Genomic DNA, 60,948 nt, shown 5'->3' with positions numbered 1-60,948 from the left:
ATCGTTGCAACCTCTACCCTTTCTGAAACCTGCCTGTTCTTTTCGGAGATGTTGGTCTACAGCATCTGTTATTCGATTAATAATAATCTGCCATGATCTTACTCGGTATTGACAGAAGTGTAATTCCGCGCCAGTTGTTACAATTTCTTAGAGAACCTTTCTTTGGTAATTTGACGATGATCCCCTCTGACCAGTCATCAGGTATTTTGTTATTCTCCCATATAGACGTAAAAAGAGGTTGCTGTTCAGGAGGCTACATTGATCAACGGGGTTCTAGAAGAAGACACCGTTAGCCAGAAGTCCAAACCAGACAGTGTGAGTGTTTAATAAGGTTAAAGGGCTCAGACGAGATGAGACTGAACTGCCTGACTATCTGATAACACTGAGACAAAACTCACTTGTAAATTCATTTTCCGTTTCAGGATGTTGGAAAGACCTCCACTCCTCTTCGCACTAAAAAGTCACGAAAGAAGGCAAAGACTTCCTCCGGGTCGGCGTCTTCACTCTTTTGCAAACCCAAGGGGAGCGGCACGACCCCGCGGTCCAGCAAGAAGGTAAAAGTAAAGAACAGTCAGAACTAAGCACCAAAGAAATGGTTTAACAAACCTTTCGAGGTAGTGTGAAACTTTCATCTTCAGCAAACCACTGCTGTGTGTCCGATGTTAGTAGGCTATCCCTGGTTCCTCAGAACCAATGCTGACGGTGAGCAGCTGGCAGGCAGGCAGGCTGGATCGACTGTGTGACACCCGAGGCTCGCCAAGGCTTCACAGCTGATCTTTGAGGAACGAACTGGAAGGCTTCTTTGCACAGGTGAAACCCGAGGCTCGACACTGGACGGCAGGTACGTTGAAGACAAACGGGTAGTAGAAAGGGGAGAGGTGCGTCCTCTCCTCTCACGTTTCTATGGATCATCGTTATATCTGGACCCTGGTCTTGCCTTCTGCCGTGGTTCTGTAATGTGCACAAGTACTTAGCTAGTGGGCTATCCCTGGCTCCTTGGAACCAATGCTGACGGTGAGCATTTGAACTGTAGTTATGTTAAAACACAGTCGCGTCTCTTGAGTCCTGCATGGTGACAGGTCGCTGTGTGGGGCAAAACGTCAGCAGCGTGTAAAGAGGGTCGGCCAGTCTGCCTCAGGCTATTTCAGGCTTCCGGTATCTATATATTTAGATTTGTATGGTGAAGTTGGCTCTGCTGTATAATAATAATAATACTTTAATTTTATGTAGCGCTTTTCAAAGTACCCAAAGACGCTTTACATAGGGCAGAGACAAACAAAACAAACAAAAAAAATAAAAAAAGAATGACAGAGAAGCAAACAAAACAAACAAATAGAACATTTATGGTAAAAATAGAACTGGAGAAGCTGTGTGGAACGGCTCATATAGTGGAGGGTAGGGTGCAGGGGTTAGCAGGTGAAGGCGAGTTTGAAGAGGAGGGTTTTGAGGGCTTGTTTGAATGATGATAGAGGAGGAGCCTCACTGTTGTGGATGGGGAGGGCGTTCCAGAGGGGGGGGTGCAGCAGCTGAGAAGGCCCTATCACCCCAGGTCCGGTCCTGATGATCTTCAGAGCGTTTGCACTGGCGGACCTGAGGCAACGGTTTGGGGCGTGGAGGGGGAGGAGGTCTGAGAGGTAGGGAGGGGCCAGGTTGTTTAGGGCTTTGTAAGTGGTGAGTAATATTTTAAAGTTTATTCTGTATTTTAACAGGAGCCAGTGGAGGTTTGCGATTGGCTTGATGAGCAGAGACTGATTTCAGGATCAGTAGTCGTCTTGTCGACAGGTGCAGTTCGTTTGAGTGAGATGTGCCATCTGGTAGTTTGGGAGACATGGATGAGTGTGGCGACTGGGCTTTTCCTCTTTTTGCTTATTGTAAGCAGCTGTAGTGATTAGCGTTCCTGAGTTTGTGTCACTGAGTTGTGGGCGGCTCTCTTCGTTTCCTCCGTTATGGCTTCTGTGGAGGAATTCTTCGGAGGAGTTATTGGAGCGCTGTTGGGTGTCGGGTTTGAGTTGGATGCTGTTCTTAGGCTTGAAGCGTTCACTGTTCCCGGCTTTACTGAGGGAAACAATAGTTTCTAGTCCAGCGTTCGCCATGTTTCCATAAAGCTCCACACATTATGACCCATTAGCAGTAATGAAATAACACTGTATATTACAAAAAACATTTTGTCTATTGCTTTGCAGATATTTTAAATCATACATGCAACAAGTCACAACAAAAGTTTAAACTGTTGCAATTAACTCCACAGATTATCCTTTTAACATTGTTAAACTGTCTGTTTGCAAATTCATATTCAAATGCTAATATATTGCATCTTGTGTACTGTATGGTAACTACAGCCCAAATCACACCTGTGTTTGGGAATTAGTCAATTGATGGATTTAAGACCGTAAAACAGTTTTAAACTGAATCATTTGGTGTATAATAGTAAAGACAAGTCTTTCTATTAATTATGTTTTGTTTGCGTGGCACATCTCACTGCTCTGATTGGAAGAACTAATTAGCATTTTACTACTATGACTTTCATTACTTTTGTGATGTACTATAATAGCTGTAGCCTTGAGATTCACACAGACAATTGAGTTTTGAACTTTTTTTTACCCACAAACTTAAGTTTGCAGTAACGCACAGCTATTTATCTCCATCAGGAGGATTGTGAGATTAGTCCGTGCATCTCTCGTCTGTCCACTGCAGGGGCTCATTTATTGCTGCTTGCTCAAAAACATGAAATCCATTCATTCATATATTTTTTAATACATTTACATTATGGTGATACTTTGAGCCCATTTTGATTCCATAAGACAGAGGAAAGTTCCGTTGTTGAAATAAAACACATCAACAGCTCTGAAAGTGTACAACAGTTTTATTGATCAATGATCAACTCAGGCTTACATGATTACAAGTATACAAGGCATCACTGAAACCGTGACCAGTGCAGACACCAAGGCTACATTAAGTAGTGGCCAGTTCTGCAATTAAATGAAGGCAACAGAATTCTGAACATCTGTAAAAACCTAATTTAGCCCACGTGTCTAAATGGATGTACATGATCTTAAGACTACCCTCCCAGGTATATTTAGTCTGTTTTCATATTTTTAACCCAATATGGGTCCTGAAACATAATTCAGGAAAGCAGGACTTCACTTTAGCTCAACAGCACTTTCTTTTAAATTGCCTTTTGGGACTTTAAAAGGTTAATTACACACAATCACCGGCTTTCCTTCAGCGTCAGTCCGAGTATTACAGTCATAAAACAACAATCAGAATTAATCTGTGGTTATGTTCATTCTAACCCGATTTAGGTCAGCGATCAGAGAGTGGGGGAGAGGCAGGAAAAGACATTACAGTCTTTCCTTAGTTTTCATCCGGACATATGGCACTCATTGAAACACACTTACATATACACAATAATGAACACGGACCGTCTTCCCCTCTCCCTGTCCCCCTCTCTGATGTAGGCCAGTGTGAGTCACTCATGGGCGTGTGTGTGTGTGTGTGTGTCCAGGCTTGGCGATATCTTATTTTACACGACTGTACAACCGTTAATGGCTCTGAATACAGCTCTATCATGGCACTAATATAAAACTCAGTAAATCTATAGATCTGTCATTCTCTTAATAAAAGGTGTTTTTATAAAAAGGCTGGTTTCACAGCGTTCTGGGTGACGACCACAGTGGTCAGGGAGGGAGGAGACACAAAACCTCTTGCTCAGGACATCGTCTGCTAAAGTCTGCTACCTTAAAAGCTCCGTGACACAAAGTCGGTGTGTTTCGACAATTTGTGCCGCGCAATCATAAAACGCGAGCCTATTTTGATTACGAATGGGAGTTTGTGTACCGCACGAATATGGGGAGCATATTGTGAAACTCTGGAACAATATCTTTGAGATTTCGGGTAACTCATTCTGTTTCATCAAGACGTTCTTTATTCATAATTAACTCTTTGTGACACCAGAGACGTACACATAAGAACCATCAAACAGATGCAACGGGAGTCTTTTAGTGTCGCATTAAAGGAGTAGTTTGGATGGAAGTGGGGTAGTATGAGCAGTGTATTGCTACAGTAGATGGCGGTTGGCCACCAGTTTGGAAATACTTTGATTTGAGGGTTACTGCGGATTGACCAATCGAAGCAGCGGTAGTTCAGTTCAGCTCCCCGTCAGAAAAGGCCGCCTGGCAGCAAGATAAAGTGGTGAAAAAAGTCTTAATATAACATACATTTAAAACTGATATTGATTTTATTTAGGTGTTTCAAATACATTTTGCTGCAGCCCCCGTCCACAGCAGTACATTGTTTTTGATACCGTGCTAGTACTCCTGTCTGTTTCTCCAAACTGGGGACGTGCCGACGGCCATCTATAATACACCGACTATAAATAGGTACCTCATACAACCCGACTTCAAAGCTAAGTCCAAACTACCTGTTTATTAAGGGAAGGATGGTGCTTCTTCATGGGGAATTGCGAGAATAAGTTGAAACTGTTTCATGTTGTGCATATCAGGAGTAATCTTCATGTACATTTTAACATAAAACTGCCGCTGCCTCATTTGCACAAAATAACCTAGTCCCCAATTTCTTGTCTTGGTTCTGGTGCGGTCGGGGATGCATAACGTATAGATTTTTGAATGAGTGTGGTGTCGCTCCCCCGTTTGTGAAACCAGCCTTTAGACATATTTGAACAGTGCGCATCAGGCATCATCAGTACAGTTCTTAAACGGCAGGTGTTTCCGCAGGAAGCAGGACTGGAGTTTGAAAACTCTCTGCTTCCCGGTCCGATTACACGGGCGCAGCGTCCAGTCGATCTTGGTTTTTGGCGCGGTGCGACTGCAAAGGCCGCTCGTCTTATTTTTGCCCCGTAACGCACCGGTGATGAGGTCCCGTCAGGAGTGCGACTTCGAGTTGACCCTGGAACCCGACGATCCAGTCAAGGCCGTCGGAGGGCTCGTTTGAAGTTTTAAAAAGGAACACTTACTCAAACGGTTTCCGGAGTGGTGGTGGTGGTTATTAGTCTGCGGCCGTTTAAATCTCAATCAAAGAAACAGGAGTGGGGGGGGGGGAGGGGGTCATGTGGAAAGGTTACTGTTCGTAAAGAAGTCGACTGGACTCCTGCAGAACAATCGGGTTGATTAGCATGTCCACACCTGAAAGAGAGAAAGACATCACTTTAGAAAATACAACAAAGTTGCAATATATTATTAAATTAAATAACGTTTAATTGTAAAGAAAAGGGATACCAAGGAAAGAGATGTATCCAGAATAGCTATAAAAAAAAGCACATTTTTGTGGTGCTTTTATTCTGACACGTCTACAACGTCTATAAGGTTCAGTTCGATGTGTTGAATAACACAAAATGTAAAGAAATGAACGGTATTATGGACGCACGTGATGAGCTACAAGGATGCTGGATGGATAAAACAGAAAACACGAGTAGTGACTCGAGAATCGCGGTGAACGTTCAGCGTGAACAGCAGCTTCACTGGATTCCTCGAGCCGCAGGATAAAAAGGACAGACGGGTGAACATGAGGGTGGAGCAGCAGAAGGAGATGATGACCGGCGGTACCTTGACGGTGCTGTCGACGGCTCCGGAGAAGAGGCGCCCTCTGGAGACGGCCAGAGCTGTAACGCTGCCCTGGTGTCTCAGCAGGGTCTGGGTGCAGATCATGTTGTCCATGCTCCACACCTGGATAACACACACACACACACACACACACACGTTTCATTATAGTATCTTATACAAACTCTACTTTTAGCCTCTCCTCTAAAAGGTTTTGATGTTATAATATTAACCTTGCATCCCAAAGGTTGCTCTTGTGTCCTGAGAGGACAAAACTACTGCCATCAAATTATATATTACATTGTTTTGTGCACTTTCACGAAGTTTATTAACCAACTTCAGATATTCAGAATGTTAACCCTTACATACCAGTTAGTTTACATAAAGCCACTGTTTTATTAGGAACAACTAAATATAAATGCCACATACTATGCACATTGTGGGACATGTCAATGATTACAGCTACAACACTGATGCAGTGCTCCGTAATACAGCAGCAATAATAAAATAGCATGTATTTGCCCCAGAGGACAAAAACACCAGTGGTGGTGCCTGATTTTATGCCGTGGGATCACAAATTGTGGAGTATTAATGGCTTTCATTAGAGACATTGAAGGTCTCAGTGTCTGTATTTTCAGCTACGCGCCGAGACAAAAATAAATTGAATTCAATTTGAAAAGAAAGTCGCACCCTTGCCAAATTCATGCCATATGCATTAACACGGACAAAACGATGTTCTCAGGGTAACATAAACACATGTGTATGAATGAAGTATATTCCGTCTCTCCACACTTCACACGAGACAAGCGCACACGCGTGCACACACACACACTCCTCACCCTGAGTGAGCGGTCGTAGGAGGCGCTGAACACTTTGGTCTGGTCTGGAGTGGAAATCACGGCGAGAGCGTAAACTGTCCCCACGTGACCCGTCAGGGTCCGCACCTGCTCTTTAGACTCAATGTCCCACACCTGGGGAGAAGACAAACGCCATCATCGTCACTACAAACAACAGCATCGGAGTCGTTGTTTCTTCTCATTTTGATTTGTGAGATCAAAGTCAAAGTAAGCAGCTACTTCGTTGTGGTCTGGCGTTAATGTGTCTTGAGGGCATTTAACCCCATCGTTATAGAGGATAAGCCATATGTGAATATAATCTGAATACTCAGAGAGAAAAACACAACAGCTCAGTATAGTTGGAGTCAGAAACGACCTCATGCCTTGTGAGAGAGGGCGGGACACATTCTAGTTTTGCTCGTGAGGCCGTAATGAAGAAAAGTAAAAGAAGAAATCATGTGTGCGTGTTTCTCCCTTACGTGGATGAGGTTTTCATAGGTACCACAGACGATGTGGTGGTTGGTGACGGCGATGGAGTAGACGCTGCCCCCGCTGGTCTGCAGGACGTGAACACACTCCAGAGAGCGGATGTCCCAAATCTGATAGACGGGGAGAGAAACGGAGGGAGTCAGAGAGGGCGATGGGTAAAAGAGAAGAAGACACTTTAAAAGAGAGAAAGAGGAGCTGAGAGCGAGTGAGGAGGGGATGGATAAAAACAAACACACACACACACACACACACACACACACACACACACACACACACACACACACACACACACACACACACACACACACACACACACACACACACACACACACACACACACACACACACACGTGAAAAAAGTGAGTTGTTTAACAGCTGCAAGTTGTCAATTTTCATCTCCATGGCAACACAGAGTGGAGTGATCACTAGTTTAATCAGATAGACTTCCTGGCCAATCAGGATGCAGCACTGAAAACAGGCCACAGAATGAGACGATGAGACACAGAGATGAAACTCTTCCAGATCTCATCTGAGTGTCTCTCACACAGCCAAACGGTCATCTACCGATACACACGACACAGCATAGCTGCCACGGAGTTTCTAGTGTCCAAAGCGGCGTCTTTAAACTAGATATTTAGTCTGACCATCAGCTGAAAGCTGGAAACGTGTTCTTACTACGAGTCCAAACACGTATTATCAGCTTACAGTCATGTTGTTGTGTTGAACATGTTAGCAAACAGTTGAACACAGAGGCACCCGATATCTGGCTCCATAGCTGCTAAATTCACTGTTCATTAGCTAATTGGTAACTTTGTCTGGCTGTGTTGTAGAGTACATTCAGTTGATAGAGCTTTTTCCACTAAACCGCTGCCTGCTGTGGCCGAGAGCTCCAAAACTCAAAAGACGCATAAGCGCTACGTACAGCTGAGGGAAACTGCAAAGTTCATGATTTTATGGATTCATTTGATCCATTCTTAGTTAATAAAAAAAATCAGAAGTACACTAACAATATATTACTGGTTACAGCTGCACTAATGTTTTTATTGTCAATATTTGTATTCTATTGATTGTCAAAAGCTTTAAATTAAATCAATTCAGTCACCACACACACACAACCCGGAGTAGAAAACGTTGGTCTCATTAAAATAAATCAGTGCATTTTTTGTTGAAATTGCATGCGATGAAAAGGTAACCTCTTAGTTCATTATGTAGTCTTTGGCAGTGAGATTAATTACAGGGGAAGCTATTAAAGTAGAGCCAATTATTTTTGACAGACAGTACGTCGGTAGCTACAGTGTATAAGCAAGCCAACGAGTCCAACTTATTAAACACCAAAAAACGGACTCAAAGACGTTAATCTCTTGCGTTCGAAATCTGTGCAAAAAGAGTTTTATGATCAAATACCGTTCTAGGAGTTTCGTAGTTCCTCTGTTAATTGAAAACATTTTAAAAGGGATGTTTGTTTTTTTCCTATTGAATATTTGGCAACATTTGTCACAGCAAAACATTTTCCTCCGACTGAGTACTGGCTGAAGATGAACCGCTGGGCTTAGAAGCATCAACTGTCCTTTCATCTCCCACAACAAGTCTCCTCTCTGCTTTCTTTTCTGTGCTCTTCATCCGTCGACAGCGTCCCCGAGGTATTCATTAGTGACTGACTCCAACCGCACACACACGGTACTGAGGCGCTGAATGAAAACAACTTAAAGCCCTTTTTACATAGAGGACAGAACCCAATTACTAACCGCAGTGTATCTCAACAGCTTTCACTGCACACTCACAAGTCTGAACTGTAACGGAACTTAAACTTTAACAGAGGGAGAGACGGTGTAGACATCTTAACGCTGATATTGGCCAAGACTCGACACGTCACATCAAAGATGTTTCATTGCGAAGATCACGACATCACCTTTTCTCCTCGTCCCACTCCAACCTGAGAAACACTGGCTGGCCAGTTGACCCCCCCAAATAAAAACTCTACGGATCTACACGATTCACGTGGATGATATATTTTGATTAAAAACGGCAAATTTCACCGAAAAGCGACAAGTTTGCAGGTATGTGACAGCGGGAAGCTGTACTGCTCTTCCTTCACTTCTGTTAGACCTCCACCTTTAACCAGGCCCAGCTCCTCTCACATCTCAGCCCTGTGTCAATCTGACAAACGCCAGTTGCCAGCCAGCCAGTTACAAACAGGCTTGTTAGTGAATGGTATCAAACTATTTGTAGAATTAGTTTGCAGTGTCGGCTACGCAGCATTGTTTCCAATTTGTGTGCACATTTCCAATAACTCCAGACTATTTGCTGGAAAAAGATAAATGTACTCATTTCCAAAAATTCAGAACATGTGTGAAATATTCTGCTTCGGTTCATAGTTGTTGGCGTTACGCCGTTTAAAAACAACGTTTTCCGTGTGGACAAAAAGCCGTTTTCTCTGTTTTCTTGCTGGACACAAAGGAAGACAGCACGACCAGTTTTATTCATTAAAAAAAAGATATATATTGAATTTTTAGGGTGATAATGTCATAAAACGTGACCTATATTTAACACAATTTAATCTATTACTTACACTTTTGCTCTGGTTAAAAAGTCACAAACTATGGAGTAGTCCAATTGTAGTTGCTAAGCTATTGGACAATCAAGACAGGAAATGTTTTACTGTGTGTGTGTGTGTGTGTGTGTATACTACTAAGACCTCCCCACCGTTCCTCCTACCTTGATGGTCTGATATGAGCCGCTGTACAGGTGGTTCTGGGAGGCCACCAGTGCTCTGACCCAGTGATTGAGACCGGTCAGCTCCTTCTTCAGCTTCAGCTCCGTACCCACGATGTCCCACACCTGAACACACCGATACAGTTCATGGAGATGGTGAAACTCAAATTCTAACTACACAAGAGTATTTTTGTTTAGTTTTTCCTCTCTGTTGTTTGTGAATATTACTACGACAAAACTAATAAAACTTCCAACTTATTAAAACAAAAGCTGCAGTTCTTGGGGATCAAAACCATATTGCAACAATATCGACATTATAAAATAGAATTCTGTTAAACGTATTTGTCTCACTGTAATTACTTGAGAAGTAACATTGTGCTTTCACTGCGCCACACACACACAGAGAGAGAGAGAGAGAGACACAGAAGAGAGAGAGAGAGAGAGAGAGAGAGAGAGAGAGAGAGAGAGAGAGAGAGAGAGAGAGAGAGAGAGAGAGAAGGGCGGCTACACAGTGGTGAGTACAGTGAAGAGCATGATGTCACTGAGCTGAAACAGAAAGAAGCTGACGGCTCGTTGGGTAAGAAAGGAAAGTCCCTGTCTGAGAGGATCAACATCACACTCTCACAAAGCAACACGATCATCCCATCTCCTTCTCTCACTGGCTTGTAACCATGGTAACAAAGACGTGGCTACAGTCATTGCTCCTTACCGTCTGCCTCTCCTCACTGAGTCACATTGAAACACTTGTTTTCAGCCAGAACTAATGGTCACTTAAATAAAACCAATTCCTGGTAATTATTTGATTCTATAAATCATATTTTTCACTCCACTGAAATCTCACTTCTATTGCAGATCCCAGCAAAAGGAAGTTACGCTCAGAAACAAAGATCAGCAGGACGACCTACAAGTTGTCTCGTCTCTAATACTGGTGTCATTTCTCAGAGCATGAGTTCATGTTTGACCTGTCCTCGTCACTTGGATCCATCTCTTCACCATCTCCGCTGAGGCACTTTCATATGATACGGCACTTTAAATAAACCTGAACTTGACATCACGGTACCTTGATGGCCTTGAGGGAGCCGCTGAACAACATGTTGTGGGAGGAGACCAGTGTGCACACAGGGTTGTCATGGGCACGGATAGTGTTGACTTTCTGCAGGGTCTGGATGTCCCACACCTACGCACAGTGGAGAGACAAACGCACAACTTCTGTAACAAATGAAAACAATTGTGCAAGTTTGCCCTTAAAGAAAGAGGAAGCAGGGAGGCGATGGCCACTTACGATGATGGTGCAGTCTGCAGAGCCACTGTACAGCCGGTTCCTATGGAGACAAATATCAACGAGTCATGTTTTTGTTTTTTTTTGGGGGGGGGGGGCTGGTAATTCCCAGTTGACATGCAGATTATGATGTGTTGTTTGTGTGCATTTTGTTACCCTTGGATGCACAGCGCCAGGACGATGCCATCGTGACCCTCGAGGGTCTTCTGACACTTGTAGGTGGTGCAGGTGTCCCAAACCTGAGGGCAAGAGAGGAGACACAAAATAAATACCTCTTAAAGGGCTAGTTCCCAGTTCAGTTCGGTGTAATACCTTCAATAGATGGCGGTTGCGGTCCGACGACCCTTTCTGAAGGGAACTGAAACCGCTATCTCTGCTGTTCTCAAAGCCACACGACTCCTTTGACAGATACGGTGATTTAACCTCTCAGAACACAGGAGTTACTCTTCCACCGCTGCCTCGATTGGTTAGTTAGTTTGCATTATTGTGTGACTTTGGTGTTGTAAAAGTCACACATTAACACAAACTAACCATTCGATGCAGTGGTAGCCCGGCAACTTCTCTGTTCAGCGAGTTAAAATGACTAATTCATCAATGGAGTCTGGTGGCTTTGAAGAGAGCAAAGATAGATCGATACAACAGCTTCAGTTCCCCCCGAAAAAGGCCTGAAGTCTGACTGCAAGCTAAAGCGGTGAAAATATTCTAAATATAACGTACACTTCAACTGATATTTCTAATTTTCTTTACATTTTGCTGTTGCCCTCATCCACAGCAGTACAATGCTTTGCTCTTGTGCTTATACTCCTGTCTAGCTCTCTAAACTGCCATCTACAGCAGGTAATTCACTTTTTCTAACTATCCCTTTAAGGCTTTTTTCAGCTCATATCTACTGACGGTCTCTTCCAGTTCTTGAGTAAGTGACGAGCATTAAAATACATCTATGACTCCAGATTGCCGTTACAAAACAAGGTTGTAGGCGGAAGTTATCAGAATCTCTCTGGAAGTAGGTGGACGAAGGCCGAAATAGCACTGTGTTGCTACATGTACTCCGGAGAACTTTGAGTAATACATCCATGAGTTTGAAGGTGCTCTGCTGCGCCAACACCTGGCATCAAGAAGAAGAATTATTTTGTACGCATTGCTAATGTCCGTGTGTGTGTGTGTGTGTGTGTTGACGCTACCTTGATCGTCTTATCTGAGGATCCAGAGAAGAGCAGGTCTCCGGTGGAGTAGACACACAGACACCAAACGGGACCCTGGTGGCCAACGAAGGTCCCCTTACACTTGAAGATCTGCTGGGGGTCGTATGCTACACACAGGCACAGAGACGGGAAAGACTGGATATGTGTTTTTCATTGGAAGCAAAACGAGGGAGGAATATAACTGAAGCAGAGAGAGGTAGATGAGGACAGGAGGAAGAAAAGGGACAGACGGAGACCGGTGAGGGAAGGTGAGTGGGAGTCAGGGCGAGGAGGAAAGAACAACCACAGAAGAGTTTTACATTTCAAGTCAACAGAAGTGCTTCAAAATGTGTTTGTCAAATGTTTTAACTCCGCTGAGAGATGTGAAGAATAATGGAAAAAAAAAGAGGATTTTTTTTAAAAGGAGGACGGACGGGCAGACACTTACAACCCAGGATTCCCATGTTGAGCCTGGCGTTGATGTGGGACAACTCATCCTGCAGAGAGACAACACTTTAAGCCATTTGTTCTACAGCTACAGCACACATACTCCCATCCTTTCATTCGGTCTGGCTGTTTCAAACTTTTATTCTCACTCAGAGATGCATGCACACGCATACACACACACACACACATTTTCCCTTTCTCCTTGCAAGATGCACACACACACACACTTACGTTAAGCATGGAAGCGTCTCTACGAAATTCCATCAGGTCCTCGCTCAGTTTACTCTGGTTCTCATCCAACACGTCTGAAAGACACACACAGGAAGGATAACTTTGAGAGAGAGGATGCTGTGCATACAACTTTCTCCAGTCAATATGTATGCATCAGTAGCTAGAGGGTTTTAAAATCATGTTTTAATTGTAGTGCAGTGCAGGAGTGAGACGTGATCTGATGAAAACGGGCAATAAGGAGTGCACAAACCCAGCTTTGCCTCCACTGATACGGATTCACAAACCCAAACTCAGATCCTGAGCACTGATCTGAAACCAGTGCTATTTTTTTTTTCTTTTAATAACAAAAATGCTAAATCTGTGAGCCTCTTTGTGTCCAAATGAATAAAGATTAGTTAAAAAAAAGACTGTAACTACAGATCACTTCTTAAGCAGACATTCAGACATTAACATGCTTTAAAGGGTTTCGACATGTTGAAGCTATATTGTTGAGACGGTTTATAGAATGGGACTGTCCTCCGTCTGTGTGTCCACGTAGAAAAAGCTTCCCTCATCTTGATCACATGCTTCTAAAATCTCTTTGCCAAACCACCTGGCCTGTGCATGGCTCAGTCGTTTTGCTACCTGCGAGGGATGTGACCATCAACACTCAACCTGCGATTCCATACGATTGATGATACTGGGTTCACGCTATTATTTCATTATTATAAAGTCAAAAGTACATATCGCCCTCTTCCATATAAAGAGTTTCACAATTCATTTTTCATCTTATCGATTTGAATCATCACAGATAGACTACATTCTACTACATTCTACTACCGGCTAAATTACGGCGGCGTTTCTAACTGCAGTTGCTAAAAGCTTGATGTTTATCCCTTATATTGTTTATTATGTAATAAAATGTATCCATGTAAAGTTTCAAAATGACCTCCTGACAAAAAGTGCAGAATACGTCTATATCGACAGTTAGAAAAACTTAAATAGTACTTTTTTGTGACTTAAGCTACCTGTTATAGCCACTGTAACACCTCTGCCTTCACATAAAGCAAATGCAGGAAGTGTCAAAGTAGCATCGGTAACTTTAAGCATGTTAGTTCATTTCTGCACATAACCCCTTTAAATGTTAAAAAAAAAAGAATGCATTCTTAGTCCCGGCTCGTTTGTGCTGAATAAGCGGGTAAAACAGAACAAAGTCCTTCTCTTCTGTATCTTACCGAATTTGAGCTCCAGGTTCTTCTCTAGCTGATCTAACTTCTCAGACAGTTTGCCCAACATGGAGCGCAGGAAAGCTATATCTTGGTCCTTCTGGGCCAGAGTCAGCTGCATCTCGTGGAACCTACACAGGGTCAAAGGTCAGAGATCTCAAACAGACAGATCGGAAACAGAGACAATGACGACTTCGTAATAGTTAAGGAGTTTCATCAAGGTTAAAAATACACCGACGTAGTGAAAAGTATGCTGAACACTCGGTAAACACACCAATCAATCTGACAAATACTTGGATGCACTCGGCTCTTCGGATGAGGAAATAGCTTGAGTACGTCTGCTCACCTGTCATCAGTCTGCTGCAGAAACTCCTTCAGACCCTCGAACTTACACACCTCCAGGTGTGTTTCGTACGTGTCCTGGTTACCGATGAACGTACAGCTTTCGGGGAGAAGAGGAAAGGCCGATGATTGGAAGGTAGACAAGTGTGTAATACGCATTGACAGACAAATAGTATGCAGCAGCATAACATGCAGGAAAATAAAGTGTGTGCTGGTTTTTAGGACTCACCCATATTTGGAGTGTGGACACTTGATGTGCTCGCATTCTTTGAGGTGAGCTTCCAGGTTCATGGTGAGCAGCGGGGGGCAGGAAGGGTTGTTGGGGCAGCGGACCGGCCTGTAGTCACAACTGGCCTCGTGTTCTCTGCAGAGACGGGAAACATTTGAATAAACTTGTTTTTTGCAATGTGATCAATCCTTTTTAAAACCCTCAGTCCTTACTTGCGCGTAGACAGCTTGATGGTGAACGGGCAGCCCAGTGGGTCCACCTCGTACGCTCCGGGTTTCCCGGCCACCGTGGAGGTGGAGGCCGCGACCCCGCCTGCAGCGATGGCCGTGGCCCTGCAGCCGTATTTACAGTGAATGAACAGCTCTCCGATCTGCTCGGCTACCGCGATGTTGTTGACCACGACCGTGAGCTTAGCCGCGTCCACTGGGCACTTGTCTGCGAGGAGGATGCACATGAACATAAGGTTAGAACGTTTGCCACTGCGCCGGCACGTCAAACACAAATAAAGGAAGGCTTTTTAAGTCTCACCTGAAGTCAAGGCACACCGTCTGCAGAAGGTGTGCTGAGGAGGAAGGAAAACAAGGATGTTTTAATTTTCTCTTATTAGAGTATGTTTAAACACAACTAACCATTTACCAAAATCTACCACCCTTGATTTCAATTGCGTTACTTTTAAAACATTTTTAAAAAGATTTTTACATGAAGGGAGAGACGAGTTTAAAGTTACTACAAGAAACTTCCATTTTGCGTTGATTTTGGCGGTCCCTGTGGACAGAAGTGGTAGTGTTTCAGAGCACCCTTTAGAAATCCTCTCATTTCACGGCAGCAGGGTCTGACTGTCTGCTGGTTCTGATTCTCCCATGCCTCCCTTCCCTCTAACGGAGCCCAGCAAGACGGTCTGGTCCTCCAGCAGTGTGGTGTTGGCTCCCACAGGGTACCGGTGGAGCAGCGAGGAGAAGCTCAGCTCCCGGCCTAGGGTAGAGCCGCTGCTGCCGGGAGCTGAGCTCTCCTCCTCCCGCCGGGGCTCCGACTACAGGTCGAAAGTGGCATCGAAGCCAGATCTGGGCCTGGAGTCGGAGCTGAGGGAGTTTCTGGCTAACATGCATTATTTCATCTGATTTGGCCAGAATCTGAACCGGTGACACCGATGAAAAGCATTAAGAAAAACTATATCGAAATAGCCAATCTTCTCGCTGATGGGTCTCGTTTACTAATGAAGGTCGTGTAGAGGCATCAGTACTAATTTGAGACTGTTTCATAACCAGTTAAAAGTTCCTCTTGGTAACTTTAAAAGAAAAAGATAAGAAAATCAGACAGGAGAGGAGGTCAAAGAGAGTGATGATGTTGGAGAAAAAGCTGGAAAGGACAGAAATAAACTCACCCCACATGTGGTGATGACGGGGTCCTTGAAGACGTTGCAGCACAGCTGGCAGCACAGCTTTACGGATGGCTGTTCAGCAAACACCTGGGGCTCCTGCACACAAACACACGCTCGTTTGTCAATTTGGTGTGGTTTCAGTTCCAAAACTGGCTCGTCGCTGCGTTTATTTACACGTTTAAATGTTTGTGGTCATACGTTTGATGTTGTATATGTGATATATGTTAGTGCTAAGGGGTCGTACCGTGTCCTCCTCCTCTTCGTGCAGAGAGAAAGTGGAGCGCAGAGACATGTTGGATTCGGAGTGTAGAGATCGGATGGAGATGGCGGAATCTGACCGCCGAGGAGTCATAGGAGGCTGGGAGGAGGAGAAGCAGAGAAGAGGTCACGGCCTATCCACACTGCCACAAATACAATCTCATTCTGTCGGAAACTCTGAAAATTGCCACTTTTACATGTGAATTTAACCCGGCGCTCTTCCAAAATGATCAGCTTTGCGGAACTTCATAATAAATGTTGGTGTCTTTGAGCTTTTGAAACCATTAACTTGGCTTGGCATAAAAACAAAGGGTTTTGTGTGTACCATTCCGTCGTCGTCATCCCGGGGAGAGTAGGTCAGAGTGCTTGAGGAGGAGGGAGTTCTTCTATGCTGCTTGTAGCTGCTGGACCCTTCGGCTGAAAACAAAAGAGGGCAAATTCTCAACAAACAAAAAAAATGAACGATGGAGGACTATCAAGCAAAAGAGAGAAGCTGTGATGCAGAAAAAAAGAGAACATTTATAGAGGGGGATATTATTTGCGTTATCACCTTTCGCTCCGGCAGCCACGGCTGAGAAGGTAGGGCCGAACGAAGCCTCCATCCTGCTCTGCTGCGAAGAAAGGACGGTTGTATGAATAGATAAGTTGGTATGGAGTTAGAGCATAGAATTATTTAAACAAAAAGAGATATTACCACAGGAACACATCACACAACATGAGTGTAATCTGGGTATTTCATTAAAATGTCTCCGCAAGTCACACTATCGTCTCTCACCTTGGTGCCAGAGTCTGCTGGGGGGCTGCTGTGGCGGCTGCCGCTGCTCCTCCGAAGTATCGATTGTAGGGAGGAGTCTCACCACTGCTCGAAGCACACACAAATGAACAGTTAGCTGGACTGCTAGGCCTAGGGAGAGGAAAGAGGACAAGGAAGGGTGCAGAGAGGTGAAGAGAAATAGGGGGGGGGGGGCATTAGTGAGGACAGTGAGGGAAATATGTTGTGACCAGGCGGCAACGCAGAAGTGTCTTAAAATTGCATTCTCTCTACTGGCCATCAGGGGGCGACTCCTCTGGTTGAAAAACAAGGCAGATTGTATAGAAGTCTATGAGAAAATGACTACTTCTCTCTAGATTTATTCCCTCAGTAAACATTGTAAACATGAGTTTATGGTCTCAATCTCTAGTTTCAAGTCTTCTTCAATACAGCATGATGTTCATTTAGCAAATGATGGTCCATTTAGAGTCAAATAGATCATAAAGTGGAGTATGCTTTAGGGCAGTCTTACTGTGATAAACAGGTTACTGACGCTACCAGAGCAGTTTACGGCGTCTCTATGCCTCCGCAGTCCAAATATGGTCACTACCGTTCACTGGTTGCAAAAAGCCAAATCGCCGAACTCGAGGCTTTAAAACCGTAGTCCACAAAACAATGGGTGACGTCACAATAACTATGTCCACTTCTTATATACAGTCTATGGTTGAGACACATAGCACAAAAATTCTGAGCTACACCACAGGCGCCTGACTGAACTCAGGATAGATACATAATGCTGGCCATAAGACTGCTTTGTGTTTTAACAGAGAGTGAGAAAACACACACCAACACTTGGCCCAAGAAATGTTAGTACTGCCAGTTGCTACAGGACAGCTGAACGCTAGGCAGTACATTATGGACCATGTACAGTGGAGCCACTGCTGTTGGATATATGTTTGACCTACTTTACTGGTCTCAAGCACAACAACACGATCCAACATAATAATTCCACTCAAGTGTTAACGGCAAATATGTTTTTATTTACAACTGGATTGTTTTTTAAATTAGTTTGCAGAAGTGTGAAAGAAAATTAGACTCGAAGCACATATTTGCAATGGATGAATACAGGAAGCTCAGTCAGTAATTTAACGCTCAGAAACTAATATTTTTATTAAAACGGGGCAACATAATCATCAAATATTGATGTTGTGATAAGACTAGCTTTGTCGTCTGTCCAAGCCTTTTGTCCGTGGATATGTTCTTATCAATATCACACCTGTGTTCTGACAGCTGCGTTCATTATTTCCAAAGGAGTTCCAGGTTTTGCTCAACCTGACAGTTTCCTACAGTCATTGAAAGTGATATAATAATGTGCATAACATAGTTACATGCTTAAACACAAAACTAATACAAGAAAAACTTTTTTTAACAAACACATTTTAACAAAAAGTAATCCTAACTAGTTTTCTACTTAAACTGTACATTTTAAATGAACATTTCTTTGCACTGATGACCCCTCATTTAGGTTAATGACCCTCCTCCTGAGACATACACAGAGCTGAGGCAGCAGGGAAAAAAACACAAAATAGCTGTCTGACTGAAGGCAGCACTGACCCAGGGTCCTATCAACAATCTGACGGAAACTGTTCAGTGACCAGCATCTGCAACCCCTCAAACACACAGGGCAAGGCTGAGAGGGAGGGAGCAACACCGAGACAAAGGGGAGAGGGGAAAAAGTGACAGGGAAAAACCAGTGACCCGGACAACTAGATACTGATGTAAACAGAAAGGTATGCAGGACCGTGGGGCTCATATGGTACTAGGTTGCAGAATCAAGCCAGTGAAACTATCCAGGACCTCTAATCCGCTCCTAGCAGCGTCACTGTCTCTTTTCACAAGGCAGGAGGTTCCCGTAAAGAGGAGCCTGGACACGGAGAAGGGGGCGGAACACACACACAACGGACCAAAGTTGAATACTGACAGCTAGCTAGCTTAATGTTCAAACACCGATAAATAACTATGGTATATAGCGTATAACAGCGTTTCGCAAGGTAGCTACTGTAAACGACGGCACACAGTGCACTTTCTTATCGACCGTCATCTTGTCAACGGCCGTTTAAAACTGCGATAATTAGCTAGCTGAAGTGGCTCATTTGCTAGCTTAAGTTAGCTAGCTGTTGGTACATTTTGTGTTAGCAATCACTGCTGCTAACGGCCTTTGGCGAACTCTGCTAACAGCCAACGGTGTGCCTGCGTTATTTTATAGCTAACGAGGACATTATTCAACTAAATGTCTGGGTTTCAGTTCGTGTACTTACCATTTTTCTATAACAGCGCAGCACCAAGTCTGCAGACGAATTCCTAAATCTACCTCTCGCTCTCGCTCTCTCTGCCTCACATACACACAGCTCCAATACCGCAGTGTGTTCTGGGACGTGTAGTAGAAGCGCTTACGGCGGTCCCCACCATTAGCATTCTTTTCTCCGCTGTCTGACTACGGGCCCCACAATCCACTTCGCGGAGCTGCCATTGGACTCGGTGCTGTCAGTAAATTCCGCAAACGAACTGCAAAACGCACTACTCCCAAATACATCCACATTTCCCCCGGTTCCGCGCTGTTATTGGTTCCTGCGCACACCGAGCCATCATGCGACAGCCGCCATCACGTTTTTACAGTGAGCGCACGTGCACTGCAAAGGTGGTGTGATGTGGAGCGCTACTGACCAACAATCACAGAAAAAAAAACACAGAACCATTCCATTGCATGCACAAGATGTCATTATAATACAAGAAGAGAACATTATATTCACGAGCATGCTTTAATAGAGGCACATTATGATTCAATATAGGAAGGTGATAGAAATTAAATAGTGGGTAAAAATATAGAAAATAATGTCTGTGTTACACGGAAAGATTTACTGAAAACAATGCACCAAAAACAACACACGGCGTGTAATATGTAGCCTACAAAATACTCTATAACTTATATGATCATGCACATTTGCACATTGGAATTTGAATAATAATTGAATAGGGTAGACGCAATATGCACAACGTACTTCACCAACTACACAGGGTGAATCCAAACTTCCACAGCTTGCACATGTAATATTTCCTTGAAAATGTGTAGACTGTGGCAATCTATAGAGCGAATGAGTGGGCACTGATGGAGGTGGGACCTCCTGATAGATTGGAAGAGTGTTTGAGGCCACTGTAAGTTGACACTGTCAGCATGTCCATGTGATATTGTAGTAAAAATGATCTCTTTGCATCACACCCATTCCTTCAGGTCATGAATGACTCTCTCTGTGTTTTTCTCATCAGGGCTCTGTGTTAGATCTACTGAATTATGCTGCAGCATTGCAGTCAAATATATAGAGACGCAGGCCAGATAGTGCTTTTATTTGATAGGTGTGAAAGTTATTGAGTTCTCCCACAGATGGGATGTGGGTTGACATGCTTCTGATGCATCTGCATCTCTTTCTGTTACATCCTCAAAGTAAAACAACACAAATACCAAAATGTGTAGATTCCATAACATCAGAGGCCCACTGCAATAGTAATGCCACATTAAAAAAGTAAAATGATGTGATCGTTTACTGACAGGTTTACTATAAACCAAGGACAGGTCATACAAAAATACTGTATATTACATCTTACACTATGTGGAATTTGCACCCCTCTCTTTGTGTAAGTGTAAGTATTTAGAATAGTATGTTATTTCATTATTATTGATTTCGACTCTAATGCCATCTAGATATATTCATGCACGTATTACACTTAGCAGATTAAGTTCTCCTGTCTTTGATTCTGATCGGTTGCCCCATGCTGTGGACTCTCTGTGGGGAAGGTGGCTGTCAGTCCGATTACAACTTTTTTTAAAACTCTGAAGTGCTTTTAACAACCAGCTTTGATGCAAAATCACGTTACTGAGAAGAAAGTGTGCAAGAAAAATAACAAAGCATTCTACCTGATACTCCTTGAATCATAAGTGTGTGTTGTGTTGGCGATTATAAAGGCGCACAGAATAAATGAATGGGGGTTAGATGTCTGGGTGACATTGTACATATTACAGTTCTGTTCATTATTTCATGCTGACTTCTTTCCACCACAAGGGGGCACTGGTTATCTAGATGTAGCCTAAGATTCTGGACTAAAACACCCTCTTTATGGTTGTCTGTGTCTCTTTTGAGAATGTACCTCAGAGATGTTAAAAGTGATACAAACAAAAAAAATCTAAACTTCCGTCCACGTTGGCTTGAAATCTAACAGCACATCGCCTGTAACCGCAGCTGATAGGCAATGTAACATGCAGGGAACACGTTTCAAAATGTCACAGTAGGAAAAGCACAAGTGTAGATGATAAAAAATATGCATCACATCATTCTTATTACCAGTCACACAAGATATGTTTTTAGATGAAACAGTCATTGCACAACATGAGACTAATAGCCAGAAATCTAGCGTTAAGTATAACAGTTACACAGAAAACGTGGTGTTTGTTGTCAAATCTAAGAGACAATCAGCTCTCTGATCTGTCGACAGCCTGGCGTTTCCCATCATGCATTGGGTCACGCAATCTGTGGTGAGCGACTGCGGGTATCGAGTCTGTACAGGACTGGCTCATCTTGAATTGTATGTATGTGACAGTTGAAATTAAGTTTTATGTAAGTGTCTTCGGTATTTTTAAGTTTTTAAAGGAAGAATTCTCTCTAATCTTGATGTTTTTTGTAAGATATTGGACATTTTTTCATACTATTAGTTTAATATTACTTCAATAATGCTATAATGATATTTTTTTTAACATTTTTCAAAGTAAAATCTTAACCTGAAAAGGAAATTGTATCTCGTAAATAAATACCGTCTGATGTTGAAGTATAAAGTTGTGTAAAATATACAGTATATACTCAAGTTTAGTACAAGTACCTATAGAACCTGTAGTGTAAATATACTGACTCTGTTTTTTACAGTTAAACCCGTCCATCATCATACAAGATGTTTCATGACTTTGGCCTATAGGGCAACGTTCCATATTTATGCTGTCGGAAAATGCAGAAAGAAATGAACCTCTGTTCACTTCCCCTGCAGTGTGATACGATGTGATGTGTGTGGGACGAGGTGCGCGGGAAAGAGAGGACGCTGTTGGACACCGGAGAATCCCCACGCGTGGAGCGCCGATCGTTGCGGCTGCGTGGCCTGGGAAAAACAGTAGGAGCTCAGAGAAGAGACGCCCACGTGTATCAGGCAGAGAGAAAGAGAGTGGGGGGGAGCTGTAAATAGAAAGAAAGAGAAAGAAAGGCCGGGGCCTGGATGGCGTAATGCAGCCATGAATAAGAGATGCTCTGAATGCAGCTTTGTTGACGCGCACGGCTCAGCGTTCCATTAGAGGGAAACCCAGGCCATTAGTAGTTTTATCTTCTTTGTGTGGGACACCGCTGACAAGACTCCCCTCTTCCCCCCACCTCCCTCCCCCTCCCTCAGCACACACTGATAATCACACGTCAACACACACACACACACACACACACACACACACGCAGCCTCTCTAATGCAGATGTTTTGGACAGGTTCCTACACTCAGTGTTAATGGTGGTCATGAGGCTTTTTTCGGTAGGCTTCTTTTTTCAAGAGGGCCGTCCCCCTCTTTCATGCTGCCTCAAACAGCTGACGGTGTGTTCGGAATATCATTCGCCGGTCCCATCCGAACGCACAAAATGTCTCACGTCAGTTTTTGCTTCTCCATTCACAAAACACTCGTCTCCTTCTGTGCGGATGGCCATGCCCGCAACAGCTGACACACTTCGGACAACGCTCTGTCGTCCTCCTTCCCTTTGGGTGTGACATTCAGTTTGCAACTCTTAACTCTGTCTACTAAAAAATGCTCAAATTTGATACTAATAAGAAATGGCGTCTGTCTCATCCCACTCATAAACGAGTGAACTGGTGAGTGAATTAAATTGCTCTGACGTATCCTCCGTTCTTATATGGCCACAACCTCTCGTGTGCAGTTTGCGACTGTTTATCCCGAAGGTAAAGACGATCTCTAGAATCTGAGGGAAAAACCTTTTTGAGTTATGAGTGCGTGTTATTCTACTCCTTCCCTACTTTGACCCTGAAAAAGGTCCAGGACAGAAACAGTGTGAATGTAAAATCCCATTCACCACACAAAAGTCATATTAGGAAGGCCGGTGCTGTTCAGCAACATTAGCTTGCTAGTTAGCGAAGAATATTAAAATCAGCAACAGAGACATCACTCTGCATTTCCCCTCAGCTCATTGCTTTGGTTTTCAAGCGGGCTACTGTCATGTTTTGGTTTAGCCCTATAGCCGTTTTAGTGATTATAGTTTTTGGCCGCAGAGGGTGGCGGTTTTCAGCTAAAAAAACAACAACTGTATGCCAATATGTGCACTGAACAGTAGGTACTGGCAGGTTAGCTAGCTAGCTGGTGAACAAAAGGGAGCGTTTAGCAGCTAAAGAGATGGATATTTTCCTCAGTAGTTGGTGGGGACCCAAAACAGAGCTAAAAAGGTAATACATTCTGGCACTAAGTGGCTGGTAAGATCAGAGAAAGTTGAGTTATTGTTGGTGCATCAATTTTCACCTGGAAACAGTGAAAAATTGGACTAAAAAGGTTTTTATTCAGGTTGAACTCTTCCTGTATGGTTCGATTTCCAGATGGTGAACAAACCCAATAGCACATACAAGGCAGATTCACTTTAGGGTGATTTTTTCTGAAATTTGCTATTTCAAGCCATGCATACTTGATTTTCTCGCTTGATTTATTGCCGCAGTAAACATTATAAACATGAGTTTATGGTCTCAATCTATAGTTTCAAGTCTTCTTCAACACAGTATGATGTTCATTTAGTAAATTATGGTCCATTTAGAGTTAATTAAGTAGACCATAAAGCAGAATATGCTTTAGGGCGGGCTTACTCTGATTGACAGGGTGTTGTCACTACCACAGCCGTATACGGCGTCTCTACATCACTCCTCTGTATTCCAAATATGGTAACCTCTGTTCATTGGTTGCCGGGAAAAGAATGGCGACGCCGGGAAAAGAATGGCGAAAACGCCAAACTCAAGGCTTAATAACGGCAGTCCACAAACCAATGAGTGACGTCACCATAGGTCCATTTCTTATATACAGTCTACGTTTCCTTTTGATAATGGAGAGCAAGGAACAGGCTCAAACAGACTGCAAACACATACATACATGAGATTAAAAATTAACCAGAGTTGAAAATTAAACACAAATTAAACACAACTGATATTAGCCCCCCCCCCCCCCCCCACACACACACACACACGTGACTCTGCCAGCGTGCCCACATGCAAACAAAAAGAGAACGCAAAATCAACAAGGCCGCCCGCCCAAGCAAACGCAGAAACACACACGCTTATATGCACACACTTGACCTTGATAGAGACAACAGGGGGGCAATCCTTCCCCATTGACTGGGTCCATTAGGGGCCAAAGTGCAGCTGAGCCACATGCTGCACTGCCACAAAGAGACACACTGGATTACAAGGGAGGCAGCCAGGCACACAATGGAGGAGGGGTGGGGGGGGGGGGGTGGTGGGGTCGGATGAGAGGAGCGGGATGTTGGAAGCAGCAGGAGGGAGGATGGGGATGGGGGAGAAAGAGAGAGTAGGATTTAATCTAGTTCTATAAAGGTTTCCATTGTAAACATATTAACAGCTGGCTATTCTGTGAAACTGCCATTTAAGTCGACGTGATTGTTCAGTCAGAATCTATTCATAGTGATTTGACAAAGACTAACAAACAAATGGGGCAAAGAAACATGACCTCCGTCCAGCTCATCAAAGTAGGGCATTTTTTTTTGTGTGGATTTGTTGAGATGAAAACTTCTTTTTGGAGCGTTGGCAGGTCAGGGGAGTTCAAAGTTTTTAGTGTTGAGAGGGAGAGATGAGAAAAGGCTTAAAGCTAGAATGGAATATTCCCTTTTATGGGGCATGATGTGGAAGAGTGGATGTTTTTATAAACAGGGGAAACACACAGGCACTCCTCTTTTAGTCATTCACCGGTCCAAATGAATTCTTCTCTGTTTTCCGACCCTGTACATACCTTTCCTGCTCCGTTTCAAAGAACGAAGTCCGTTCCCACAGACTCTTACTACCTCTGCATTGATTTATTGACAAAGACTCGATGTCTCGGCCACAAGGACTTTTCTCAAGACGTATCCACGCTCTGTGTTCTCTTTCAGTTTGACTTTTTCTTTTTCAGCAATGCAAGGTCGAGGTTTCTGATCTGAGGTTCCATCTGAGATGTGCGTCATGAATTAATGATCAGTGCTGAGTAAGACCCTGTCTCTAAGTAGTACTGGTGCTCACATCACCCCTGCTACCCCATCTGTGTGTGTGTGTTTGCTAGTTTTAATGCTCCATCTCTCTGCACGCAACCCGAGGCGGTTAACCCTTCACACACAGATATTGGCGGTGAAACAGTGACGCCAAACAAGGAAAAGTGTTTCTCTGTGTATGATTCTAGATGATTAAAGGTGAACCTTTATTTGGAAGATTTAGTGGACAATGTTTAAGATTTGATCAAAAATAATTAGATTAACTAGATTTTTTTTGCAGATTTACAAAATAATGATTCATTCCATTTGAAGAGAAATAAAACAACCACCAGCAGTAAATTCGCTTACCTTAGCTTAGCACAGGTGGAAACAGCTAACCTGGCTTTGTTCAAATGTAACACAAAAAAAACGTATATAATGTGTTCATTTGTGAGCTGATTTTGTTACATTTTGGACAGAACCAGGCTATAGCTGTTTCCCCTCATTTCCAGTCTTTATGCTCAGCTAAGGTAACCAACTGCTGGATGTAGCTTCATAACTTATAACTTGTATAGACATAGTCGTACTTCTCAACTAATGTTTTCGGCAGGAAAGCAAATAAAATGTTGAGCAATTCTTAAAACATTAAACAAACCATTAAACCACACTTAAACCACACGCTGAAATTGAAAAACCTCACAATAACGAGTTCCCAACTGTCACCAAAATAAAATGTCCCTTAATCATTGTTGAGTCCAAGGCAGTCAAAAGTGAAAGGAATTGTGTCAAAACAACAGAACACATCATTTGTGTTTGTCATTGAGACTTAAATACAGTAACCCACTAAGAAAGCCAAGTAGATTAACTCATATCATACAAACACCAGTTTCCACAGTACATTCACAGGTTTTTTCTAGATCAACTCTATTACCCCACACAGGGAAATTCGTTTTGTCCAGTTCCCCAAACATGCGGACACCATAAAGTCCACACTGAAACAATAGAATGTCATACACAATACGACCACAAGTCTAATAAAAGTTACTGTTGATGTTTGACGATCTGTCTACCGCTTCATCAGTGTGTTTTTTTCTGAGTGTTTGGTGTCAAAATTGTGTCAACGTCCTGACCGGTGTGTTGACGAACTGGTCTTACTTTCTCTAATGGAGCATCGGTAATCTGTTGAAGGACTTGTAATCCAAACACACATACACACATAGTGAGGGACATGGTTTGCAATCTCACATCAGGGTGCAGATTTACACAAAAAGCCGTGATCTAATCTAATCCACACCCTCTCTGATCGTTCATCAAATGTGTCACACCAGATATCACCTCAGATTAATGGGAAACGGGTGAAAAGGTTGCAGTTTTAAACACGTGGTTAACATTGTTAAACTAAAGTATTGTGGTTATGTTTAGGAAAAATGGTTTGGGTTAAAATAAGTATGTTTGTTTTAAGGTAGATACTACATTGTGTATGTAATATAATACATGACATGGTACAATACTAACAGACTTACGGACATTATTTAAAAAACTCAATGTGATGACTTTTGGTTTCACACGGGACACGAACAGAGGTCCCCTGGGTGAAAGTTCCGTGTTTGTTTGACCCATCCAGGTTGGTCAGTCGATCCACCATTTTGGTCCGAACTGAAATATCTCAACAAATATTGGATGGATTTCCATGAAATTCTGTACAGGCATTCATGGTACCCAGACGATGAATGCTAACTGGCGTTGCTGATCCCCTGACTTTACTCTTGTTTGTGGTTCAGAATACCTTGACAACTGACATTTAAGGTCAACCCAAGGATCAACTGTAATAACTTTGATAACTTTTCATCTAGCGCCATCATCAGCAAAATTCAGTTAGTCCATTTCTTTGGTTTACGACAAAAAACGTAAAAAAAAGAATGGCTTTCCCATCGGCCTCGGCTGTATTTTGTCTTTAGTGCTAACTAGCAAACGTTAGCATGCAGCATCTGCCGTGCTATACCAGAAAGGAGTATAGACTTGGCCAATCTATGTAATATGTAAATGCTCCTGAGTCTTACCATAAGTACATCTTCCTGCTCTTCCCATTCTGCTGACATGGCATGAAAGCAGCCCAAGTTCATCTGAAGCTGAGCAGCACAGCTCCCTTGCCTTCTGCTCTTGGGAATCAATAGTGTCAAGGAAAAAACAACAACTCCTCAAGGTTTTACACAGTGAGACAGCCAATTTCCCAATCATTTCACACCTTTCTGTGTAAGTGGTTGACGGCTTCCGCTCCCGGTGTGCACTCTGGCTCCAGCAGCACAGGGACGGCGGGTACAGGAAATCATCTGCCGTTGAATGGAAATGGAGGGACTTTAAAGAGTAGCGGCCCATGACCCTGAGAGGTGAAGGGGGCTAATTTCATCTAGCCAGCATCCCGGTATCTCTACTCCCCGAGATGGCCACAGCTTTTAATGGAGCCTATAAAGTGCCACATCTCTTACAGCGGGCTGTAGGGAGCGAGTGTAAAGACAGATTTACATTTTTTTCCATTTAAATTTCTCCCGTCTTTATTTCTCTCAGTCCTGTTTTCGCAGCTTCCGTTCTGGATTTGCTCTCCTCACCATTAATGAATCAAAAAAACAACAACTGTGTGTTCTGGTTTTTAAAACGTGTATAGTGAGTTTTATCGGAAGTTTTAATAATGTAATCTGGTACTGTGTTAAAAGTCCGGGTCAGCTTTATCACAATGGATTCAACAATGGGGAGCGGGTAAGGGACTCCTGAACTCTTTACTGGGGTAAGAAATTGATGGATTGAAACCAGATCAGTACCTTGGGACGATTTCCAACATCGCTGGGTGTGAATGTGACTGTGGTGCAGGCTACCTAGTGTAGCCGGTCATTACACTAAGCTAAGCTAAGCTAACTGGCTGCTCGCCACAGCTGCATATCAAAACTTCTGAAGAGGGCGATGTCTGTGTACTTCCCTAAAATCTGTGATTCACACGAACCCTGCAAAAGCAAGATTTGGTACGTGAGATATTTGAAAGCCGATTAACTGTCCAATGCCAACACATGAGAGAGAAACAGTCTTCGGAACAACACCAGCTAAGAAATGGGAAACCTCCAGTGCAGACTTGTCACGACAGAGAGCTAGAGTTAGCATTAGCATGGGGAAAACTTTGACAATAGTAGAGTGAGCCGTTTTGGAATGTAAACCGAACCCTGAAGAGGAAAAAAGAGCAGATGTGCTTACAGCCCCTTATTTTCTCTTTTTATGTGGAAAAAACATGTTAAACAAAATATGAATCATAACAGAGTAGTTCCACACATGTCTCACAGGAAACTTCAAGCAGTTGTTCCTTTGAATGTAAGACATGTCAGCATCTTATTTAGAGACTCCGAATTTGAGCCCAGCGTCCTGTCTCATATTACGAGACCTCTTTTGACAGATGGTGCCAATTTACTCAAATCGACCCAAGTCAGCACAGTACCGATTTTTAAGGCGGCCAGTTTGTGCCCGGCACCAGGCTGAAAGTCACTAAGTGTAATGTTATCAGAGCATGGAATGAAGCGCCACTCAGGACTCCTATCTGAAGAACACTGTGCTGATAGCCAGGAGGCAGGAGGATAACAGCTCTGGCGACAGACCAGGACGGACTGCTGCTCCACTCTGAAAGCCAAGTTTGGAGACAGGATATGCAGCCGCCACTGAAGTCTCACTTTGGACTGGTTTTCACGAGTAGAATAGACAATTTGTCTGATTAATTAAAACAGTTCCTTTTCCATTCTTTATTCAAAGGTCTTCTATTTCCCCCTAGGTTTTCATGCTTGAGTTTCTGTAAGTGCGCCCTTATCTTTGTTTATCCATGGTGGCTATCCAGCAGTTCTTCTTCTGCTACAAACTGCTGTTGCTGGAAACTTCAACGGCTCTCGGTGTTTACACTTTAGCCAACACTTTAACTGACACTTCTCTACGTTTGTACACTTGAAACGACTTTATGAATATTTAACTGAATATTTTTCAGGACTTCCACCTCGACAGACACTTCCAGCCCAATTCATCTCCCACGGTTCGACTGACCCTTCAACTCCTTTCAGTGCCCCGCACCATTAAATCTTTTTAGCACTTTCGCTTCAACTGATACCACAACTTCACTCGGTGATTAAATTGCCACTTCAACCACGTTCAGTGCTTACACAACTGCAAATTCAGTTTTGCATACCGTCTACCAGTTCAACTACCATTTCATATGTTTCAGTTTATCAACCTTTTCGAATGTTTTCAACCATGAATTTTCAGCAGCAAGTTTGAGGTTGAATTTGGATTTCTATTGAGTTCTCCATTGATATGTTAAATCCAACAAACTACACCGAGCATCCATTCTTCCGTGTGTGTGCGCTGTTGTTGAATCAGGCGTTTTCCCTCTCAATGGGACACCTGAACAGATAACAGAAAATAAATGAACCGTGTGCTGCCGGACTGATGAATTGCCCACGTGCATGTGTTTGTATTGAGATTTCTATTGAAAGTCTAAGTCATTATGCACCATGCAGGCTGGGAGAGTAAAACAGGTGAAATTCTGTTAACCCTTTAATGGAGCCGCTCAGATAAAAGTAACTGACAATTTAATTTTAGTACTCTGGTCCAATTTCCATGTAAAAGTACATTTTCAACAATCTGCATATGTTTCTTCATTAAAGACAACATGTCGAATGTTAAATACACAACATTTTTACATTATACATCGGTTTCTATTAACAGTATGAATAAATTAAATTAACAAAAATCTTCCAATGTTCTTATAAAACCAACAAAAAAGTTGTGCTGTTCTGTAGTGCAATCTTTGCAGAACTATATAAGGCCTGTTTATCTGTGTTTTGGTGCAGCAGCACAACAGTTTTTGGACCCCCCTTCTGTGGTCTTCAACAGAAGAGGGGCAGAAGTTGCACTGTCCCCTGTGATCAGAAGGAATCCATCAGCCTAGATTATACAAAAGAAATTATACAGATAAACAAATTCCAACAAATATACAATGGGATAACATCTTTTGTTTGTTAAATTGATCGAGCAACAGTTTATAATCAGAAAACACCGTACACCATGGCAGTATTCGGTCATGGTCAAACAAAAATGGTTAGCAGTAACACCTTAACAATAAAAGGACACCAAATATTACCGAACCCACCATAAAAAAAGAACACATGCCAAGATAGATTATTTTCTGCTTCCAACTTCCTGGAAGGAAGCCACCTGTCTTGTACTGAAAACTGCAGTGCACCCTGGGTATGTATTTTGGGCCTGAAATGCTGCAACTGAGTGCTGGAGATGACTCACACAGCATTAAGCACTACTAGTTCCTGAACAGTATTTTTTTTACAACTCAGAATGTGCTCTAACCCGCTTACAGACGGACAAACTGGTTACCATAGCACAGAGCAATACGGTCACTGGAATGGCGATTTAACTGTAGTAGACACAACATGTGAGGTCAAACAAGCTCAGGCTCTTCTTCTGTGGTCTCAAAAGCAGTATTTCTCATATGTGAAATTAAAACTAACCCAAATATGTACCCCCCCCCCACACCTACTGCAGTGAGGACCTCAATCTGTCTTTTGCAGATGGAGCTATAAGTGGCCATATTAGGGCAGAAATCCAGAGTCTGGCAACGGGGTGGGGGGGGCAAATAGGGGCTACGCACACACACACACACACACACACACACACACACACACACACACAGAGAGAGAAGAGTGTGAGAGTGAAATCCTTCCTTCCTTGACTGTGTACCTGCTTAAACACCTCCTCCTCTCCCTCCTTCTCCCCCTCCTCCCTCCGCCTCACCCGGTCAACTCTCTAAACGCATCCTCAGGGAACTCTCTCTCTCTCTTTCTATCTCAAACACACGCGCGCGCGCGCACACACACACGGACGCTCTTATAGGAGGCTCCCAGCAGAGAAAGCGGGCAGTGAACGGTGGAGCGCGCGCGCAACGGACCGGCTCGTTAACTTGTCCGCTTCCTATTTCTCCCCCTCCACACACACACACACACAAACACAGACACACACGCACACACACTCCTCGTTCTTAGGCAGCTTCGGCAGCAACCGTAAAGCGGACTACCGGGCTAACTCCCGGGCTAACTAACCGGGTACAGAGCGACTCCTCCGGCTCTCCAGACGGGCTTCAGACTGGTCGTCATCGTCTGTTTTTTTTTTACTCCGGAGACTGCGGATTTTACCCTCGGTCTTTTCTTGCAGTGGATACTGAGAGTCCGCACCGCCTCCACGAGATAAACTAAGTGTGCGAACATTAAGTCCGCAGTTCTCTGTTTTAAAGCTATCCGTGTGTCGGTCCAGCCGTCCCCCCCCCGTCCCCCCCCCCCCCCACCGGTTTAACTGCACTGGTCAGACTTGGAAAGAGCAACAGCCTCCACCGGCGCATCAGTGAGGTAAGAGATGCGACTGTGCGTTTTAGCCACATTACACTATTATAGTCATTCACCGGGGCCCGTGGTGCCGAAACACGGTGGGGTCTCCTGTGATATCCTGATCACAGGCCTTTCTGCTGCAAAAACCCTCCCGCATCAAACTGGTTCGAAAATGTGTTTCTATGTTATTTAATGAGGAGAAGAAAATAATGATTTAGAGTATACAAGGGATGGAATCACCTCTTTATTTTGAGTGTACTTTGTACACTTTGTACTGTCCGCCTCCAGCCGCCCAACACACTCTCTCTCTCTCACACACACACACACACACACAGACACACACACACATAACTCAATACTGGGCCATATGGAACCCACGAATATTACATAAAAGTTACATGTCTCCTCTGCACTCCCTCCTCCTCCTCCTCCATCTCTCTGTTTCACACCTGGCCCTGTTTTAAGGCTTGAAGATGTTTGTCTTGTACTGGCTCTGAGCAGGGCCGGCTGGAGGAACTTCCTAATAGTGGGGCCAGACTAGCGCACAGTTTTAAACAGGGGGGGCACATGTGTAAAATGTAAAAATGTCACACATGAATAGCCCAGGTTCATTCAGCGTAACAAACGCATGCTAAAGACATAACTTTAAATATGCTAATACGAAATGTTATAAAGAAATTACCACTATTTGTAACCACAAATAGCCTAGACAGACTATGAGACAACGGGCTCCTGGATACGGACTTGTAAAAGCAGCCCCCAACCCTCAAATGAGTAGGACATCCAGAATGAAAACGGACACAAAGCAGTCGTGTCGTTTAGTTGTTTTAGTCGTTTTTGTGGAAGTTTTGCATCTCTCTGTAGTCGTTTTGGATCTCTTTGTGGTTGTTTTGCGTCTTTTCGTAGTTGTTTTGCGAGTCTTGGTTGTCATTTTGCGCCTCATGTTTGTTTTGTGTCTCTCTTTGTAATCATATTGTGTAGTTGTTTTATGTGGCTGTGTAGTTATTTGACTCTTTGTAGTGGTTTTAAGCGTCTCTTTGTGGTTGTTTTGAATTTCTCTTTAGTTGTTTTTCATGTCCTTGTAGTCATTTTGCATCTCATAATAGTTGTTTTGCGTCTCTCTCTGTAGTCATTTTGTGTCCTTTTATAGTTGTTTCATGTCTCTTTGTAGTTGTTTTATGTGGCTGTGTAATTGTTATTTGTCTCTTTGTGGTTGTTTTTGCGTGTTTTTGTGGTTGTTTTGCTTCTTTTCGTAGTCGTTTTGCCAGCCTTGGTAGTCATTTTACATCGCATTATGGTTGTTTTGAGTCTCTTTGTAATAATCTTGTGTCTCTTTGTAGTTTTATGTCTGTGTTATTGGTCTCTTTGTGGTTGTTTTGAATTTCTGTGCACGGTAGGCCATTACAGTAATCCATCCCTGATACTAATAGGGTGGTGCCGTACCACCCCTCTGGCTCCGCCCCTGGCTCTGATTCTCCTTTTCATCCTGTGGGGGGCCACACACACCCATCCACAGACACACGTAAGCCTTGTCCAGCTTAGTTGGCTACACATTATAACGGTTATTTCCACGCTTCCATTAGCAAAAGTTGCAGATGGTACCAATGGAACCACTCGGGGTCTATATTGCCGAAGTAAAGTTTTTAGCTCAGGCCTATATTGATCGGATCCGATCGACTGGACTTGTCCCCGTGTTGGCAGGGCCGTGCTGGTGTGATGTCAGCTGGACTGGTGCCAGCAGCCTCCGGGCTCGTTGGAGTGCCGAACGGACCGGCTGGTTGTAAAAACACTCAAATACCGTCTGTCAGCGTCTGCCATCTATTTCCCTCAAGCAGCATCTCATCAAGGAGCCCCTTCCTTCTTTCTTAGCCACACTCAGCTGGTCAGGGGAGCTCTGCCTGTTCCTTTCTATTTTTAGTCTCTATTTACAATGCAGTAACTATAGTGGCACTCTCACTCCGTTTGCTTCCTTCCGTCTCTGTGCCTTTGCGTCTCTCCGTCTCACCCTCTTCTCTTTTTACATCTGCACCTCTTTCACTCACTCACTTTTTAGACGTTTCCCTTTCACCTTCTGGTGGTCTCCTTCAAGCTGCCCCCCTCCCTGCCATCCTCATAGATCATCGAGTCGGACGGAGCGATTCAACACATTAAGCGTTGGCGCTGTAGAGCGGCTCGCCACACCTGCTCCACTGTCACGCACACATACAGTGTATTACTTTGTGAGGCTGGAGAGACAGCGGAAGAGACAGGGGGGGGTGGAGGTTAATCTCTGGATGCATTTGACCCAAATCAGCATGCAACCTACATACCCCCCCCCTAAAACAACCAGCCCACAGCCCCCACCATACACACACACACACACACACATACCAAAACATGTCTCTAGAAAGCAGTACTGTACACACTACGACCAAACACCACATTTTTCAGAGGCTCGGCGGGTCGTTAATTATCTGTGACGAAACACACTGGAGATACTGGATTTGGCCTAAATTGCCTTCAAGCGGAGAAAAATAAAAAAAAAGTTTGATTAGAAGATCTAAAAGAGTAGTTTTTAATAAAGCAAATGTAATTAACTGGTTCGTCATCTCTCGTAATTCCTTAGCAAAAACTTGAGGCAAACCCGACCTCCCTTGCAGCTCCACCACCTCGACCAAACGCCCCACGCTGCTGCTCTGAGCCACAGGTTCACATCGGATTACCTTTGACTTCTAATGTAGCAAATTTACATCAACGAATTATCGTCAAAGTATAAATGCTGGAAGAATGAGATCACTGGCATGACCGCACCGCACCGTGTTTCATAAGTCGGATCTTATGCAAAGCACAGTGGGCCCTGTTGTTCCAGCGCAAAACGCAGACAAAGCCTGGTTCAGACGGTACACAGAAAAATGTACATATCGACAAGAAGCTTCTCGCGACAGTGACTCGGCGCCCGGATTGAGGACAACACATCACGCGGTACACAGTGATCCGGTGCAGCAGACGAGCGTGACTCCAGGGATGGCAAAGTCGACAAGCCGGTTTGTCATTTCGACAGTCCACCGTTTCGGTCCAGACTGTAATATCTCAACAACTACGAGATGGATCGCCATGAACTTTTCCGCAGACGTCCCCGGTCTCCTCAAAATGTCTGCCACTGACTTCAGTGATCCCCTGACTTTTCCGGCTAGCACAATCGTCAAGTCGAAATTTTTAACGTGTCTGGGACTTCGGTACCTGCCAGATTTATAACATTCCCGAGAGCCTCAGCTGTACTTTATGTTAATGGGGCACTATGCCCATTTTTTTAATTCATACATGTTATTCTTATTGTTTAAGACAGTCCAAAAATAATAATAAAACATGAACAACTATCTCCCAATTCCAAAAACTAGAGCACTGAAACTCAAATTTGTGATGTCATCGAGTATAAAGTGTGGAGCCGCTCCGTAGACTATGAATAGGGAAAGATTTTATGGATGAAACAGAGCACCCAGGAGGATGTTCTGAGTATATGGGTACATTTTCTGTCTCACAACTTGGAACAATACAAAAAAAACTAAAAACATTCAACATCCCCCATTCATTGTCTTTGGAGCAGCCCCAGACTTTATACCCGATGACTTTACAAGTTTGAGACTTTCTACTCTGGTTTCTGGCTTTGAGAGAGAGCAGCTGAGAAAATGACTCTACTTCTCTCTTGATTTATTACCTCAGTAAACGTTGTAAACATGAGTTTATGGTCTCAATCTCTAGTTTCAAGTCTTCTTCAATACAGCATGATTTAGAGTCAAATAGATCATAAAGCGGAGTATGCTTTAGGGCGGGGCTACTGTGATTGACAGGTAGCTGCTGCTGCCAGATACATATAGTGTGTCTCTACGTCTTTCCTCTGCATTCCAAATATGGTAACTTTCATTCATTGGCTGCAAAAAAACAACATGGCGACGGCCATAATTCAAGATGGGGACGGCCAAATCGCCAAACTCGAGGCTTCATGACGACAGTCCACAAACCAATGAGTGATGCCATGATGACTACGTCCACTTCTTATATACAGGCTATGGTTTTACCTGATGGTAACCGTGGAAAATAAAAAGGGCATCACGCGTGTTTATCCTCTTCGGTACGGTGAGAGGAGCTTTGAGGAGGCCGACAGCGACCACGTGACAGTAGACAGATGAGGGTTCACTAGAATGGTTTATAATAATTTTGTCAAATTACACAAGCACCTTTAAATGTGACAGCTGGTTTAGATGGGATGTGTTATTTTGGAGGCTTTCATTTTATCAGTAACAGCCATAATAGCTCCTGGCTGGGCAACAGAGAGAAAGAGACATTGATCATGTGTGGCGCATCGGATTAACCGTTTTGAAATGTGTGAAACTGGACAGGAAGCACTTAGTGCGGAGGCATCTGTGGAAGACGGCAGGGGACGGATGGAAAACAGATATGAGAGAGAGCGATGAAAGGAAGACGGTGAGAATGCAGCACAGCACAGGGGAAAACCTGCCTCGACCAATATCTTTGATTCAAACCTCAAAGCCTAAGACAACAGTAAGCCAGCACGGCAACACTCTTACACTCATTTCTGCAATTTCGGTTTTATTGGTTGCATCGCCCGTCGTCTGAAGATTAACGTTTGCTCAGGTGTTAATTAGCTGGTAAGATGCAGAAGATAAAACACGGAGACGCATGAGTGGCTGTTGAGCAAATGAGAGGCAGAGTAATTTGAGAGGGAGAGCGAGACAGGACAATGGAAACGGTAAACAATGGAGAGAGAGAGAAGAGGAAAACATCGCTTTGACATCAAGGCTTTGTTCGAAATCATATACTCACATAGTATTCATACTATTTATAGTACTCATACTAAGTATAAGGTAAAATGTGTTGCCTTCCCACTGCATAATATGTGGATTTTTTTTGTACGTGAGAATTGCCCGGGTGTATAATACATAAGCAGAAATCTTTGCCTATGAGACGTAACCTTACTGGACTTAAAATTGCATTGGGGCTCTTCAGACTTTCCAATGGCGGACTGCAAGGCAGACGGTTTAAATAATCGACCGTTGGATAAAATAATTACGAATGATGGCGAGTGATGTTAAGAGGAAAAATGTGGCTGCTCACAAAAATATTGAACACAAAAATATTTTATAACATTAATTTTGCCTTGAAATAAAACGGAAAATAGAAAATATTAAATTGAGAGGACCAAATGGCGATCACGATTATCCTTTTTTCATTGTACAGAGCTGTAGTTTGTCCTGTGCCAGGTTAAAAATCCCAAAAGGTTTCAGGTTTCTATTAGTAAGTGAGAAAATGAGACAGCCAATGAGGTAGGGGCCGGGGAAAAGATGGATAGAGCAGACAAATAGAGGTGAGAGAGGGGGAAACAGGGATGAGGGAGAAGGTGAGTGAGAGAGTAAGGAGGAGGAAAAGCATTCAATCCTCCTGTTGTCTCTGGAGGATGCTGCTGAGTAGGGTTGGGTACCGAAATCCGATGCCAATATGGCACCGGTACCTATACGACCGGTACCTACCGGACCGAAACGCAACGCAGATTTCGGTGCTTCTTTTCGGTGCCTGAGCCGATTGAAATACTTTTTTTAACACTACTCTGATGACTCCGTCCTGGCAGCAGGTAACGATAGCTACCGTTTGTATAGCTACAGCAGCTAGCTAGCCATCAACCTTTTAACAGAGAAAATGCCGAAAGGTAAACGTTCAAAAGTGTGGCTGTTTTTATTTTGAAAGTCCGTTGCTCACTGGCAGCGGTGGAGGAATGGAGACTACTGGACATCGCTGCGGTAAAGTCAGCAGACACTCAGGTCTCCGTGGTCAACTCAGCAGACACTTACATGTTAGTGTGACCTATACGCTGAAATTCACGGTAAACGCATTCAAACGGCACAGATCGGGAGCGAGCGAAGGACTTTGAAAGTTAGCGGAAAGATTTAACGTGAGACAACATCCGGTTTCTTCAGAGGAACATCCGGTTTTCAGAATAAGATGCCAACAAAGTATGAATTAAATTCACATTAAGTATAAAACATGCTACCTGCATCTCGTGAGTTAAAGGGAAAATATACCTACATTGTGCGTAAAGTGTCTTTATTCTTTGATCGCTGGGTAACCATCATCACCTCTGAGTTACAGCATTATATTGATGAACAGTAGAGCTGCATTCACATGCTCTGTCGTGAAGAGGACACACATTTAGATGAAACGTGCTGAAACATTGTATTCCTGTTGCACAGCAGTGGAACGTTTCACATGAAGTCACACACTGAGCACAGATAGTGAAGAGATAGAACTGCTACTGTGTAAAGGGAATACTGCTGTTAAAAAGAACCTTATTTGTTTAAAGTGTTTGCAAACCAAATGTTATTGCACTTTTGTTCATATAGCAGTACTTTTAAAATAAAAGTGCACAATACACTACCTTTGAATTAATTATTGAACTTTGCCATAACAATGAGATTAATCGCAAAAAATCCATGCGATTAAAAATTGTAATCGTTGCCCAGCACTAATATGTATAGTATACTTTAAACAGTTAAATATATTGTTAAATTTGACTTGGCAATAAAAAAAGTATCAGTTCAGGCACCGGTATCGTTTTAAAAGTATCGTTTTAGCACCGGTATTGGAAAAAACCCAAACGATACCCATCCCTACTGCTGAGGCCTGATGTCAGCCAGGACCTGGCCATCTCTCTGCCTCTCTCTGTCTCTGTAATATTGGTGGTACACACACACACACGCACACACTTTCGTGATATAATATTGCACCTGGTGTTTTCCTCAAACTCACAAAAGAACATGCATATACACACACACTTCACTAACTCATTATGCTTTTCTTGTCCCTCCTAGTAGAGATTATTGTAATATTGGACTATGGACTGTATATAAGAAGTGGACGTAGTCATGGTGACATCACTCATTGGTTTGTGGACTGCTGTCATGAAGCCTCGAGTTCGGCGATTTCGCCTTCGCCATCTTGGATGGACCAATGAATGAAAGTTACCATATTTGGAATGCAGAGGAAAGACGTAGAGACACACTATATGTCTCTGGTAGCAGCAGCGACCTGTCAATCACAGTAGCCCCGCCCTAAAGAATACTCCGCTTTATGATCTATTTGACTCTAAATCATGCTGTATTGAAGAAGACTTGAAACTAGCGATTGAGACCATAAACTCATGTTTACAATGTTTACTGAGGTAATAAATCAAGAGAGAAGTAGAGTCATTTTCTCATAGACTTCTATACAACCAGACTTTGTTGGGTTGAGTTGGGCTAAAGGAACTCCTACATCAAATGTGATTAATATCACATCTAGCAGCAGGAAAACAGGATGGACGAGGTAAAGTGGTAAAACTTGCCTCTTGCTTGATTTGATTGGGTTTGAACTTTTGCTGCAAGAAAAATGGGAAAATAACGTTTTTGCTGCGAATGCCTTTTCTAGCGATTCGTCTCTGTGTAAACTCGGGGAGTTTTAGATGATCAGGCAGATGATTGATTAATTCTGTTCCAACATCTTAAATATCCATTTTGAGGGAATGGTATGGAACATTATTTTATAGTATGTGGCAGGGTCATATGTAGACAAAAAAGCATGTATGTTTTGCATCATTAGATTCTTGTTTTTACTAAATATTTTTTCCCATTTTTCCAAATCGAACTACTCTGCATTCGATTAAAATAGAGTTTCAGAGCCTTTTAAATACAAATAAAACAAATGCTTATTGTGGTGCATGCCGCTCATTAGCAGCCTGACCATGCGGTGAAGTAGGTGTTGAATTCAGAGCAGCTATTTCCTGCCTTGCAATGCCCCCTCACTCACTAAACTGTCATAATGGACAATTGCATAATATCAAGTACTATTCAATGTCTCTTAAAAATATACCATTGTTGTTTCTGTGCTGAAGCACCTCAGAGGGATCGATTCCGAGTGCAGACCAGACAAGCGCTCGGCTCATCCGAATCCTCAAATGACTCACACAGGCGTGCACACACACAATCACACTCAAGGGTACACAAACACTAGTACACACACAAGAGGGAAAGAGTATTGTTGAGAGGGTATAGTGGACATAGAGCGTGGGTGGGGAGTGAGAGAAAGAGAGAGAGAGAGAGGGAGGGAGGGAGAAAGGGAGGGAGGAACAGACAAAGAAAAAGATGCAGCAGATGAGAATGGAGACAATATTGCTGCCGGAGAGTTGACCACTGGTTTGGCTTTCTTGCCTGCAGTGTCCTGTGTGACAAATTCCAGTTATCTTTACATATGAGGTAGAGGTGCAAACTGGCCATGGCCCACAATACGTTTCACTTTAACCCAACCAAATGTGTATGGGTGATGTGAAGTCCTAAATATACTGTGGTAATCTTACTAATTGACAGCTGTGAGTACTATGAATAAGCTGTGAGTACTAGGAATAAGCTATATAGAATTAATTCTATGCAGCAACGGGTGTACCAAAAAGATCCTTAAAAGATCTTGAGAAACCTCTCTGTGTGCCTCGGTATATTTATAAAAGTGCGGGCCTGCCGTTAGCGGTAGCTAGCAACGACTTTGACCTGGTTACATGCATCTTTCCCCCCTCATGCCTAAGGCTCCACTGGTAGCACCATATAACTGTGCATCATGATTTTAGTTTCCACTAATCCAATATAGAAACCTTACATTTAGCATAAAACAAAAGTAAAACTCACTCAGCTGCTAGCGTAAAAATACGTTATTGTTCTGTCAACTTACAGAAAGACATCAAACAATACTCAACGGTTTTGTCTCCATATCATGGCTTTTGTCTTTTGTTAATTTCGACTCTTCCTACTAGCTTACAGTTTGGGTGAAGTGGATATGACCTGTTAACATCCACATTACTGATGCACTACAGATTGTATAGGGAGGACTGGCTAAGTGGCTCGGATTTGAGTTAGTTTAAGGAGCTTAGCACAAGGTTTGCTGGGAAAATTCAATCAAGTGCTGGTGTCATGTACAGAAAACTGTAGAACCCACTAGCTTCCATGCACTCTCAATCACCAGTACCAGTGATCCCGTGTTTCAGCTAACTCAATATGTGAATTTCCTTTTTGTTTGCTCCACAATGTTTCATCGTGTTGCCCGTGGCAACTGCAGACATGAACCCCTGAATGTGAATCACAAGCAGCCTCAAGCTGAATTATTCCCTTCTACTGCCCTCGATGTGGTGGGGCGAGGAGGTGGGGGGGCTTAGCCACTCATCTCACAGAGTGAAGTTCTGTGTTGGGACATCACTATATTTTGAAAGCACACTCAATGGGATGGGGGAAGATAGAGGGCAAATGAGAAGAAATGGGACGCGGCACAAGTACAGGTTGTTCCTTTTTTTCGGCACAGAAGCACAAACATTTTCTGTTTTCCCTCCCTCTCGGGTATTGAATATCAACTACTCTCCTCAGACCTGCATTCGCTGCCAAGTGGCAATATAGAAGAAATGAATCAAAATTTGCATACAATTGATGTGCTGTCGAACTGCCGTCATGTCGGTCGCTGGCATAATTTAATTAGTCAATTTCATTAAAGCTGAGGAACTTTTCTCTAAGTGGAAACATGTAGCCCCAAGGACACAACCACTGTATCCTGTGGTGTTAAGTGGGTTTGTACTCTTAACGTTTAATAGCCTACATTCTCCCCCTCCTGTAGGCGGAATCGCTAAGCAGCCGTTATAAATCGGATGCATTTTTCGGGGTGTTCTCGCTGCAGGGCACGGTTGCGCGGAGTGCGTCTGACTACCGTTAAACGGTATTATGTGCTGCATAAATTTAACCGGCCCCTCCCCCGCTGTGCGCAGGTAGAAAAGCCCCACATCGAGCTGCAGCCATGGACGAGTTGGACCTGCCCCAGATGAAGAAGGAGGTGGAGAGCCTCAAGTACCAGCTGGCCTTCAAACGAGAGAAGTCCTCCAAAACGGTGACTGAGTGAGTAGTTGGACCGTAATAGCTCTACAAGCACCTGCACAGAGTTCAGTCCCCCAAAAACCACTGTGATGAATAGCTCTGAAATGAAATGGCTTTGTTTTTGCCAGTGTGTAGCATTTAGCAGGATCTATTAGCAGAAATGGAATCTAATATTCTTAACTAAGTTTTCATTTGTGTATAATCCGAAACTAAAAATCCTTGTGTTTTAGTTAGCTTAGAATAAGTCGTTTGTATCTAAATAGGAAGCGGGTCCTCTTTACTGTGTTTATACAGAAGCCCAGAACGACAAACTAAACACTGTCAGCTGAAGGCCACCGTAGTTCACTGACACGCTTTGGAAGCTGTGGTAACATGGTACCGCCAGCCACCATCTGACTTGAGTTGCTCAAATAGTAGTGTTATTATGGTAAGGACGGCTAGGCGAACGGCGTTATCGTGGTATTGCACTCAGCGGCGGAAAGGGAGGAGTGAGCAGAGGGGTATTCAGTTCGTTGCAATATGGAACCATGCCGCTAGATGTCGCCGAATACTACACACTGTCCCTTTATATTCCCAGTGAAACGTAAGTTAGAGCTTCTGTGTTGGAAGTATTTCCCCAGTGAAACTGGGGGAATACTGAATATTTGAGCGGTGTACAGTTACGAGAGAGATTTAAATCAAAGCCTTCACATTTGATTGTACCGCTAAAAAGTGGGCGGGCTTAGACTTTAGCACGATACAGAGCTACAGAGGCTCCACACACACCTCTGTTGTTGCTTCATGTTGCAGCTTGATTGATGGATGCATGTCATGCAATTAGTGGTTGGTAATAGCTTACCTAAGCGCGTCATATTTTGTTTAATAGGAAGAAAAGATGATTGGATGTTGATATAAAACTACGAAGGAATTGATTTTTTTGTAAATATCTTTGCATATATTGTTAAATCGGTGCACAATATGACCAGGGATGTGACCTAGAAAGGGTTAAAAGGGCATTTTTCATTTCATCTCGATTTAAAGCACACATAAAAACATGTTATAGTTAGACACACAAATGTAAATGTTGCTCACACAGTGGATCAAGTTTGAAACTGAATACTTGAAGACAGCATTTGTAAGCCACGTTTTTTTTTTTTTGTTCGTTGAGATTTAGCCAAAGAAGGCTGAGTGATATGGTTGAAAGCTCCGGAACAAATGCTTAAGTGGACCTCGAGTTGAGATTGTTTAACCAGCAGCTGTTCCCGAGCTAGCTGAAGTATTCAGTGGGTTATTCAATTACGATTACTAACGACATCTGCTGTTGTTCACTGTGATAAGTACAATGATTACATGAATACAATGACTTTGAGTGTGACAGCATTAGTCATTCCACCACAGCAATAAAGCAGTGATATGGCTTCATTAACTAATGCTGCCTAAAGGCTATTGTCACAGTCGCAGCGCACGTGGAGTCATTAAGCAAAGCTGCGGCCGTCATTAGTTTCTGTTCAGCACTCTCTTTGTCCGTCTCTCACTGCAGCGGCAGCAGAATAAGGGCCAATCAAGGGAGCTCAGAAGAAACACTTCTGAGTCTGTTTTTCATGTCGAGTACTCAGGGTCAGTGTTTTGAAACTATTGTGAATCTAAAAAAGAATACTGAAAAAAATATATATATATATTCACTTGAAAATACTGTTATGGGTAAGTAACTGAATTTAAATAAAACATTTTTTTACAAATGAGAAGTTGCAGCCGCAAATAGCACCATGAATTGGGCATCATTTCCGTCTCAAGGTTTCGATTCACAAAAGATATTACACAAACGACATTACGCTAACGATATTACGCTGACGACATTACGCTGACGACATTACGCTAACGACATTACGCTGACGATATTACACTGACGACATTACGCTGACGACATTACGCTAACGACATTACGCTGACGACATTACGCTAACGACATTACGCTGACGATATTACACTGACGACATTACGCTGACGACATTACGCTAACGACATTACGCTAACGATATTACGCTGACGATATTACGCTTACGAAATTACAGCGCAAACACAGTGATAAAATTTTGCAGCATGCCATTTGCCCTTTTTTTGCATCTGATTGCTATTATCTATGCAGCAAAGAATTAGTGTTCATTTAGGTCACGAAAACTGTCAGCGACCGCCCTTTCCACGACTAAGACGAGACGATGGCGATGCAGCACTAACTGTGACGATATCAACATGCAAGAAAGACGCGATAACAATGTAAAAATGTTAAATGTTACCACAATCTCTCTTTATTTTCTTTGACAAAAAAGACGTCAATTCAGCAGTTTGTTTTCCTGCGCTGTGCGTGCCATATCAGGAATACGCTCTTATTGTTAAGTTAAAGTTACCGATGACAACATTAGGGCTTGGAAAGAAGCAAAGAGATATTTTGGCTAAGCTAGATGGACTGAAATGTTCTCTCTCTCTTTCATGCCTTGTATGGCAAAAGAGAGAAAGTGGATAGAGGATGTATTGTGGTGCTAAACTTCCTCTGGAATTTGAAAAATGTCTCTCTCTCTCTCTCTCTCTCTCTCTCTCCACAAAGTTTGGTAAAGTGGATAGAGGACGGCGTCCCGGAGGACCCCTTCCTGAACCCGGAGCTGATGAAGAACAACCCGTGGGTGGAGAAAGGAAAGTGCATCCTTCTCTAGAAGAAATCAACCAGCACTGCCACAACCTTCCACCTTTAACTACTCTGACCACCTACAGATGACCCCCCTGGACCTGACCCTCCTGTCAGGCCACGGCGGGACAGCGCCTCCTAACCTCTCTCACCTTGAATGTACAACAGCTGATGCCCCCCCCCCCAACTTCCCCGAACACGCACTCCAACAAAGGCACAGAGACACTCACACACACTCCAAACTCTGGGTTTTTTCTCCCTGACCGCCACTCATCCACTGCAAGTTTATTCCTTCCACGGCGATTGCATATGATATATGATGATCAATACTCCTATTACATGTCTCTGTATGATATATGATATTTATGCAGCTGCCAGTCGTTACACGCTTTCTACAATCTCTACTCTTCATTGTGTGCATAGCAGCTTTACTCTTTTTTTTTTTCTTCCATTTTTGATGAGTTGTAATAAACTGTAGTCACATTCTCACTGCCAGACTGACCGTAGATCTGCCGGGGGAACGCTTAGATACAAACCACTTGCCCTTACATAATGATCATAAAAACATTTTAGTACATTTGAATATGAAATTTAATAGATTGCGCAAGTCTGTGGTTGACAAACTAAACTGTAAAAAAATGTTTTCAAAAAAGGCACTGAGGCCGTTCTGATCGGCCCGCCGTCCAAGAAACAAGCAAAGAACAAACATGCACAAGCTTAGAAGAACGACTCAGCGTTGTGCGACTTCCCAACAGTTGTCATCGTGTGTCCGGTCTGATTTCATGCAATACGTTCCGAAGACTTGATCATCAACCGGTGTTGTTTTTGCCCTGGTGTCATTAGGTCGGAAAGTTTCACGGCAGCTCTGTCCGTGTTGTCAGTGCAGAAGGGAGCTATGGGTCTCTGGGGGGTTGTTGGGGTTGAGTTTACTGCGCCTCCTCCTTAGCGACAGCCCCCTGAGGATAACACACAGAAACACGCTTGCACACGGCATCAGGCGGAACCGTGCGCGTGCTCACACACACACACACACACACACACACACACACACACGCCATCTCTCTCCACACATGTACAGACAGACCCCCTTTAACTTAACTTATTAACTTATTGATCTTTACTTGCTTTATTTATTTATTTATTTATTGATGAGACCTTTCCGTCACCTTTAGTTTTTGTGTCCTCTTCTCGGAAGAAAACTACTACTAAAAGACTACACCTTGCCAGATCACCATCTCCTTACTGCCTTGTACACAGTTTCCTTAAAACAAGAATGTAAATATGTGGCATGATAACCACTGACCTCAGAATTGGCCTGTATGTGCACGTGACTGTAACTGTGTGTTGGTTTGTGCAGAACCTTTAAAAAATGTTGTGCATCAAATTAAATGTTAGGCTCCCCTTGTGGATTGTGAAGCACACACACACACATACATACTGTACATGCACACACACCTACAGGCCTGAGGTAGAGAAGATCAACTAAACACATTGAGAATGTGTATGAGGGGAGGAGTGGCAAGGAATGGGATTCTCTAAATGACTTGGGACAGGGGAGCCTCACATCATCTCAGTACTGTAATGAGTTTCATTATATACATTTCCTTCTAGATGACCCGTTTCCCCCGAAGGCTACTTATTGCTTGGATGACTTTGGTCCTAAAACATGTAACTTTAAATATTTAATTTTCCTCTTTAAAAAAAGACCCAACTCAAGTATATGGTCCATGACGTGCTTCTAAATGTTTGTGTTTTTATCAAACATGCTAGCGTCGGTCTTAGACCTGCACTTCATAGGGGCCGTTCACATGTTGCGTCTAAAAACACGTGGGAAAAACGCAAGCCGTACCGCGTTCATCAAAACCTGCGTGCTGCAATGGCGATGATGATGCAGTAATTTAGCGGAAAGACTCACTGACTGAACTAAACAAAGTTAAAACAAAGTAGATGGTAGTCAGTCGGGCTGACCTTTCAACCGGATGTTGTGAAGTTCTTGGACGGAAAGGGTGACAGATCGTAAAACTCTGGGAAGCCCAAAAACAACTTTTAAATATTTAAGAAAGAAAAAAGATATCTGCCGGCTGTGATTGGTTGTTCCTCGTCACATGATATGCACACCGCACTACAGGTTCCAAAAGTTTAAACATTTTTAATCTGGGGACGCAGCCGTCTCGCCCTGAAAATGGCAACATTTTCGCTCCCGCTTGCAGATTTGAACCGCCTTCTGCACGTCTACATTGTCAACAATGAATTTGAGGCTGCCAAAAAAACCAACAACCGCAGCACATGAACGACCCCTTACTTTCTACATGTCTGACGAGCAAAGATCCCATCCAATCATACTGACGTGTTTTAGATTTATTAAAATACTTAATTTTCAAAAATTTCAAATGTTAAAATGGTATCACTGTAGCTGAAGTGAGGCCACAGAATTTAGATTATCAACAATAAGCATATATGCAACATGACGACTCCGAATGGAGCCATCTTTGAGGCTCTGTGGTTCACTGGCATGTACAGTATGCACCTCGCTTATTTTGGTTTTATTTCATTTTAAAATTTACAATGTGTGTTTACTAGTTGACAGAATGATACTTAGGTTTGCGTTAAAACATAGCCTTGTAATTTCATGATTAATGCATGTAGGGGGGGCTTTTAAAATGGCTTCCGCGGTATAAAGACGTGAAGTTCTGGGCTTCAGGTTTGTAGCTTTTCCAGTGTTAGGCTTAAGTTTATTCCCTCTGCCAACATGATCTCACGACTCAGCGGTTTGGACGTTTTTGTTTTTTTTGCTCTTACAACACCGCTGGAAAAGCAACAAATGCTGCTCTGAAAGTACGTGAGAGGATTCTTGAGTCCGCCTGTCCCTTCTCTGTTTTGTTGTTTGGTTTGTTTTTATATAACCTGAACGTGCGTATGTATGTAAGTTATTACTATTATAGTGACAGCATAAAATCTTGTCTAAATATCTAGCAACATATTCCTTGTGAGAGTGCTTTGGGAAAAAAAAAATATGCATCAGATCAAGTCCTAGTGTAAAGATGACAATGAGCAATAAAATGAAGATCATTTTTTATTGAATGTTTTACAAAAAACATTTATGTTACTGAATAAAGTAGAAGATTTTTAGACAACTTGGTTGTTTTTTGTGTGTGTTTTGTATCAACCTGTGCAAGTGAAACAGGTTCAACCGCGATCTAGGATAAGAGCGGCCTGGTTCCAGACCTTTGTATCACTGCCTAGTGTACATCTTCGATATTGTTGGCGATTTAAATTTCTTTCACTGAGGGAAAGAAACGGGGGACATTCCGTCTTGGAAAACAAAGGATTTTAAAATCTGGTTAAAGTGCTTGAGCCACGCTACGAAATCCCCTCACGCACCCACTTCTGTATGAAGGTCGTTCCTCTATGAAGAGGAAAAGACCGACCGCTCACCACGGCGGAGTGGAGATTTAAAGTTCGGTGCTGTGAGAGTCACACAGACACATCTGGCGCTACCCTTTCCCCAGATAATGTAGATATATTCTCATCTTTATGAAAATAAATATCTTAAATATCGTGGTATTCATGTAAGACTATAGCCCAAAGTTATTTGCTTTAAGTGTTCTTGAAGTTATTTTAATTAATAAATGGAAAGCAAAGTTATATTTGACTCCTCCCCTTTTCTTTGCTAATCCGAAAAATGATCCAATACCGTGAGTCCAAAACCGCGATCCGAACCGTGAGGTTTGTGATCCGTTGCACCCCAAGCCGTCGCCATGTTGGGTTTTTTTTTGCAACCAATGATGTAAGTTTCCATATTGGAAATGCGGAGGAGTGACATAGAACTGGAGGTTGCCACCTTGGTAGTAGCTTACAGCCAGAACCAGCTGTGCATTAAGAAAGTAGAGAAGAAAGTCAAATGGGGCGTTCTTGTACCCCACGAGCCAATCAGAGCCCACGGCACACCACGCTGCCGGCTGCAATCACATTCTACTGCTTTTTTTCCTGCCACTTGGCTTTTAGCTGTGCTTTGGTATTATGCGAGCCAGAGAATCTGCAGTTCTTCGGCTCATGGCAGTTAAGTTTTCATTTGTTAACTTACAGTTTTTCTTAGCCTCCTATAGCGGCTCTTGCTCCGGGATATGTATGCAAAACCATTAAGTTCAAATCTGCAAGGGGCAACAAAGAAAGAGAGAGAAATGAGTGATAGACCGAGAGACCTGGAGGGAAAATAAAAGAGACGGAGAAAGATAGGAGCGCGAGACAGATGGTGCTATAGAAGACTACACTCAAGGGTAAGATGGAAAGCTGCAATTTCTTCCCCTCCTTCCCCTCCACTGCTTCTTGTAACTCATGAATAATAGAAAACTGGAGATATACGAGGGCTCTCACTTTCTTCACCCTGTCAGTGCCTCTAGTCACTTTCTCTTTTCTCTCTCTATCCCTGGCTACCTTTCTCCCCCATCTCGTCCCTCTCGCTTCTCTCCCAATATTAATCCTCGGTTTGTTTGAGGAAAATGTATGTGAGCAACAAAAACTGGTGTGTACAACCCAAAAAATATATGACCTAAAGGTCTGAGGATTACAGACCTTGGCGCCTGTGTAAGTTTCGAAAGAAAAAAATAACACAATCCTTCTTCATACAAATAAAAAGTTGAATTCATAAGCAATAAAACACAACTTTGCTCAATCCAACATACTCAGGGATTTTGCTGCTATGGCCTTACTTGGTCTGGTATGACCATTAGCACATTGTGGCTAATGTTAGCTAGATTTTGTTGTGTAACTGTCATCACCGAGTCAGTTGGCTGACTCAATGGCTCTTCTCTACTCGTGCTTTTCTTATGCTACATTCTAACCATTATACTGTTGTTGTGATTTGTGGCCTCAGCGGCTGGTGTTAAATTAAAAGCATCTGGCAAATTTCATCCTATGAAGAAAACAAACAAATAAATCAGTTCTTATTTCCCTGGAACAGGAGCAACAATATTTTATGATAAATGCTCCCATATGGTGAATGTTTTGTAATTGTAATCTGATGTTGAGGAAATATCTAAATTATTTTAACTAAAACAAATAAAAAAAACGAACTAAAAGGTCTACTTACTAGCTCTTTCCGGAGCTTTTGACCATATCTCAAGACAAACTTGCCAAACTGCAGTTTCCACAGTAAAAAATAAACTTTCACGCGCAACTATACACTTTATTTAAGACTTACTACCCGACCAAATTAATTTATACATTTTAATTTATTTATTTTTTCTATTAGTTTGTTGGTAAATGAGAGCTGGATTTATTGAAGAGTCAAATAATATAAGTGTTAACTTTTGCCTGTTTCCTACAATATTACGTTCCCATACGTGATTTCTCCCATTTTAAACACGTGGTTACCGTTAACGCAACAAAGCTACTTGGCTAGGTTTAGCAAAAACGTCATAGTTTGGCTTAAAAAAAGTTTATGTTATTCAAATGACGGACGCAAATTAAAATGAGTCAACATTGACTTTTGGTGTTACACGGGACATGAACAATCGTCTCCTGAGTGAAGGTCCTGAATCCAACCCCAACCATCCACCCTGACCTCCACCGTATGTGGACTTCTGCGGACTATGATTTGAAATACGTGATGCGTCAAAATCAAACGTTTTAAATGTGTTACAATAGGTTTCCCTCGAAATATAATTGACAATGCAGTTTCGTTGTATGGGAATGTCATTTTTTGGAGACGGGGCTGTGAATGATTATCTTGCATATTAGTTAGTAAAAACCTGTATTTGCAAAAAAAATGGGGGGAGCTTCGGAGCGTGAAACAGAGCCCCGATGCCTCTTGTTCATCAAATAATGCAGATACGCTCTGGGCGAATAACTTCTTAACTTTCAGTTATTGCAGTTTTTTCAGCACTGGTGTGTCGATTCAGTCAAATTGTTGGTATATTCTGAATAAGAGGAAGAGGACACAGCTGACTCTTGCTCAGGGTGCGTCTGTCTGTTTTTATATGGGTCAGATCCCCTCAATCCCTCCGACACACACACATGCGCTCACTAATGCACTCAATCCGCCTCACCCTCGCTGCTAAGTCCTCACCCCCATTGTCCCTTTCCCCCCTGAAATCTTTAAACCATCAGCTCTCCTACACACACACACACACACACACACCGCCCCTCTCCTCAGCCCAGTCTGTCTGCAGACGGTGCTAATGCACTGGTTAATGGCCCACTAACCCCCCTATTCACTCTCAGATTGCACTCTTGCGCACCCAGGAATGCACAAACTGCGTACCAGTATGTCTCCGCATGCACATGCTCATTCACGCGTAGACTTCAACACACACTGGGAAACATGGATTTGTTCATATACTTGCACACACGCACCCACACACACACACACACACACACAGAAGCACATACACAAAACGGGAACTAATGGCCTGTTGGTCCTGAGTGTGTACATTCACGAGTGGATTAGGATTAACAATCCTTCTGCAGCAACACCACTACTCGCACACACACACACATACACACAAACAGTGCACATAAAGAGATACAGGACCAATATCTCTAATGCACATTCTGGTTGTGGTGATAATCTCGCTCTGCCTCTCTCTCACACCCACGGCGTACACCAGCCCGACTGCTCTCTGTGCTGCCGAGGTCACCAGATGCCATCTAATCTAAGAGCTGTAATCCACTCTTTTAGGGACCTTCTCTCTCTCTCTTTCTCTCTCTCTCTCCTCCCCCCCACTCTCTCGTTAATGCACTACTCTGTGTTTAAATGGGAAAAAGCGCTGTGGGCAGAAGCTGCATATTGTTTTACCAGTTGATATCAGACATGTAAAACCATCCGTGACCCTATCCGGATAGTATAGAAACAAAATGCTGGATTTTGAACTTTAAGGCTGCAGTATGCTTCAACAGAACTACCACAGTCTGTAATCCGAACATGACTAGGCAACGCAAAGTGGTTTATACGTATTTCGAACAGCTACACTTGACAAAACTGGGGGGGGGGGGGGCTCAGACCGTAGTGTTGTCCCCGATAAATAAATAAAGTAACACACTGCAGTACTCACACAGGCATATATGAGTGTCTTTGTGCATGGTTCTGTATCGGGTGGTATTTTCTTTCCTACGTGACCCTCCTACACGTAAAAACTCTATAGAACTACTGTATGTAAAAAAAAAAGAAATATGTTTTAAAATGATAAGACTAAATACGTCGTCGTACGACGCAGCAGAGTAACCTTGTGGGTATTTTTACTTCTCACATAAATAAAATGTATGTGTATCCATGATCAAGGCGGTTCATTAATAATTGCAGACCAGTTAAAATCAGCCTATGCTTCCAAATATATATTGTAATATTTTGCCCACTTTAAAACGCTTACAGTGATGTAAAATAGAGACACCAAACTACAGATCTCGGATCATATCATCAAGTGTGAATACATTACATAATGTTGTTATTTAAAAAGGATAATGAAACGCTAGAGCTGTTAAAAAAAAGCTGAATTGACCTTGAAGTGATGTTTTCAGTCTGAACACCTACAAGCTCGGGAGAATGTAATGGAGTACCATGCCAGACAGACTGTTGGCAACAGCAGGTATGCTAGAACATATATCCACTAAATTATCTTATTTATTATCTTAATTTGAGTTTGTTGCATATAGCTTTGAAGGCAACCTTGTGTGCTAACTTAGGTATCCTTTTGCTTTTCTCTCTTACATGTAGGCTATTTTTGGCATTCAAAATCTCTCTCTCCTTCTGACTTTAAATCGTTACATTCTCTTTCTGAGGGTTTTTTTTTCGAAAGAAATGACCCAAGTAGGCCTCATGCCGTCTCCCTGCATGGTCCTGCAGATTACTGAGCTGATCCGCTGATCGGAGCGCCGGATCCCCCCTCGTCTTTGGGCTACCATCGACGCCCATTATCTCGGCAAGGGTTAATCCAGCAGAGCTGGAGCTCACACCCTCGCATAACACTCTGCTGTATCCAGATGGAGCTGTCAAGAAAACTCCAAAAAAATTTCACAAGTCGGTGCCAGCTCCGGGCAGCCTCTCAGCGGCTCACGCTGCACGCGGCGCTGAGTTACTGCTGAAACATTTTGCTCAGCCTCTGAGAAGTATTTAACTTTCGCCCTCCTTTCAGCTGTCACAGGGGGGGAAGAAACGGTTTGGTATTACAAAAGGTGATTTTAATGTCGAGGGAAGAGAGAATGGCAGATCTGAAGGAGGAAACATTACGTGACATCAAGTGCCGCATGGTGTGTGTAGCATTAAAACGCCTTTAACTGATAGTTTTACAACGCATGTCAAAACCTGAAAAATGCCATCATTTGATACGAGCATAAACCAAAAATGATCTGATGTAAGCAGAGAATTTCCTACTTAAAAGTCACGAGAGAAAAATACCAGACTGTTCAGGTAACCACAGCTGAACAAGGATTCTGAAAATCCAACCGCCTCCATCTGTTTAGCTCCATCTGTAGATACCATCAAGTAGAATGAAATAATATTGCAAGCTCCATCAACACCACACACCCATTAACCCAGCTGTAATCCGAGCTCAGCGCTACAAGATCAATAATAAGCCAGCAAACAACTCGCACGCTCGGTTGGCATAACCAGATCCAGATCAAATATGAGGTCAGGTCACGGGGGTGGGGAGTGGCAACCACAATGTGCTTTGGGGGATGGGGGTGTTTGCTGCAATATTGAACTTCCCACAGTCCAAGTATCAAAAGTAAAAGTCAAATGGCCCCTGTGAGTGTTATATGATAGTCATTATTGTCATCATACTGATTGTTAATACTTTTTTATTTATTTGTTACCTACTTAATACATTTCTTAGGTCAACCAGTTCTCACTCGCAATGCGTCACACAAGGCAGCTGAGCGCAGTATTGAAATGTCCGCACAGGGCAGTCAGGAGAGGAGGTGAGTGGGTCAAAGAAACACAGAACTTTTGTCCAGGAGTCCTTAGTCCGTGTGTCGTTAGTTGCATGTGTCGTTAGTTGCATGTGTCGTTAGTTGCATGTGTCGTTAGTTGCATGTGTCGTTAGTTGCATGTGTCGTTAGTTGCATGTGTCGTTAGTTGCATGAGTCCTTAGTCCGTGTGTCGTTAGTTGCATGTGTCTTTAGTTGCATGTGTCGTTAGTCGCATGAGTCATTAGTTCCGTGTGTTGTTAGTCACATGAGTCATTAGTCCCATTTGTCGTTAGTGTGTCGTTAGTCCTGTGTGTCGTTAGTCCAGTGAGTCATTAGTGTCGTTGGTCCAGTGAGTCATTAGTCCCATGTGTCGTTAATGTTGTTAGTCCAGTGTGTCGTTAGTCCTATGTGTCGTTGTTGTTAGTCGCATGAGTTGTTAGTCAGCAAAGTTTACGCCAACCACGCTCTTTTCCTGAAAGTGTTTTTTGTTGTTGTTGTTTATAAGTAATATAAAGTAACTAGTGGTCAGATAAATGTATCAAAAGTCTATCTCTAATATACAACACACAGACACAAACTACACAAAATATAGTATGACACGAGTATCAGAAAAACTTTACATAACAAATTTAAGTCAAGATCAAGATTACAGCCTTTCTGAAACCAGAAAATGACGACGAGTAGATGCTATGTTCGATATGTAAAACTTATGATCAGATAAGATAAGATCAGCTCTTTATATGCAGCTGGCCCAGGTAAAAATGCGGTTGCTGAGCCAGGATAATCCTGAAACATTTTCACAGGCATTCCTTATCTGCCTTTTCCCCAAGTATGAACATCTTTGAGGTTTGTACTTTACTGAAGGGAAAGTCCAGAGGATTCGCTGTGTGGTTGTGATAAAACTAGGCTACACCAGGAGGCTACAATGGCATTCGGACAGGCATTCAGGCTCTCTTTTATCTCAGAAAAAAAATACCAGGTCAGTTGAGGCTGTTCTCCTACTTTAGTCTTCACCGGTGAGGCTTATTTTCTCTGGTACGTATGACATCTTTTCACAGACAACTTGCTAGAATGGTGTAAAAATGCTACGTAGAGCTAATGTGCAGGCAGTCTGTGGGGTTTCCATAGCAGCTTCTTTTTGTCTTTTTCCCTGTTTCAAGGCGTTTTCAGCAATCACTCTCATTGTTTACAACACCACTGGCAGAAACCATGACATTCTTTATGACCCAGTGTGCTGAATGGTGTTGCAGACTCAGACCGGACAACAAAAGGTTTTCAACTGTGCGGCCATCTATTGACTACAAAGTGTGGCCAGCAGTTATTTTGGCCATTTGGGAGCAGCTGAACAAGCTACAGTGACATTTTTGGACCTAACATTGATACGCGTTAGCAGAGAGTTCCACATCCAGCATATATGGAGCTATATAATTTCGAGTAGTATTTTCAGACCAGCAGGGAAATGTAAGTCCAATATTCTCTGTTTTGGCCTCCACTAACTCCTGAGGGAAATATCTGTCTCTTTAGGCGCTGAATGTTCCCCAGCGAGCAGCTAACTTTGTCTCTGCCATTTGCTGTGGAGCTGGTGGTGTACAGTGGGTATTATCAGAGCTTTTTCACAGAAAACAGCTGCCTGCTGTGCCTGGATCCAATGATATAGCTTGGCAATATGGCCAAAACCTTCCATCACGATACAAGTCATTGTTTTCTGGTTATTCAATAAATGAATACATATTACACATTCTATAACCACATGGTTTTCTATACTTGTGTGTGACTTAAATACTTGACAAATGAAGAGTATTTTCTCATTTTATTAAAGAGCTTTAGCGTGAAATAATGAGATTTTCTGAGAAATTTTTGTTAGTATGTGCTTGTTATTATCAATTTCCAGTGACATTTAGAGTGTGACATTTGGTTCAAACCACAACACTGGTGCCTCATTGGACGAGAGCCCCGGGAGCCCCAGGGAGTCCCCTATGATGTCACTAGGGCTATATAGACCGGCGCATTACTTCACCCCACGCCATCCCATGAGACTCGAGTTATGTAAAAGGAGGTGACATGTACTTGTGTATCACGATACCTCGATGTAAGATTTCGTCTCCATGTGATTCCATTGAAAGACGATAAATTATTGTATTGAATTGTCGCCCGGCCCTAATTTAAGTTTACCATAACAGTTAAGTTGCAGGCAGTAACATAAAAACAATTGGCTAAAAGTCGCTAAAAAGCGCCGCAGAACTGAGGTAAACCGGCCCAACACTGCGAGTGACCCAGTAAATGACGAACAATGAGTTTGGCTATTGCTATATCATACTGTTCCGTGGCACTCACTCAATTTTAATTTTCATGGAATATCTGGCCGCTGTAGTTTTAAGCAAATGTCACATGAGCAGAAGTAAATAGTGACAATTGTTTAGCTACAGATTAATATACATTTTGTGTATTAGGGAGTCTTTAGGGCATCAGAGCTGGGTATGTGCGACTGACTCAAAATAAACTACAGTGCCCATGTGCATTGTAAATGAACTGTACTCGTATAGCGCTTTTCTTTGACCACTCAAAAATCTTTAACACTACATGTCATCATTCACCGATTGACACCCATTGACACACTGATAGCGGGGACTACCATGTAAGATGCCACCTGCCCATCAAGACGTTAACCTACTCATTCACATCAATTCATACAGCGCCGGCACAGCGTGCGGGGTTAAGTGTCTTGCCCAAGAACACATCTACATGGACTAGCGTAGCCGGGGATCGAACCGCCGATCCTCTGATTGTAGGACGACCCTGCTCTACCACTGACCCACAGTGCTTTACTTTGCAGTTGTGCAGCTCATTCCTGTGTTACTAAAGTGTTTTTGAACAACAGGGGAGGTCAATGGCAAAGGTACACAAGATAGATGTTAAAAATGGGTCAGGATTTATAACGTGGGCACCTCAATGTTGTCAAGGAAACCCTGCAGTATTACGTCCACGGCCGTATATGGAGAGGGGATGAAGGATCTGCTTCATTAGGACGCATTCACTGAGCCATGGACCGTCCGACTTGAGAGCTCTGAATTTGGCCTCATCTCTTCGCCTTACAAGGAAAAGTCCAACTCTTAACTAGTTCAGCCATCACTCATCTATCTGTCTCCCTCTCTCTCTCTCTCTCATGTCCTGTCCATCCACACGTCTCCGTCTCCCTACCATTCACAAGTGCGACGCCTCGTCGTCCTCTACCCGTTTGATGTCTCCCATATGTAAATTGTAAGATAACGCTCATTAACGCCCCCCCCCCCCCCCCCCCCCCCCCCCCCCCATCTCCTCCTCCGTGTCAGGAGATGTGGGTCACTCAAGGGGCGAGCTTCATTTCCGTAAATGAGGACAGAAAAAGAAATCCCGACACACTAGTTAACGGCACACTGCCCCTCTCTCACCCCGACACGCACGCACATGCACGCCAAGCGAGCCAAGACCTGTTTGTAGAGCTAATTAGCATTGACTCTCTCTCTCTCTCTATCTCTCTCTCTCTCTCTCTCTCTCTCTCTCTCTGTGTGACTTTGTGTCCATGTGACGAGCGTATATGTGTGCGTGAGTACGTGCGTGTGTGTGTGCGCGCGAGAGCTGGGATAGGGTTGTGCTCTGTGGCCCAGTTTTGGCTGAATAAGGGAGAATGCTGTAGGCCTGATGAAGAGACAGGGGTTACAAAGGACAGATATAGATAGAAGTGAGAAAAGGAGAGGGAGGCAGGGAGAGATGATGGAGTTGTTAACAACTAAAGCGCCCCGGTCCCCAGTGAGTTTCCTCCGTGTGTGAGTGTGTGTGTGTGTGTGTGTGTTTGTGTGTGTGTGCGCCGTGTTTTTTCCTCTGCGGCGTCATTAACCAGTTGTCCCGCTCCCATAGGAGTCCGTGTTTATCCTGCGCGGCTTCTGAGCTGTCGCCGCAGGAGTCGTGCATCCGCCATCGCGACGGCAACCAAAAGACCCAGCGGGGGCCTGTCTCGATGTCACCTTCAAAAAAACGCGGCCTGTTCAGCATTTTGGACGTTGAATGGTGACTGAACTGAAAATGTTGAATCCGCGTCAAAACTACGTCATTTGCCGGCGTAAACACGGCTTGTTCCACACGGTTCAGTCAGGAAAAAAAAAAGTATGTTACGATTAGTAGCTAAGGTTTTCAGGGCAAATGCATAACAAAAGTGGAAAATAGATATTTTTAAAGACAATGTGAATGCTGCTGTGCTCAGTCTCAAGTCTCATTTTTTACATTTTAGAAATGAAGAGTTTGATTAGAAACTTGGAACTCAAAAATTGTGATCTAAAATGTAACAAGTTGCACACAGAATAGTTCCTTTGTGGAAATGAGTCAACAGCCAGGTGTAACTATTATGCCTCTAACTGAACCAACTGATAAAATGTGCTTATATCCCGTTTACAGTGTGAAAATGGCAACATGGACGACGGTTTACCCGACAGGGAGCTGGAAAGTTTTTGAACTATGGAAACAAAAAGCACTCACACTGTGAAATGTGATTTTGCTTATTTGTTATTTTAGCATATTATTCTGTCAGTATGTAAAAAAATGAGTGAAGTTGTCGTGATAACACGAAATTAACAACATCTCAATTATAAAACAAATGTTAACCTGAAAATCCACATTCAACTGAATTAGTAATGTGAGTCAACTTGATTGATTGTGGTAGTTGGGTGGGTGCGTGAATTAAAAACTGCTTGCGTCCTCATGTTTTTGCGACTGCTATCAAAGTGCATTATGGGGAATTGTTGGTCAGTGTTGACTTTGCTCCCGTCCTGCACATGTTTCAGACCAGGCTTGGGCATCACCATTGGTTCAGACTGCCTTTGAGGTAAGTGAAATCATAAGTGTTTATATATCAGTGATATAGAAGTTTATATATGACACATATTAAGCCTCATCTGTGCACAGATAAAGGTTTGTTTGTTGTTGCTCATGATAAACAAAATCATGATTTGTTATTTCTGTCCATGCCACACTGTGTCTCTAATCACGTGTGTCCGTTGGGTTGCATAATTAAAATCATAATAATAATAATAAAAGCACTAAAAAGACTCCAGCCATGCTAACAAAGGCACATCAGAATGAATTGTTAACAAGCTGCTGTTGTTAAAACATGTTCACTATCTCCTTTTCTGCACTGTAACATTTGGTTATTAGCATCAAACACAAAGTACAGACAGAGGCTGATGGGAAAATGGTTCTTTTTGCAGGTGTTTGGTGATATTTGCCTCTCGCTACTCGTTGTCTTTGTTAGTCGGGTTGGTTAGGTTTAGGCACGAGGAGTGAGATTGTGTAAGTTAAGGAGAAGAATATCAGGGTAAGCCAAACAGAGGCAGAGTAGGGCGAGTCATGCCTTCACCACCGTTATGCATAATAATGAGCCATGTGCTTCTGTTTGTTGCAGGGAGAGTGTGTATTTTAGGAACAATGGAGGTTTGTTTTAGGGATAACAGACTGAAACGGGACGCGGGAACAACACAGGAAGTTTTATCCATCACAACTTTTCTATTCTTGAAAATGAATATTTTGTAGTAGCGAACACTTGATAGCTGAAAGTTGTAGGTTTTACTGAACACAAGTGCACTGCACAAGTGAAGGGGCGATCGCTCCAATGATAATGCTATTATCAGATGAGATCCTACATGCAAGTACAGCACTGAAACGCCAAAAATGGATCAAGAAGGGACAGTAATACACAAAAACACGACTAACACATGAGAGTTATGTTACACGGTGTAGGCCTCATGGGTCCCAGAAGTCTCTTATTAACAAGAATCCCTGTGGGCTGCACACATGACTCATTCATTGCACTGGTGACAGCATTTTCTCTCACACACACACACACATGGAGCAGTGTGACATATCGTAGCTATGCAGACGATGCGGTGCTGTGGGGGTGTTCCTGTAGAAGAGTAGAAGGATTTATCTCAGAGGACAGAGAGACGACAGAGAGGAGGAGGAGGAGGAGCGACACAGTTGGTAGTTCCGCTGCCACCTACACCCCAATTAAAAAATATTTTAAACTCACCGTTGTTTTTGGGGGGGGGTTTGAGCATGAATTTGTATGTGTGTCTGTTTTTGTCCATGTGGTGGTACATTTTATCCGTGCAATGTGTTCGGTTTAAATGCGGAGACCTTAAAGTTATAACACAGATATGGCACCGTCATGAATATCTTTAATGGAAATGAGTTTATTCCGCATTTCATTTTCAAATGAATACAAATGGAAGGTGCTCAGACAATGTAGGAGCACCAAGTGGCTTTTCTATTTCTTTTAAGGTTTGTGTTTTTGTTGGGGGTTAGCTTCCAGGAAACGAGCCAAAGCATGTCAGCTCCTTTTTCTTAGCTAAACAATCAAATGCTTGTTTCACGTTTCCCACAAAAACAACAAATATGGAGGAAAATGTCACTGAAGGATATAGTTGTGGTAGTAAGGCTCTACAGAGGAAGGCCATTTCATATTTATATAGTTATATTTATAATCAGTTGTATCTACCGGCGGCAATGTGCCAGGCAATAAAAAAAAAGAAGGAATTTATAAGTTATGTGACCCGATGATGCTGATTAACAGCGTTGACCTCCAAAAATACGTCATCCCCGCAACTCTCTATGCACCATAACATAACCATGTTTGCTGTTTTTGTATTCCTTTTAAAGAATAATTATATAAATGCGGGTAACGGCGGATGTCCTCGCACAACCTCTCTTCAAAAACAAGCATCCACTTTGTTCTCCTCTTCTTGGCAAACCAGCTAGAGGTGCATAAACGCCACCAGCTGGACTGGCATGTGGAACGAAAACTGGAGCATGCACGCGGAGCGTCACGGACACGAATTACGTTATTTACATCACGCAGACCAAAGCAGACCGTGGCGTTCACACGAAATGTGGAAATTATGAATTGGCCTTTATGAATAGTGATCTGTGATGTTTAGCCTCGAAAACAACATGAGCATGCTGCATAATCAGTGACTACATCTTTAGAACTGAACTGAAAGAAACAATTAGATTTAGATTCATGTTCAAATCAGCAAAGTGATTCATAATTTCTGCCTCTAACTAGGGTTCACCAGAGAAGAAAAACTCAGACAGTCAAACAAAAATGATAGACAACACATACATAACTCCACCATGGCAGCATATCTTGATTTAAAGCAAATAAAGAGTTTTTTTTCTTTCTTTTTTTTACACACGGAGCAAACACTCAGCGCTACGTTGCGAGGCAACGCCGTGTACGGCTCTCTGGGGAGTGAGTTCACTGAGTGTTCTTCTCACCCGACTACACGGCCTTGTGTACCGCTAAGTCGTCTACAATCTGCCCCGAACTTCTCCGCTCATTCATCATCAATGCATTTAACCTCTCTGTCTAACCAGTTCATTCAACCTCAATGTCCCACTATAACCAGTTCATTCAACCTCTCTGTCCCACTATAACCAGTTCATTCAACCTCTCTGTCCCACTATAACCAGTTCATTCAACCTCTCTGTCCCACTATAACCAGTTCATTCAACCTCTCTGTCCCACTATAACCAGTTCATTCAACCTCAATGTCCCACTATAACCAGTTCATTCAACCTCTCTGTCCCACTATAACCAGTTCATTCAACCTCAATGTCCCACTATAACCAGTTCATTCAACCTCAATGTCCCACTATAACCAGTTCATTCAACCTCAATGTCCCACTATAACCAGTTCATTCAACCTCTCTGTCCCACTATAACCAGTTCATTCAACCTCTCTGTCCCACTATAACCAGTTCATTCAACCTCTCTGTCCCACTATAACCAGTTCATTCAACCTCTCTGTCCCACT

General features: G+C 43.0%; 2 protein-coding genes across 5 annotated transcripts; one reads left to right on the top strand and one right to left on the bottom strand.

Annotated features, from left to right (window-relative positions):
* Positions 1-2,845: 2,845 nt before the first annotated feature.
* On the bottom strand, positions 2,846-19,306 carry traf7 (TNF receptor-associated factor 7). 4 transcript variants are annotated; one of them, XM_079177869.1, is made up of 22 exons: positions 19,212-19,306; positions 16,918-17,046; positions 16,693-16,753; positions 16,468-16,559; positions 16,129-16,242; positions 15,888-15,980; positions 15,035-15,068; positions 14,719-14,941; positions 14,507-14,641; positions 14,282-14,377; positions 13,945-14,066; positions 12,731-12,804; positions 12,501-12,549; positions 12,053-12,180; positions 11,028-11,110; positions 10,875-10,914; positions 10,653-10,769; positions 9,596-9,718; positions 6,871-6,990; positions 6,395-6,526; positions 5,562-5,681; positions 2,846-5,141 (listed from the first exon to the last, which is right to left on the bottom strand). In XM_079177869.1, the coding sequence occupies exons 3-22, from the start codon at positions 16,742-16,744 to the stop codon at positions 5,127-5,129; spliced, it is 1,962 nt and encodes a 653-aa protein (XP_079033995.1). In that variant the 5' UTR covers positions 16,745-16,753; positions 16,918-17,046; positions 19,212-19,306; the 3' UTR covers positions 2,846-5,126. The 4 variants fall into 4 exon arrangements, with proteins under 4 accessions (XP_079033995.1, XP_079033996.1, XP_079033997.1 ...); XM_079177870.1 differs by having other exon boundaries at positions 16,693-16,750; XM_079177871.1 differs by having other exon boundaries at positions 16,918-17,001; positions 19,212-19,303.
* Positions 19,307-41,455: 22,149 nt separating this feature from the next.
* Positions 41,456-44,602, top strand: gng13b (guanine nucleotide binding protein (G protein), gamma 13b). The gene is made up of 2 exons (XM_079178235.1): positions 41,456-41,562; positions 44,123-44,602. Exons 1-2 carry the CDS (start codon positions 41,465-41,467, stop codon positions 44,226-44,228), a joined length of 204 nt encoding a protein of 67 aa, XP_079034361.1. The 5' UTR covers positions 41,456-41,464; the 3' UTR covers positions 44,229-44,602.
* The last annotated feature ends 16,346 nt before the right edge of the window (positions 44,603-60,948 follow it).

This window comes from Pholis gunnellus (assembly GCF_910591455.1).
Source record: "Pholis gunnellus genome assembly, chromosome: 17".
NCBI classification, from domain to species: Eukaryota; Metazoa; Chordata; class Actinopteri; order Perciformes; family Pholidae; genus Pholis; species Pholis gunnellus.
Note: the sequence above shows the minus strand (reverse complement) of the source record. Positions and strands in the feature narration are given on the sequence as shown.

What these genes read in the sequence shown, in the direction of transcription:
- traf7 (XM_079177869.1), bottom strand. Translation starts at nt 16,744, where the DNA reads ATGGAGGCTTCGTTCGGCCCTACCTTCTCAGCCGTGGCTGCCGGAGCG. An exon ending in CCGTCATCACCACATGTGGG is followed by an intron (nt 15,069 to 15,887) that starts GTGAGTTTATTT and finishes CTTCCTCCTCAG; the next exon opens with CACACCTTCTGCAGACGGTG. An exon ending in GAACCTGGAGCTCAAATTCG is followed by an intron (nt 12,805 to 13,944) that starts GTAAGATACAGA and finishes TGTGTCTTTCAG; the next exon opens with ACGTGTTGGATGAGAACCAG.
- gng13b (XM_079178235.1), top strand. Translation starts at nt 41,465, where the DNA reads ATGGACGAGTTGGACCTGCCCCAGATGAAGAAGGAGGTGGAGAGCCTC. An exon ending in TCCTCCAAAACGGTGACTGA is followed by an intron (nt 41,563 to 44,122) that starts GTGAGTAGTTGG and finishes CTCTCCACAAAG; the next exon opens with TTTGGTAAAGTGGATAGAGG.